Source organism: Sturnus vulgaris, chromosome W (genome assembly GCF_052056855.1).
Source record: "Sturnus vulgaris isolate bStuVul1 chromosome W, bStuVul1.hap1, whole genome shotgun sequence".
In the NCBI taxonomy this organism is placed as follows: domain Eukaryota; kingdom Metazoa; phylum Chordata; class Aves; order Passeriformes; family Sturnidae; genus Sturnus; species Sturnus vulgaris.
The window spans coordinates 34,286,720-34,358,808 of NC_142282.1; the positions used below are offsets into that span (position 1 = coordinate 34,286,720).

Consider the following 72,089-nt stretch of genomic DNA (forward strand, 5'->3'; position numbering starts at 1 on the left):
CCAGAGAAGTTGTGGATGCCCCATCATTGAGAGTGCTCCTTATCAGTTTGGCTAATCTTGAGCAATTTGATTGACTGTAAGATCTACCTGGCAAGGAAGTTGGACTAGATGATCTTTAATCACAGACTGTTGTATGATTCCATGAAAGACAGAATGCAATAAAGTTCATATTTCAGATTTTGGCGCAGACATATTTATTATTTCTCACTTTATGCATCATTGCAAGGACAACTTGTTAGCTTCTGAAATGATGAGCTGAGATTGATTTCCTTCCTTAGTTTCATTTTCCCTGTTATTCCTTCACTCTTAGACTTTTTTTTCCACTTGATTTCCTCTTTTAGTAAACTGCCCTATAGCATCACTTTGCTCCCCACCTGGCTTTTTTTTCAATGCCACCTTTTCACTGGTTCGTTTTGGGCCTTTGCTGCTTGAAGTCCAGCAGCCTCCTTGTCTGAGCATTATGGAGCTTTCTTTACAGCTTCATCACTATGCAAAAAGCGATAAATTACTGTGTTCCATATCACATACCATCAAGTATCACATCAATATTCCCTCTGCTGAATAGCTGGTTGGCTTACATAGACCAGCCAAATACCAGGAAACCCAGATGGCAGCAAGAATCTTGTAGACTACTCCCGCTGTTCATTTAAATTCTGGAGACATCACATGAGGTATCACATTCTCCTGAAAGAAGTGTATATCATCTCAGACATTCTAGAATGGGCTATTAATATTGTCATGAGTTTCTGGCTAGACTTTTTAGTATGCAAATTCAAATTCAAATGGTCTGAAATGATAGAACTTCAAAAAATTTTTTTTCCCAGAATCGAAGTATGATGGAGTTACATAGGGAGAATCTCATTCTTAATTATTCTATTCCATCTCACATCATGGCTGGGGGCAGGGAGAAGGGAGTATCTTTGGGGGACAGTGGGTTCTGGTGTAGTCATTAAGCTGGCTCAGAGGAGCCTTCAGGTATTGTCTGTTGTTGGGGGGGCGATTCATGTGAACTCTTCCTTTCTTGTACCCTGCCACTAGTATTGTTGCTAAAATTGTTTGCTTTCTCATCCAAGTGACAAAATCAGCACACTTAATGAGGGATGAAGAGGGAGCAGCGACCTCAGAACAGGTGGAATAAGAAGCAGAGCCTGCTGTCCTCCAGAAGAAAAAAACACTACCAGCCAACTTTGCATCATCTGTGAACTTCCTGGGCGTGTACTCTATCCCCTTGTCCAGATCACTGATAAAGATATTAAACAGGACTGGGCCCAAGACTGAGCCTTGGGGACCAGCTGGATGAACTGTATTTCCCACCACTCTGTGGGCCTGGCCATCACCCAGTTTGTCACCCAGCAAACAGCCCACCAGTTCCAAACCATAAGCAGACAGTTTCCTCAGGAGAATGATGCGAGACTCATTGCAAAAAGGATAAGGGAGATGCCTAGGAAGAGTCTTAGGTGAATCCAGGAGACTATAGTGGAGGACTATTCAGTTTTCCAATCAATTTCCTTAAAAAACTCTACAAAACCGAAATAAGCAAACAAACAAACAAACAAACAAACAAACAAAAAAAAGCAGACCAAACAAACACACATAAAAAACCCCAACCAATAATCCCCAAAGAGACAAAAAAGGACACAAAAAAAGCCCACAAAAAAGCACCCATACTGGAAAAATACCCCAAACCCAACACATCAAAAATCAATGTGAAAGTTTCTAGTAACTTTAGAAATAACAAAACAAAACAAAACAATCACAGAAAGTCACATTTCTAACGATGCTGTCCCAGCCTCTTCTCTCAGCAGGGAGGACATCCTGAAGTGGAGCCAGTTGGAAGAAAGCGGGACAGGGCAGCACCTGGGCCATTGTCATAGGACGGCCCTGTGGCTGCCCCATTGCCAAAACCTGGACACATAAATCAAACACAGGTATGCACATGTGCTTAGACACAGCAAAAATATATTTGTCTGAAAAGAATACTGGTCCCTTTATATCACTGGAAAGAGCATAATGCCTCTTCTCAGCTTTCTTTTCAGTCATTACAAATGTTTCGAAAATATAGGTGTGCAGAAAATGGAAATATCCAAGATCAACATGTGGACCAATAACAAAGATTCCATTTTTGAAACTGTGTTGGGAATCCTCTGCAGAAATTGACTCAGAGCTCTAAGATTTACAAAAAAGACCAAGAGTATTGGAGTCAATACAACACAGTGTCTGGAGGCTTCAGCTGGTTGCCTTGATTTCTCAAATATGATGGAGGAAGCACCTTAGCAACTACAGCTGCCAGTTCTCTCAGGGCCCTGACATGCCTCTGGGTGGGTCCCATGGTCTTGCACGCTCAGGTTCCTCAAGTGGTCTGAAAGCTGACCTGCTACTATGGCTTAGAATCAAGTCCACCAGTCCAGTAACCTGAGACAGGTGGAAATGGTGACTGGCAGTAAAAATTGAGACCAACACTTGTTGAGTACCTCAGCCTTCTCCTTGTCTGTTGTCACTAGTCCTGTCTGGCTTATGGGGGTGGGGGGGAATAAGGGAGGTGTGATAGGTTTCTTTTCATCTTCCTTTTCCCACTGAAATACCCGTAGGTGCCTTTATTATTCTTATTTTTGGCATGCTTTTCCAAATTCAGCTTCAGCTGAGCCTTAGCTGTACTGATCCCATCCTCACATACTCATGTGTTACCTCTGTATTTTTCCCATGATTTGTCTCGCTGTGTATTGTCTGCATATTACCTGGCCGCATCACATCTATTAATTTTCAATAACCTTCTGGCTTTAACTTGTTTTCAAAATGAAACCTTTTCGAACGTTTTCACCCCAGCAAATCACCTGGGAAACCCAAAATCCCCCAAATTCACGCGAAGTCCTCTTTGGGATGCCCAGCACTCACCTGGCAACTCCCAGAATTCCACAAATTGACCCCAAAATTCACGGGGGACGACTAAATCCCTGGGCTTCACACCAGAAACACACCTGCAACCCCCAAAATCCCTCAAATCACCCCCAAGACCCAGTCCTTCCAACACCTCCAAAATTCACCCGAAAATCTCTCCAATCCCCCTCAAAACACACCCAGATACCTCTAAATCCACCAAATTCACTCCAAGACCCATCTGGGACTCCAAAAATCACCAAAATTCCCCGGAATATCCACCTGCAGGCCCCCAAATTCATCCCAAATGAATCTGAATCTTCGGAGGAAAACTGCACCTTCTACAGGAGCACTGCTTCAACTGAACCACATCTGTCATCCAGGAGGACTGCAGCCACCATTTGTACTAAGTGCTAACAACACTGACTGACAGGGTGACAGATTGTATTTCTGACTTTGTTGGTGGTTTTTCTTTTATATTATTGCATGTATTTTAATTTTTCTCTTTTCTCCTATTAAACTCTATTACTGACTTGGAGTCTTTCACTGGTTTTACTTTCAAACCAACACAACCCCAAACCTCGCTACCCGGGATCCCCCAAAATTCCACAAATTCTCCCCCAAAATCAACATGGAACTGCTCAAAACTCACCTGGATCTCCCCAAGCCCCCCACCCAATTCTCCTGGGAACCCCCAAATCCCCAGCATTCAACCCAAAATTCACCTGGGACCCCAAAAACCTCCAAATTCGCTCCAAAATGATTGGCAACTTTACACACTCCATTTTCCCACAAAAGGATCTAGAGCCCTGTGCGCTTCGTATACAAACTAAACGGAAAATACCTTTCTATTCTTTCTCAGCAAAAAGACTTCATATTCCTCCTTCTTTTGGACAAAACTGCCTTCACTTTCAAAATTATTCTCTTGCTCACTTACCTGCATAATGCTTAGTCCCTGTTCTGCATACTCATTTTCTTCACATTTACAAGGAATCCTCTCCTCATCTTCTTCTTCCTCTGCTTCTTCCATTTCCTTTGCCAAGATCACCTGTTTCTCTTTTAGATTTGTTTCTCCAGCTGATTTTTGACAACTGTCCCTATCTTGTGGCACTGCTCACTCGTGAGAGGTGATTGTCCTGCTCTGCTCTGGGCTGGGACTGTGCTCTCTTCAAGCCCAGGGGGCAATTTTGGATGCCACAACGTCAGAAAGACCTCAGGCTATTGGAGAAATGTCCAAAGGAGGGACATAGAGACCGTGAAGGGGCTGGAGGGGAAGCCATACAAAGAGTGGCTGAGGGCATTTGGTTCAGCTGCAGAGAGGACACTGAGATCACACCTCACTTGGGACCTCTCAGCTCCTCTCAAGGGCAGCACAGGGACAGCTTTGCTCTCTGCTCTCTGCGACCAGGAACAGGAGCCAAGGGAATGCCAGGAGCTGTGTCAGGGGACGATTAGGCTGGCTATCAGGGAAAGGTATTTTTCCTCAGAGGCTGGTCAGGCACTGAATAGGTTCTCCAGGCAATGGGCACAGCCCCAAGGCTGCCAGAGATCCAGGAGCGTTTGGCCAATGCTCTCAGGGTTGCAGAGGGTGGGACTGTTGGAGTGTCTGTGCAGGGCCAGGAGTTGGACTTTGACGATCCCTAGGGGTCCCTTCCGACTCAGGAAACTCTTACCATTTTCCCCTCTTTCCTCTCCTTGCACAATGCTCTCAGCTTACCGTTCCACCGTATGTTCCACTTCTGAAACCTCCGATACTTCTTTCCAGTTCAAGCACAGTTCTACTGGTTACAATCCAAAGATATACAGATTGAAAAACAACCAAAAAGAAACACCTGTTTGGAATGTCGTGGTCTTATTTGGATCTCGAACTATGAAGTCAATTGTGCCTTGCAAGTTCTAAAAGCAAAACAACAACAAAAAACACACACCACACCGTTTTAAGATAGGGGTTTGCTTTCTTCTAAGAAATCCATATGCCTCCTCAAAATGGATCTATTTCAGTAAGAGGTAATCTTGAATAGATGGCTTACTATCTAAAGAACCTGGAACACTCAAATCCGTAATGATAAGCCTGTTACCTTGTCGTTTTCTGTTCCAAAGGCAAATGAATTTGCTCAAGTGCCGTTTGTAAGAAGGACAGAGTTCAAAGTGTGGCTCTGAGAAATGTTTTGGTTTCCCTCTCCTATCTCTATCAAAAGCACTTTCTTCATTGGCTGAAACAATACTTGATATAGTCTGAATTTTAAAGGTCATGAAAATTTTCTCAAAAGGGAAAAATTAAAATAGCCGTCATGTTTTAAACCAACGGGAATTTTTGTTTTACCTGTTTGAAGATTTCCTTCACACTCAAATGCTGGCTGATGGATACCTAGAAGGAATCACTTCCCACAAAATGCTTCCGGGTACGCCATTACGTCATCCATTTCAATTTGCTTCAGTGTCCCGTTCCTGTCCAATTGAAGGTCCCTGTTTAAGAGACTCAAGTACCGAGAGAAATATAATTAAACATGACTACAGTGCCTTTAAATCTAAATCGAACTTGCTGATCAAGCTCATAATACCTTTAGGCTAAATGTTGCCATTGATCTGTTTCTACTGAACACAATCACGTCCTGGCTTGTTACAGATTAGTTCATTACAAAGAAAGAAATGCACAGAAGTTAAAATATTTCCAAAGAAGCATTTGACATCCTTCCTTTTGGATGAGGAACTATTCCAACACTGCTTACATAAGAGGTCAAATTACTGTCTTCCATGTTAGTTCTGCACTGTGCTCAGCGGAGCCTTTCTGCTTTATTTGCCTTTGGCTTGGACATAAAGCTGAGTCTTGATTCAAGAAAAATCAATATTCACACTTGTTTTCATTTACACGGACATTGGCTTGGTCTCCTAAACAAAGAGAATGATGGGGAATTTATGTAGGTGTTTAGATAGGTAACATTCTCTTTCCGCAACCTGGCATTGTATTTTCACTTGGTCTGTTACCTCTGGCTTTGTTTTAACGGCTCAAATTATCAGGAAGAATATCAAACCTCCAGCTCTAGCCACAGTCCCACTGCTAGGTGTGTGAAGGTAAGTGCATCTGTCCCTCAGGTCAATACAGCTCTTCTAATGTGCCCCTGATCGAGCAGGTAGGAAAGACTGTTGCATTTCCTAGATGCATTGTAAATGGTACATTCCGTGACCCCTGCTATGCCCTGTAGCTTGGTCCCACTCCCCTCCTGGCCATACAGGGCTGGCTGGGATCCAGTTTCTCCCCCCCACCCTTTGCAGACCCTAGAAAAGATCTGTGCCCCCTGACCTCTGTCTCTTTTTCCCTCTTTTTCTCTTGCGCCCTCTTTTCCTCGCTACTCACGAGAAATAAACCCTGTAACTTTATCAGGGAAAAGAGCCTCTTTTGTTATCTCATTTACGTCCATGAGGCAAGGGCCCCGGGAGCCATCACCCTAACACCTGAGCTTGACCGGAGGAAAGGCTAAGAACCCCATTTTAGGGCCGAGAAAAAGCCTCAGTTGGCTCCCTAAGTGAATGGTCTCTACAGAGCAGCCCATGTTCGGCTGTGACTCCTATTTTCAGGATTCAAGAAGCCTTGGAGCTGATCAACTAGCTTAAATTTCTTTTAGCTGCATTTTGTGCAGTTCGAAGACTTTTAAGCACGAACCGGGAGCCTGTCAGAAGCCCAGGCAGGTCGGTTCTGGACGTAGACCCACTACAGTTACTCAGATGCCTCTGCCTGCAAGAAAAAAAAAGGTGAGTGGAAGCCTCCTTTCGCGAAGGGTGGGTTCCTGGAGCTCCGCGGGGGGGGTCTCACCGCTGGCATTTGGCTGGCGTGGCGCAGCTCGCAAGGAGAGACACGGCGCGGGCGTGTGCGTGGCCTGCGCGACGGCTCGGTGTACCCGCGACCACGTGGTGTGGCGTGCGGACTGGTGGGGGCTGGACACAGTCACCCAGGCGCCGCAGCAGGCAGGAAGCTTCGATCGGTTGCAAAGCGATGGCACGGAGGTTTTTTTGCGGTTTTTGTGGGTTTTTGCTGCGGGGTCGGTCCCTATAGCGGCGCAGGCTAAATTAACGAAATCAACATCGGGTCGGCATCCAGTAAAGCCTGAAAACCATAGTGTACCTGGCACGGTTTAACAACAAACTCTCTACCTGTGTTTTCAACAGTAGTGTGGTAGATATAGTGGCAAATTGCTAAACATCATGGGCATACAGCAATCTGCCTTACAAAAGAGTATAAGAAACCAACTCAGGGAGATATTAAGTTCAGGAAATGTTTTAATATCTAATAGAATTTAGCCCGTTTTGCCAGCTGGCTGTCTGTTGAATTGCAAAATATAAATTCGATTTCATTTTGGGATGAAATAGAGGATTTATTAACTTTAAAAGTGGAAAATGGAGATAAAACAGCTTCTGTATTCCTCCCGAATTTTTTACAAATTCGGAAACTTTTAATTCAGACAGACAACAACAAACAGCAGCAGCAAAACGGTTCAGACTCACCTTCCCTTTCCCCAAAACCCTATTACCCGGACCTGGAGGGCACCCACGGGTCTCCCTGGGGGGTGCAGGGCTCCCAGCACTGCTGTGGCTGCTCTGAGTCCCTGGGTCCTCCCCAGTATCCCTGTTCTGATAATTTTTCGAAAATTGTCAGCACTCCTTCATTGTTCCCTTCCCCTCTGGGCAACGGCCACGTGGTTACAGCAGAAGGTGTCGGGGTCCCAGATAGCTCTGGCCATGCGATACAGCCCGTAGCGGGGGGTCCCATATGGTGGCAGCCACGTCTCTCCTCCTTCATCCCACAACCCCCTTCACCCTCCGGTCTCTACACCCAAGCCTGTCCCCTCCCATAACCCATCCCTGCCCTCGGCTCCACTGCCCCCTCCCCCCTCCAAGACCCAGCCCTGCACGGCACCCAGCGACCCTGCCCACAGGTGTCGCGACCCTGAATCCCACCACCCCTCCCCCGTTCCGGTTTCACATTCCTTCCCTCCAAGCTGCTGCGGGGTGGGGGAGGGCAGTGGAGCCCCTGCTGAGTTCAGTGCCGGTGGGGGTGGGGAGGGATCAGCTCACAGCCCCTGCGGGATGGATGGTGTCCCCGTGGTGGGGGGGGGGTGGGCAGCCTCCCGGTCCGGGTGGGGGGGATGCCCAGCCCTGAAAGTCAACACCAGGAAAAAGAGCATATACCATCAGTCGCTCGTGTAGTTTATCTTGGTAAGAGGAATGGTAGACGAAGTTATCAAGCTTTGTCCTATCAAGATAAAAAAGGAAATTTGTAAAGTACAGAGAGAATTTAGTAGAAATAGTGAAATCTTTAAAGGCATGATGAGAGCCACCTTTACCACAAAAGAAGTGGTTCCATATGATATCAAAGAGCTTTTCCGATGTCTGTTAACACCTTCAGAATATGATCTATGGGAAAGCCTGTGGAAAAGATCTTTGAAAGTGCTTTTACTAGAGCTTTTAAAAAGCTCAGATGATGCAAAAGACGCTGATAATAAGTGAGAAATAATAAATATGTCTGCGCCAAAATCTGAATAGTGAACTTTATTGCATTCTGTCTTTCATGGAATCGTACAACAGTCTGTGATTAAAGATCATCTAGTCCAACTTCCTTGCCAGGTAGATCTTACAGTAGATCAAATTGCTCTAGACTAGCCAAACTGATAAGGAGCACTCTCAATGATGGGGCATCCACAACTTCTCTGGAAGACCCGTTTGAGTGTCTCACCAGCTTCATTGTAGAAAAGCTTTTCCTTTCAGCCAATCTAAACCTAGTCTCAGTTTGAAAGCATGGCCCCTTGTCCCGTCTCTGCAAACCTTCCTAAAAAGTCTTCCTCCATTTGTCTTATACCCTCTTTACATATTCAATGGCCACCATACTGTCTCTCCAGAAAACTCTCTTCTCCAGGCTAAAAGATCCTACTTTTCACGAGAACCAGGTCATAAACTGAGATGGAAGACATCTCAGGAGATCAGATCATTCAACAGCTAAGCGTAAGAATAGCTCTGAAGTCAGATCAACTAGCTTAGGGCTGTGTCTGTTTGAATTTTGAAAATTACCAGGAATTGAAATGCTTCAAGGAAGAGAACTCTGGGTGGCTCCAGAAACAGCCTGAGAAACTCGAGCAAACTCGAAACCTCAGAAACTACCACTGCTTTCTCTCCCTAAGCCCAAGCAGTCACAAAGAAGAAGTGTTCCCAGCAGGCTGGGATAGCACACATGCACACTACATATACATGACAGGCATCACCAGCAGCCACATCCTGCTCCTTTCTGTGGCTGGCAAGAGTGAGACTGGATGTTTACATGTGAGCAAACTGGGTCCCTCCAGCAGCTCAGACACTCAGCCTGCCCAGTGACCCCACTGAATTCCAGTATTCGCAGTGTCCCAAGGCCACAGCACTACTCCGCTTGCTGGCACAGACCATCACACGCCTCCTAAATCAGTCAGGACTCCCCTGGTTCCACAGCCAGCACCCCACTTGCTCTCCCCCAGGCCACTGCCATTGTTCACCAACTTCTCCACTTTGATCTTTGATGGTGCTCTCAACACTGGCACACCCAGATGTTCTGCAGCTGTTGTCTCCTGGTGGAAAGGACTTGTAAAGCCATGTTTCCTAACAGGACTTCCACAACCTTTCAAAGCAACCTTTTCTGGGGTATGAACAATCTCATTCAAATGTCAACATTTCTTTTCCCATATGTGAAATCAGAATTTCCTTCTTCCGGGCATGTCCAAAACAAGGCACAAACTTCATTGTGCCTTCTGTTTCACATGCTGACTTGTTTGTAAACAGTGCTAGGAGAATACCTGTTTTGATCCAAGCTAATCTCTGGCCCTTATAGTGCTTTCGGTAGTTAGTTTTGCTTTGCTATTTACTTGATGTCCCATTGAATTCTTGAATCATAAACAGACTATCTGTCTGTATAGCAGCATAGCAGCGATGAATAAATGCAAGAGAAGGAGCAAGGTGATTGTTTGCTAGACTCTTCCTAGAAACTGAGAAGTCTGTTACTTAATGCTGACCACAGCCGATGGAGGAAGCATCCTACATGATGTCAAAGCAATGAAAGTATAATCACTTTTATGATTACAGTCAAGGCACTGCTTTCGCCACCATAAGTGGAGTGCAGGGAATCTTAAAAGACTACACTGTAACTGTTGTCCATGCTCACTGAGAAAATAATGCTTTTACAGCGGAGGAGGTCTCACCGCAGCTAAATCATGGCTTCAACTGCACACCGCCTTCAAATAAGCCCACAAAAACACAAATGAAAGGATTTGGAACCCAAGGGAATCTCAGATGGTGACATCAGCTCACTTTGGATTCTTTCCAAATTCTCAATTCCATTTTCTTCCGAGCCAATTATCCCACCTAACCTGAGATGTAATTTATGGATTTCCAACACATCTAGTTACCTTAGAATTAGATTGCCACAAGGCAAAAAGACAGAAACAAGCAGTTAATTTCAGACTGAAACCAAGGGTGTTTGGAACAGCAATATTTGGACGTAATTATTCTTAATAAAACCAAAACTTTTAGGACTTACCCATGTATTTTTGGAGGTGGAAAAAGTTTTACACCCAAAAGTCCCTAGGGAGCTCTCACTCAGTGCAATATGCCTGGAGAGGCGCTCTCGCCCGTCATTCAAGGAACGCTTTGTCACAGCAGAGGCACCCAGAGCACAAGACGGTTGACAAAAAGGGGCAGTGTAGAACTCTCTGTCTGTCTCTGTCTCTACTCAGTGTAGAACGTCTCTGCCCTGGCACATTTTCTTGTGCAATATGTCCCTCCAGGACTTTGGTCCTTGCGAAGCTTTATGTACTGTGAGCGCTGCTACTTGCAGCTGAGAAGGACAGTGGAGCTAGCAGCGAATTCGGAGAGCGCTGAGCACGTAGTCAAGGAGCGAGAAGTGCCCCTGCAATGCCGTGCTACTAGCAGCTTCCCCTCGGCGGGGGTGAGTTCCTGCCACAAGACCTTCTCGTCCTGGCAACAGATCTCTGTGAAGGGCGTAGGCGAAAAGCTTTCGTTTTCCATTCCAACTGCGAGAGAGGCAGACTGTTGCACGGAGCTCTGAGAACAAAGGTGCACGCAATAAGCAGACTTGGGCAGAAGCAGCGTTCTCGAGCGCTAGGCTGCCGGCACACTGCTGGCTGCGTGGAGCCGCTTCAGAGGCTTCTGGCCGCCGGGGAGTGAAAGTGGCGCCAGGCGTGGGTGAGGGCGGTGAACGAAGCAGCACAAGTACCGTGCTTGTGTGCACCACGTTACAGGCTACTAGGAGAGGAAGGTGGCTGCCTCTCGCTTGCCTTCCCAAGTGCCCTTAGCAGTCAGAAAGAGCAAGCTGAAGCACTGCTGCTTGTGCTGCTCCTTGGTTCCTCTTGTAGCAGGCTGTGGACACATTGGCAGTCAGTTCTAGGCTCCGAGTCGCAGACAGCACCATGGTAAATGTCGCCGAGTAGGGAAATACAGGCTGCAAGGAGGAGCTGCACATGGCTTACGTGCAATAAGTTGAAGGTGAACCTAGGCACTGCCTCTTCAATCTGGCCCCCTCAGTTCTGGCAGCCACTTTTGCAAGTCGGTAAAGGGAGCTGCGAGTATGTAGAATGGAGGGCAGTGAGACGCCGTGTGTTATGCGGCCTTTCAGGGCTGCTGACGGGGGGCTACTTTAAGAACGCCTTCTTCTTCCTCACGTCCTTCTCGCTTCGTTCTAGCTGCATGGAGTACACCACAGAGAAGGAGTGAGGAACGGCACTGCGCCAGCTTTTCCCTTGGCTTGCAACGGCTGTGTACTACTTTTCCAAGCAGCAGGAGCACTGAGAAGTGAAAGCGATTATGAAGGAGCTCTTTGGCTGCTCATGTTCTCTTCGCTGCACTGTCCTTGCAAGCCCGGTGCCCTGTGGCTTCCTTCTTTGCCTTCATTAGCATTTAAAGCGGATTTGAAGCCCTTGAAGACTGGTGGGGTGAACTTCAAAAACTGTGTGATGGGTTGGGAGAAGATTTCACCTGCTGCCACTTCCTCACAGTAAGTACCATTATTGAAGTAGCCCCAGAAACACACACTTAGTGTGCGATAGCTCTGAATCCATGTGGCCATCTTCCAGAGAAAATTAAAAATCCATGAATTCCTCAACTGATCAACCCACAAAATGAACTGGATAATAGCCACAGTAACCTTGGTTATGAGACTCATGTTTAAAAAAGGCCTTGCAAATGGGAGAGATATAGCAGTGACCACATGGAGGCCAATCCAGGGTAAGCTGGACAGCATGGTGTCACCTACCACAAGCTTGGGTAATTCAAGAACTGTTATCCCATTTTCTAACCCTCTCTCAATGCCCACAGGCAATGCCTCACGTTCTGGGGGCCAAAATCTGTCTTGGTTTGAAAGACAGGTATGGTCTAAGGAAAGGGAAGAGCCCCTTTCCTGCGATGCAGAGTGCAACGCCCCTCCCTTTTAATTATTTCAGGTCCAAATCAGGGGCCTTCAGGCAGGAGATGTGGGGATAAGTGTAACAGTTCTTTACTGATATCTAACAAGGCAGAAAACAACAACAGCTATAAAAATTGACAACAGAACCGAGCAGTATGACTCAGTTCCAGTCCCTTTTGGCCGCAGGCTGTCTCCCTGTACTCAGTTACCGGTGCTGTGGGAGCAGGGCAGGTCCGGCGCCGTTGAAGAGGGCTGCAGCCCAGGGATGAGAGGGATGGGGAAAGTGACTCCCCCCTCACGGTGTCGGTCGTGGTGCTCGGCAGAGTGTCTGGAGGTAGTAGGGTGAGGTGGGAGAGCAGCAGAGCGATGTCCAACGGCAGGGAGCGTGGATCTCAGCGCTGGGGTGGCAGGGGAGATGCCAGATCGGAGCACGGGGCGTCCCCTCCCTCCAAGAGCCAAACAACAGAGAGTTTTCCAGCCTGCTCCCGACCCCCGTCCCACCTTTCCTTTTTCCGGTTTCCACCCCCCTCCCTCCACCCACCTCCCTGCGAGGAAACATTACCTTAAGGTGCAGCCACTTAGCATAACAAGGGGAGAAATTCCACAGAAAGAAAAGGGAAGCATTCAACCCCCAACAATGGAGTACACCACAGCGAAGGTGTGAGGAAGGGCACTGGCGTGCAACGGCTGTGTGCTACTTTTCCAAGCAGCAAGAGCACTGAGAAGTGAAAGCGATTGTGAAGGGGCTCTTTGACTGCTCATGTGCTCTTTGCTGCACGGCACTGGGAAGCGGCTTCGTCCTTTGCCTTCTGCCGTCCGGACAGAGCTGAACTCCAGCGCTCAGTTTCAGCTCTGCCCAACATCTTGTCCTCAGTTCTGTGGGCAAGCACGCCCTGTTGCCTTGGCTCAGAGTGCAAAGTCCCTAGCGAGCTCTCACTCAGTGCAATGCACCCAGAAAGACGCTCTCGCTCGTCTTTCAAGGAGCGATTCCTAACAGCAGAAGCAGCAGAAGCACAAACTGGATGACAAGAAGGGACAATGTAGAACACGTTGTTGTTTTTTATGATGTTTTTGATACTTGGTGTAGTGAAGAGACAACCTGGTGTTTTGTAACTAAGGAGTGCCTCCCAAGTAGTTTGGTCTCTTCACCCGCACAGGGAAGCGAAGGGGGGCACACAGCGAAAGCTGTTTCGCTCTGTGTGGTAACTTAAGCAATAGACATCCCTGTTGTGGTTTTTACTTATCCCTTCACAAAATGACTGAGAATTCCACCGTAACAGATAAAGCTGCATTTTATGCTCTATTAGCTAAGTGTAGCGCCAGACCGTCCCAAGGTGGGGAGGAATGGGCCAACAGTAATTGGTTTAATCTGGAGAATGTGACTGATAGAATATATTCTTTGCAACATGAATCAAAGTTCAAACTGGGCAAAAATAAAACCATACTCTGGTCAGTTTTGGGAGCTTGTCTTACGGCAGCCATAGAAACTCGCTCTAAGCGAGTTAGTGAAGAAAGTACAATTATAGATTCTTTGCAAAATCTTGTTCAAATTCTGCAAAAACAATTAGATCAAGAAAGGAATGAGAACTGTTTGTTGCGAGATGAAAATCATTTGCTACAGGCTGCCCTAAGAAAGTACCAAAAAAGTAAAGCAGAATGAAACACACGCAAAAACAGAAGAGAAGGAGATTATTCACATTAATCAAATTTATCTCCAAAAGGAGTCAAATATAATGAAAAATCTTGGGGAACACTGCTGTCGGAAGTTGATACCTATGATTAAAACACAATATACTTATCTTGGTCCTGATGATTTTGAACCAAACATTTCTACAAAAGAAATACCATATTCTGCCACTGAATTAGCAAAACTGACAAAGGAATATGGGCGACTCCCTCATGAAACAGAGACTGAATATGTATTTCGAGTGTCTCTTACTGGGGGAGATGAGATTAAATTATCAGAAAGTGAAGCTAGTGGGTATTGGGGACATGGGGTCTTCTTAACAACCGGAGATAAGAGCTACCCATGGTCCTTGACCCAACGTGCAGCTTTTTGGGCCGGGGGGCTTAACCCCCTGGAAAGGGGAGACCCTATAGCTTTAGTTGGTACTCCCGACCAACTTCTGGAAAACATTCACAAAGCTGCTTGCCTGCAAATGATACATGAGAGAAAACTGACTACCACCTATGAATCACCTATGCAATTGCCTGTAATGCCTGAAATCATGACCCCTTTAATTCGTGGTCTCCCAGAAACACTCAAATCTACCGCAATTCTCCTTCAAAAAACTATCGCATCCATGACACCTGTAGAAAGATTAGATCGATTTCTTGGAAACTCACGTGAGCGATCTGGTTCCGTGGACTCTTTCCCTCCCTATGAATCCCCCTCTAGACGGACTCCAGAATCTCCTGACAATAACCGTAAAGTTTGGACATGGAGCGAAGTTGCAGAGGAATTGTTGAATTACAGCAGGAAATATGGACCCGTAAAAGTCCCAGAGGATAAAGTGGAGAAAACTAAAGGTGTTAGACACATTGTTTCTCCTAGTGATAAGCCAGAAAAGGGGAAATTGAATACTCCCCGTCAGTACTGGTGGTCGTTGGGGTTAAAGAAACAAATTCCTAAAGATGTTATGGATGGCTTACCACTTGACAAGTTGATAAAAATTGTTGTGAATTGGCATTGCCCTAAGATCCTTACATCAAACTCTCCTACTGTCCAGCCTAGTGCACCTCCTCCTCCACCGGTTGTGGTCAGTGAGTCAAACTTAACCCCTCCACAGATTCTGGGCAGTGAGCCAAATCAATCTCCTCCACAGGTTCTGAGAGCTGAGTCAGAGTTTCCTCCTTCTCAGTTTTTGGGAAAGGAACTGAAACGGCTTCAGAAGCAGGGAAACTAAAAACCCCGTCTCTCGTGGGTGGGCAGAGGCATGGGGGGGTGGGGAACTGGTTATTCATTAAAACGCTCACCAGAAATCCTAATACTGGGGACCTCCTGATAACAGCAATGGTTGGCCCTAAAAGGTCACCTGTTACCTTTGTGGTTGACACTGGAGCCCAAATTTCTGCACTAACAAGAAAAGCTGTTCAGAAATGTGGAGTTGTTCCAACAAGGAGACAATGCTTTGTTCTCAATGCCTTGGGGACCACAGAAGCTATGGATATAGCTCTGATAAAAATCTTACGACCTGGAGAGGAGAATTTGTTACTTATCAAAATTGTAATTGGAGGTATTCCAAATGATTTATTGGGAATGGATGTCCTTGCTGGAAGACAGTGGGAAGACGAGGAGGGTTGTCTCTGGTCCTTTGGCACACCACATTTTAATATTTATCTGCTTCAATCTGCACCTTCCTTACCTTTCAGTAAAATTACTAATGTGAAACAATACCCACTTCCCACTGGTGCCAAAGAAGGAATCAAGCCAGTTATTCAGGACCTGAGAGATCAGGGAGTGATAATTGACACTCATTCTCCCTTTAACTCTCCAGTGTGGCCAGTCCGTAAACCTAACGGAAAGTGGAGGCTGACAGTAGATTTTCGCAGACTAAATGCAAACACAGATCCTCTCACAGCAGCTGTCCCAAATTTAGCTGAACTTATAACTTCAATTCAGGAGAAGACTCATACAATCATGGCAACTATAGATGTCAAAGACATGTTCTTTATGATACCTATACAGCCAGAGGACATGGACTGTTTTGCCTTCACATGGGAAGGACAGCAATACACCTTCACTAGGCTTCCTCAAGGGCACAAACACTCCCCTACTCTAGCCCACCATGCTTTAGCACAGGAATTAGAAAAGATACCCAAACCTGACAATGTAGCTGTCTATCAATACATTGATGATATTCTGGTGGGGGGAGATGAAATAGAAGTAGTGGGGGATAGCCAACAGAAAATAATCTCTCATCTGGAAAGCCTTGACTTACAAATTTCCCCAGAGAAAATTCAGAAACCTTCTCAGGAGGTGAAGTTTTTGGGGATTTGGTGGAAAGGAGGTATGACATGCATTCCACCTGATACCCTAACCTCCCTAGATCAAATTAAAATGCCTGGATCCAGGAAAGAGCTTCAACAAGCTCTGGGATTATTAGTGTTTTGGAGAAAACACATCCCTGATTTTTCAATTATTGCTAGACCTCTTTATGACTTGCTGAGGAAAAAGGTAAAATGGGATTGGACTCCTTCTCAGGAGCAATCATTACAACTGCTGATTTTTGAAGCAACTGCACATCAAGCTCTAGGCCCTATTCATCCCACAGATCCTTTCCAGGTAGAATGGGGATTTGCCACCTCGGGGTTGTCAGTGCACATATGGCAACGAGGCCCAGAAGGCCCTACAAGGCCTGTTGGTTTTTTTTTCTCGTGGTTTTAAAGATGCTGAAAAAAGATACACTACCTGGGAAAAGGGGCTTTTTGTTGTCAGCATAGCTCTCATAGAAGTGGAGAAAATTACACGTCAGCAACCAATTGTATTAAGAGGCCCTTTTAAAGTTATTAAAACAGTCACCAGCGGGACCCCTCCCCCTGACGGGGTGGCCCAGAGATCCTCAGTTAGGAAGTGGTATGCCCAGATAGAACATTACTGTAACATCTTCTCTGTAACAGAAGGAGCTGTAAAAAATCTGGCTATACAAGAAACTGAGAACTTGGCTAGAAGCCACGATAAACCTGCCTCAGTAATTAAAGTGGCCCCTCCTTTCTCCCCTGAACAAACAGTGAATTCTTGGTTTACTGATGCTTCTGCTAAACGAGAAGGAAAGGTGTGGAAATACAGGGCAGTATCTCTCCATACTTCATCTGGTGAACGAATTATTACTGAGGGAGAAAGCAGTGCTCAGGTTGGTGAGCTGATTGCTGTATGGAGTGTTTTCAAGCATGAGGTACATAATACCTCTCTTGTTTGTATTTACACTGACTCCTATGCTGTGTTTAAAGGATGTACAGAGTGGCTTCCTTTCTGGCAGCAAAATGATTGGGAAGTTAACAGGATCCCAGTATGGCATAAGGAAAAATGGCAAGAAATTCTAGATATAGCCAATCAAGGAAACTTTGCTGTGGGGTGGGTGGCTTCTCATCAGACAGATGGAAATTTAGCTGGTGAGTGGAATAATGCTGCTGATGAGTTAGCAAGACTAAGTCCCCTGAAAAAGGAACAAATTACAGAGGATTGGGAGCACCTGCTAGAATGGCTGCATATAAAAAGACAACATACAGGTGCGAAAGATTTGTACAAAGAAGCCCTTGCTCGTGGCTGGCCTGTCACCAGGGAAATGTGTAAAACATGCATATCAGCTTGTGAACAATGCCGCAGACGACTAGAAAGGCATCCTTTGGAAGATGACCCTTTGCACTTAAGGAAAGGTAAAGGCTTATGGGATGCGTGGCAGGTAGATTATATCGGTCCCTTTAAGAAGTCTGGTGGTAAACATTTCGTGCTGGTAGGAGTGGAAATAATATCAGGGTTAGCTCAAGCTGAAGCCTTTAACAGAGCTACAGGAGAAAACACTGTTAAGGCATTACAAGAATGGTTTGGAACTTTTCCAAAGCCACAGGAGATTCAATCTGATAATGGGTCTCACTTTACTGCTAAAGTAGTACAGGAATGGGCAAGGGAGGAAGGAATAAAGTGGACTTTTCACACCCCCTATTACCCTCAAGCCAACGGGATTGTAGAAAGGACAAATGGTCTTCTGAAGCGACTCCTAAAACCACATGAGGGAAGTTGGGATCTTCGATTATGGCAAGCTGTAAAAGGTATAAATGATAGATGGGGGGTAAACGGGTGTCCCAAAATAACTGCTTTTTGTCCAAAAGCCCCAAGCATCATTCCTGCACTACAGGGACCTAATGATCCTAAAAATCCAGTCCATTAACCTGGGCAACCTGTTTTAGTAAACCTCCCTACTGTAGGAGAAGTACCACTGGTACTAAAAACTCCTCTGAATAAATATGCATGGGTAGCCACCAATGCTCTGGGAAAGGAGCATTGGATAAGTACCCGTTGGATTGTTCCATCATTTTGACCTCCTGCCTCTTGGTGGCAGACTCTGTTGTGTTTACTTTTAACAGAAGAACGCCCAGGGACATGGGAACCGGACAAACCATGATCACCTTTTTGATACTTCTCTGTATCCTACCACAACACCATGGCCAAAACTCGGCCGAGTGGCCGTGGTCTGAAACTTCCATCAGATATACCAGTGCTTTAGGACCCTACCCCAGAGATCGTCACCCAAGCCTTGCGACCGTAGTACTGCACGATTCTGAGGTATACCGTTCAAGTGACTGGGGTTGGGACAAAAAGGACTGGGCTAGGGTACTAATAGGAACAATTGGTGAAGAAATCAAGGTAGGATGCAGAAAAGTGGAGAAATCCCTTCATGAGAAAGCCACTACCATTGCAATTGCCGGGAATTACTTAAAATCAGATATAACTAGTAGCTTGCACCCTAACATCACGGCGAGTCTCTGCCCCACGACAGTATGGACATGTAAAAAGCAAGTCCCCCTAATACTGTGCTGTGGCCAAAGGAAGGTTGGTAACTATACCTTGGACCCTGACGCCAACAACGTCAAAGTTACAAAGCTTTGTGCAGATGAACTTACTGACTGTTGGCATAACTTTAACCAGACCAACCTATGTAACATGCTCCTGGCAGAATAACACAACAGATGAGTCCAGCTTGAAAGGTCTGACCTATAGGTTCAAAATAAATGCCATAGAAAAACCCACACTGACCGCAGTAGTTGCATACCATGGTGTAAGCACCCCCTTAGTGTTGGATGAGGAAAACAAGGTTTTCCCTCCTTTTGTGGTGACGCAAGGTGATGACGTCCCAGTAACTTGTAAATTAGTGGCTGGATCCCTCACCGAACCTGCATACAGTTATGGCATAGGAGCCCATGGCCGGACTTTATATTGTAGAACCCAAAATCAAGACTGTTGGCTAAATTTAACTGCTATACAATTTTCCTATAAAGTCATGTGTGGAAAAAACAATACAAAATACTGGGGGGAACTTGATGTTAATGTTGTAACACCTACCACCCAACCACCGGTTGTGTTGAGCCCTACGATTTTTCAATTTAGGCCATACGTAATTAGAAAAACTGGTCAACAACAAATATTGTTTAATCCGGCATGGTCTCTCAAACAAATCAAATTGCTGATGCAAAATAATGTCTCAGAAGTTCAGCCAGCTTGTTCACCCTTTCTACAGACTTCTTTTGAGGGATGGACAACCTGGTTGCGGAAACGGAATCCTTCCAAAATACGAATGGCAAGAGACATAACCGGTGTTGTGGGAACAGGACTGGGAATTTTGAATAGCATCGATTCAGAAGTACTAATGAATAAATTGGCTACCACAGCTGGAGATGTAACCAAATTACAACGGCCCCTGCAAACAACCTTAACAGCTTTGGGGACTCAACAGTGGTTGTTATCAAACATATTACCAAGTTGGGAAAAGGTAAATGTAAATGACCACAAATTGATAATCGATGCACTTGGTGCTACACAAAATGACATCTCTTTGGCTCTCAGTTGTATCCAGGCCCAGTTGTGGATGCAGTCGGTTGCTGCTTTAATTATAAGAGCAGGTGAGGAAGGCACTTTTCCCACTGAAATTCGAAAGATAGTCTGGGACAGTGCCACTGGTTTTGAAAAAGAATTCCAGTCCTGGTGGAACTTAGTAAATTTTACCTATGATCCCAGCACAAACACTGCCACAGCCTTTGTACTGACTATACATAATGCTTCAGTGCATTCAATATTCCCCATCATTGCATTAGGGTTGAACCATGACGGAGCTATTCTCTATCCTTTCGAGCATAGGGAATGGGCCCGTCAAATTGGTGGGAGGTGGCAAACTGTCAATTTGGAAACATGCATTGTCCGGGAACAACAAGGGTTTATCTGTGAAAGTAATGCAACTAGAGCTCAAGATATCTGCTTGGACACAGAACAGAACGTTTGCAATTTTGAAATTCACCTAAACGAGATTCCTGAAACAGTACTGGTATATGTAGGCAATGGATGTGCATGCTTTAGAACTGCTTGTGATAGTGTTTTCATAGAAAATTTGGTAGTGAATACTAAGAATCATTCAAACTTTTGTGTCTGTAACTTTACTAGGATTTCAGGATGTGATTTTTCCTATGTAGCCCCAGTTACTTCTCACCATCTTTTGCAGTCAAATTACACACTGATCCACCATCTGTTGCCCACTCCAATTGGAATGAACCTGTCTCTGGTGAAGCAATTGTTGCTCCACCAAGATTTGATCGAAATTTTGGAGAAGATCAAGAAAAACGGACAGAAAACTCTAATAGCTGTTCATCACAATGTGGAAAAAATACATCGTGTTTTGGAAAGGGTAAAGACAGATGCTGAACACAGGTGGTGGGATACTCTATTTGGGTGGTCACCTACTGCTACAGGTGTCCTGAACAAATTGTGACATCCCACCATTGTTCTCTTGATTTTGGTTTTAATTGGTTTTGTTTTATCAGCAATCCTATACATTATGAGTTGGAGAATAATGAAACGGTTAGCACAATTAGCATCTGTGACTAATGTATCCAGATCGGTTACTGTTGGCATCCCTAGGGTTATTGACACAAGATTTTAAATAGGATAAAATATGATTTTTAACTAGAATTGATTATCTTCAAATTGCAATTAAAATTGTTTAATCAAAATTTTGCTTTAAAATTTTGATTTATTTCTAATCAAAAAATTGAAAAATTAAAGAATTGAACAAATTGTTTAAGATTGTTAGTAATCAAAAATTGAATATAATTGATCTGTTTTGTTTTCCTTTTTTCTCCTTTTCCTTATCCTGTCCCTTATCTTTTTCCTACTTTCCTGTCTCTGTTTTCCAGGATATGCTACCAACTTGGACGAGTCCTGAAGACACCACAACTGAAGACTCCACCACGACTGTACAAAGGGGTGCTCTTGACGACGATCGTGAGTCACGGGGTTGTGTAAGGGTCGATCCGAAGTTCCCCTCGATTTTGCCTCCCGACCGTCGCAAGGAGACCTCGAGGACCCCCACCCAGGCTGACTCTGAACAATGGTTTCCTGGCCCGGCCAAGGTGGATGCCCGTGACTGTGTGCAGTTGTATTGTGTTCACTGGACTGTGCTGTCATGGCACCAACCAGAGTTTCTGTTGTACCACCAACTGAGGAGTGCTTGACCGCACCTGTCTCCTGCAGCACCACACAATGGTCCATAAATCTTCCCACCTCTTGGCCAGAGGCCACTCTCTTTGGAGAAGGACTATAAAAGAGCGACTCTCTGAGAAAGACCCTTTGAGATCTCCCCACGGATGAAGACTCGTCTATCGGATGACCCGTGAGGACGCCCGTCTCGTCTGTTGGAAGCTATTTTCCCATCCCTTTCTTACCTTCCCCTCTCCCTATGCTTTGTTTCCTATACCTCTCCCCCTTACCGTAACTGAGTTGTCGGCATTTGATGAAATGCATTGCTGTTGTTGAATATACTGATTTTCTGCTGTTGAATAAACTGATTTTGTCCCCTGCACTTTACCTGTTTGCACCTTTAAGATCAAAAGAACCATCATGACCCCTGCTCTGTATTAAGAGTGGATCGTGAAAGCGGCGCCAGGCGTGGGTGAGGGCCGTGAACGAAGCCGCACAAGTACCCTGCTTGTGTGCACCACGTTACAGGCTACTAGGAGAGGAAGGTGGCTGCCTCTCGCTTGCCTTCCCAAGTGCCCTTAGCAGTTGGAAGGAGCAAGCTGAAGCACTGCTGCTTGTGTTGCTCCTTGGTTCCCTTGCAGCCCGCTGTGGAAACATTGGCGGTCACTTCGAGGCGCCAAGTTGCAGAGAGCACAACGGGAAATGCCGCGGAGAAGGGAAATACAGTGTTCAGTGAGGAGCTGGACGTGGCTTACGCGCAATAAGTAGAAGGTGAAACTAGACACTGCCTCTTCAATCTGGCCCCCTCTGCTCTGGAAGGAACTTTTGCAAGGTTGCAAAGGGAGCTGCGAGTATGTAGAATGGAGGGAAGCGAGACGCCATGCGTTATGCGCCCTTTCAGGGCTGCTTGACAGAGGGCTACTTTAAGAACGCCTTCTTCTTCCTCGCATCCTTCTCACTTCGCTCTAGCTGCATGGAGTACACCACAGCAAAGGTGTGAGGAAGGGCACTTTCCCAGCTTTTGCCATGGCGTGCAAAGGCTGTGTGCTACTTTTCCAAGCAGCAAGAGCACTGGGAAATGAAAGCGGCTGTGAAGGAGCTCTTTGAGTGTTCGTGTCCTCTTCGCTGCACGGCGCTCACAAGCCCGGTGCTCTGTGGCTTCTTTCTTCGCCTCTGCCTTCCAGAAAGGTCTGAACTCCAGCGGTCAGTTTCAGTTCTGCCCAAGAGCTTGTCCTCAGTTCTGCTGGAAAGCACGCCCTGTTGCCTTGGCTCCGAGTGCAAAGTCCCTAGCGAGCTGTCACTCAGTGCAATGCACCCAGAAAGATGCTCTTGCTCGTCTTTCAAGGAGCGATTTCTAAGAGCAGAAGCAGCAGAAGCACAAACTGGATGACGATTAGGGATGATGTAGTACACGTCACTCTCCTAGCACATTTTCCTGTGCGATATGTCCCTCCAGGTCCTCAGTTCATGAGAAGCTCTATGTACTGTGAACGCTGCTACTTGCAGCTGAGAAGAACCGTGGAGCTAGCAGCGAATTTGGAGAGCACTGAGCACGTATTAAAGGAGCGAGAAGCACCCCTGCAATGCGGTGCTAATAGCAGCTTCCTCGTGGCGGGGGCGAGCTCCGAACAAAAGACCTCGTCCTGGCAACAGATCTCTGTGAAGGGCGTAGGCAAATGGCTTTCGTTTTCCATTCGAACTGTGAGAAAGGCAGAATGTTGCACGGAGCTCTGAGAACAAAGGTGCAGGCCCTAGGCGTTGGTATGACAGCGGCAGGAGTGGCATCCGAGCTGCATCACCTGAGGGCCCCATGGGGGGCAGGGAGAGAGCCGGGAGTGACCCCAAGCGACACCGGAAGCGATATCCGTAGGGCCCGGAAGACCAGCAGTGGAGTTGAGTTTCACGGGTAGGAGGCTGCTAAGCTGCTTTGAAAGCTGGAGCTCCTCTGCTCTAGGACAGACTGGGAGAGCTGAGGGTGTCCAATCTGGAGAACAGAAGGCTCCAGGGAGACATTCGAGCCCCTTGCAGTGCCTGCTGGGGCTCCAAGATAGCTGGGGAGGGACTTTGCAAAAGGATCTGGACTCTCAGGACAAGAGGGAATAGCTCCAAACTGCCAGAGGGCTGGGATAGATGGGATATTGCAAAAGAATTCTTCCTTGTGTGGGTGCTGAGGCCTGGCACATGTTGCTCAAAGAGGCTGTGTGGGAGCCCCATGGCAGGAAGTGTCCAGGGCCAGGCTGGAGTGGACATGGAGCAACCTGGACTAGTGGAAAAGTGTCCCTGCCCATGTCAGGATGTGGGAAGAAGATAATCTATCTCTAAGGTCGCTTCCAGTCCAAACCATTCTGGGATTCTGGGATTCATGGAAGGCCCTTTTCCAAGTGAAGTGTTGTATCTCTTGGCTCCCAGCTTGTAGTTGCCAGTTCTTCTGGAAGCAGGCCTGGCCAAGCAGCTGTGATGAGCCATGGGTTCTCAATAGGACGAGTGTGATATATTTGCAGAGAGGAAGGCTGCAGAGAGATCTTCAAGGCCCAGGTAAAACAAGCAAAGGATTGAATAAAAGCCAAAGGTTGGTTGTGTTAGTCAGTTTGCTGGCTGTTGAAATGGCCCCAGGTCATTTACAACATTTCTAATTTGGATTTCTTTGAGTAGAAATTGAATGTGTTACCTCCAGCATAGGCTCTCCAATGCATCTCCATGTGCTCCCATCTCTTTGTTGTATATCAGTTTCTATTAACTGAAGACAGAATCATAACACAGTAGTAAAACATTTAGAGGTGTAGTTAGCCAGCTTCAGGAGTTATCAACTCTGCTGTTGACTTTTCTGGTAACTGTAAGCAAGGCAACACAATCCAGTTACTCCACTTTTCCTCCCCTAGGAAAAGATGATCTTTTTTTTTTTTTTCTCATTTTGAAAATAGCCTCGAATGAAGAGAGTTATGCATGTGGCATGTAGGATTCATTATTTTACCTTTCTCTTCTGCTGTCTTTCGCTTACTAGGTTTTATTTTAAATTTTTTTTTGTGGCTGTTCTCCATTCAGTAGGTTTGAAAGAATTCTAATTGTTGAGAAGATGGTTCTTTGAAGGCTCACTTAGCCCACCTTTTGGGTGAAGGAAAGAAGAAGACAAGGTCCTCTAAGAAGAGTAAAAAGCATACTTTAAAGAGACATGCAGAGATGTCTGCTGATGCCATGCAATTACCATGTAATCAGCAGAAATATGTTGGAAAATCACCTGTCAGTGACTTCACAAGAAAGCCACACTCAAGACAGGTAAAGAACAGAAGCATAAAACCCCAAAGGTATGAAATGGACAGATTTTCATTGGGAATGAGCAACTCCTGAATTCTTGGTTCTAGAACTAGGGGCTTGTAATAAATAGACTGTCTCCTTGCCAAACATAAATTTGGTGTAATGAACTGCTCACTACCTGTTGAAGCGCAGGGCTAGTAGACTAATATTTGCCATGGCAGGCATATTGTATGGCTTTCCTGTTAAAAAGAAATTGGTTTTGCTCATAGCAATCTAGATATGTACCCAGTCTGACACATATTTTTTAGGCTATATTTCCAAGTAAATGGCTTCTGTGATGATGCAGTAAGTTTATGTCATGAACAGGAATGAAGTGATTGCATGCATCCTTTTTTACCCCAAGCCAGCTGCTGAATAATGAGACAGAGACTCTCACTGACGCCAAGGAGAGCCCAAGCTTTTGGGAAAAGCACTGGGCAGATAAAGCCTATTTCCACATTTCTTGCTAGCGTCTCCTTCAAAGTTCATGGGTTTGTTCATCTTTTAGATCTGTTCTAGATGTCTTTGTAGTTTACATGTACTAAATGTAGCAGGTATTGCTTTCATGCCGTCCTAATATATCTGAAGTTGGGACCTACTCAGGCTTCAATGTCTCAGAAGAAGCAACGTTGATTCTTTGAATTCTATTCTTGAACATGAGAATGATACTTATGTAATTAATGAATTCATTAAATTGAATTCACTTGAATGGAAAAATTGTCTTGTTCATGTTGCGTTTCCTAGATACATTGTAAATGGTACATCCCGTGGCCCCTGCTGTGCCCTGTATCTTGGTCCCTTTCCCCTCCTGGGCACACAGAGCTGGCTGGGATCCAATTTCTCCCCGCCCCCCCTTTCCAGACCCTAGAAAAGGTCAGTACCCCCTGGCCTCGCTCTCTTCCCCCGTGCTCTTCTCCCGTTCTCTTCCCCCCTTCTCTTCCCCCTCTTTTCTCTCTCTTACCCCGCTCTTTTTCCCCCCACACTCTTACCCGCGCTCTTCCCCCTCTCTTTTACCCCGCACTTTTCCCTCTTCCCCCGCTCTTTTCTCCCTTTTTCCTTTCCCTTTTTTCACTCACTACCCACGAGAAATAAACCTGTAACTTTATTAGGGGAAAGAGCCTCTTTTGATATCTTAACTACATCCCTGAGGCTAGGGCCCAGGGGAATTTCACCCTAACACCCGAGCTAGACCAGAGGAAGGGTGAAAAACCCTATTTTGGGGCCGAGAAAAAGCTTTCAGTTGGCGCTCCACGTGCGTGTTTTCTACAACGCACCCATGTTTCGCTGTGACTCCTATTTTCGTGATTTGACCAGCATAGGAGCTGATCAACTAGATCAAATTTCTTTAAGCTGCATTTTGTGCAGTTCGAAGACTTTTCAGCACGAACCGGCAGCCTTTCAGGAGCCCAGACAGGTCGGTTCGGGACGTGGATCCACTACGTGTACACAGACGTGTCTGCCTGCAGGACAAAAGGTGAGTTAAGCGTCCCTTTGCGGCTGGTGGTTCCCGGAGCTCCGCGGGGGGGGTCTCACCGGTGGCATTTTCCGGCCCGGCGCTGTTCTCGGAAGGAGAGGCGGAACGGGCATGTTTGCAGCGTGCTCGCGGCTCGGGAGCCCTCGGCCATGTGGTGCGGCGCGGGGGCTGGGGGGGGGCTGGACGCGGCCACCCCAGGAGCGGCGCGGCAGGCAGGCAGCTTTGATCGGTTTCAAAGCTGCGGCACAGGGAGTTTTTTTGCAGTTTTTGCAGTTTATACGGGTTTTTGTGGCAGGGTCGATCCCTACAGCTGCGCGGGCGCCACGTATGGTTTTGCTGACGAAAAACGGCGAAATTAACATCGGCTCCGCATCCAGTAAAGCCTGAAAACCGTAGTATACTTAGCACGTCTTAACAACTAACTCCTTTCCTGTGTTTTAACTGTAGTGGGGTGGATATAGTGCAAATTGCTAATATGATGGGCTTACAGCAATCTGCCTTACAAAAGAGTATAACAAAACAACTCAAGGAAATATTAAGTTCAGGAAATGTTTTCATATCTCATAAAAAATTAGCCGGTTTTGCCAGCTGGCTGTCTGTTGAAATATCGGACCTTGAATTGCAAAATATAAATTCGATTTCATTTTGGGATGAAATAGGGGATTTATTAACTTTAAAAGTAGAAAATGGAGATAAAATTGCCTCTGTATTCCTCCCGATATTCTTACAAATTCGGAAAGTTTTAATTCAGACAGAAAACAACAGACAGCAGCAGCAAAATGATTCACACTCACCTTCCCTTTCCAAAAATCCCTATAACCATAACCTGGAAAGCACCCTTGGGTCTCCCTTGGAAATGCACGGTGCCCAGCACGGCTGTAACTGTTCTGAACCCCCAAATCCTCCCCAGTATCCCGGTTCTGACAATTTTTCGAAACTTATCAGCTCTCCTTCCTTGTTCCCTACCTCCCCGGGCCACGGACACGTGGCCGTATCTGGACAGGTCAGGGTCGGGGTCCCAGATAGCATTGGACATGCGGTTCAGGGAGAGGGGGGGGGGGGCCCATATGGTGACAGCCACGTGTCTCCTCCTTCATCCCGCAACCCCCTTTACCCTCCGGTCCCAGCCCCTAAGCCTGTCCCCTCCCGTAACTCATCCCTGCCCTCGGCTCCACCGCCCCCTCCCCCCTCCAAGACCCTGCCCTGCACGGTACCTGGCGACCCCGCCCACAGGTGTTGCAACCCTGGATTCCACCACCCCTCCCCCTCTCCGGTTTCATATTCCTTCCCTCCAAGCTGCTGCGGGGTGGGGGAGGGCAGTGGAGCCCCTGCTAGTTTCAGTGCCGGTGGGGGTGGGGGGGGATCAGCTCACAGCCCCTGCGGGATGGATGGTGCTCCCGTGGTGGGGGGGGGGGGGTGGGCAGCCTCCCGGGCCGGGTGGGGGGGGGGATGCCCAACCCTGAAAGTCAACACCAGGAAAAAGAGTATATAACATCAGTTGCTCCTGTAGTTTATCTTGGTAAGAGAAACAGTAAAAGAAGTTATCAACCTTTGTCCTATCAAGATAAAAAAGAAATTTGTAAAGTACAAAGAGAGTTTGGTAGGAATAGTGAAATCTTTAAAGGCATGATGAGAGCCACTTTTAACTCAAACGAACTGATTCCATATGATATCAAAGAGCTTTTCCGATTTCTGTTAACTCCTTCAGAATATGATCTATGGGAAAGCCTGTGGAAAAGATCTTTAAAAGTGCTTTTACTAGAGCTTTTAAAAAGCTCAGATAATGCAAAAGATGCTGATAATAATGATATGACATATGGACACCTATGTGGGGAAAAAGATTGGCATTGCCCTGAAAGCCAAACCAGAGTACTATCCAAGTCTGTCCTAGATAAAATATGCAATGCTGCAGAAAAAGCCTTTAATCAATTACCAACAGTAGATACTAAAGGCAGTTATATTAACATTAAACAGTTTACTTCTGAGAATTTCTTACAGTTTGTGGACCGCCTTCGTACGCAAGTAGAAAGACAAGTGTCTGATCCAGTATTACAAGCTGAATTAATTAAAGAAATGGCTCAGAGGAATGCTAATGAAACCTGCCCTAGGGTTATCTTTGGCCTTCCCCTGGAGCCAGCACCTAGCTTAGCACAGATGATAGAAGCCTGTGCCAGGAAAGCAGAACTGTTCAGTGGACACGAAAGAAATCCAGGACTGGCACACCCAAAGACCATGGCAGCTGTAACACCAGAAGCCAAGAAGCAACCAATGTCACCAGAGCAACTGCAGCACATCATCTGCTTCCAGTGCAAGCAGCCAGGGCACTTCTCCAGGGACTGTCCACGCAACCAGAAACAGAAGAAGATCAACAAACAAAAAAAACTAACTTTACAGCGCGTACCCCCCATTAACGCCATAGCGCGCTCGGCTATAAATGCGGCGGGCTCCACACTTGCAAAACACTCTCTCTTAATAAACAAAAAGGTGGAGGATGGGATAGAGGGTGTGGGGATGTATGGCAATGAAAATATCAAATGTTCAATTAACAAGGTTTGGAAGCCACTAGGCCGTTTTAGGCTTGTGACTACGGGAGGTTTTCATTTCAGGTCACCTGATTGGACAGTCATAACAGTGGACTTACCTAACAGTACACAGGACGTGATGTTAAACCACATGAAACTGGACAGTGAGTACTTTGTTGTCGGTGACACAGCACACACACCCCTAGAGATTGAGGTGGTTCCCATGACCATCAAGGGAAGCATAACTGGCCTCATTCTCCTGGCACGATGTCCTCTACCACCATATTACCTGGCTGAGGGACAAATCCTTGCCCAGGCCATTCCTGTTCCACAGGAGGTCCCAGTAGATGGAAAATCACCTGAAGTCTACTGGGCAGAAGTGGTGGGTGAGGATAAGCCCTCTCTGGCATGCAACCTAACCCGTGGATCAGATCACCTCCATGTGGAGGGGGTACTGGACACAGGTGCTGATGTGACTTTCATACCCGAAAGGATGTGGCCGTCACATTGGGAACTTCAGCCTGTGGCAGGCAGAATCCAGGGTGTAGGAGGAGTAAAATTGGCAAAAATATCAAAAAGCATCGTACAAATTGAGGGGCCGGATGGAAAATTGGCTAGCATCCGTCCATTTGTTACAGATTATAAATGCCCTCTATGGGGGAGAGACACCATGTCCCAGTGGGGGGTGAAATTGATTATTCCTATAACTCCTCGGGATTTTTAGAAGCGGCCACTGTGGGGCGCCCTACCCAAAAGTTGAAATGGCTAGATCATACCCCAAAGTGGGTAGCACAGTGGCCGATGAGTAAGGAGAAGCTCAGGGCGCTTGAGGAGCTTGTGGAGGAACAATTGGCTAAAGGCCACATAGAAGAGACCACAAGTGCGTGGAATTTCCCGATTTTTGTGGTAAAGAAACCGGGGAAGGACAAGTGGAGGCTTCTCCACGACCTCCGGGAAATAAACAAAGTAATTGAGGACATGGATGGGGTCTCTCCAACCTGGAATGCCTTCTCCAACAATACTTCCCAGAGATTGGCAATTGGCTGTTCTAGACATCAAGGACTGTTTCTTCCACATTCCCCTACACCCAGAGGATGCCCCAAGGTTCGCCTTCTCGGTTCCTACCATCAATCGGGAGGCCCCAATGAAGCGCTACCACTGCACAGTTTTGCCCCAGGGATTAAAATGTAGTCCCTCCATCTGCCAGTGGTATGTGGCCTCATTGCTGTCCCAGGTGCGTGCCCAGAGAGGGGAGGCCATCATCCTTCATTACATGGATGATGTGCTAGTGTGTGCACCCGATAACTCTCTACTCCAAGACACACTTGACCTAGTGGTTAAAGTTTTAACCTCTGCTGGATTTGAATTGCAGGAGGACAAAGTCCAAAGGATGCCACCTTGGAAGTACCTGGGCCTGGAAATTACTGCACGGACCATTGTTCTGCAGAAATTGGAAATTAATTGTAATCCAAAAACCTTAGCAGATCTCCATTCACTGTGTGGGTCATTGAATTGGGTTAGGCCCTGGCTAGGCCTCACTAATGAGGACCTAGAACCTCTCTTCAATTTATTGAAAGGGGAGAGAGAGCTGCTTTCTCCCAGGGAACTGACCCCAGAGGCAAAGACTGCAATCGAAAAGGTACAAAAGACTTTAGGAGAGAGGCAGGCTCACCGATACCAGCCTGAGCTGCCCTTCAAATTCATTGTCCTCGGAAAACTGCCACACTTACACGGGTTAATATTCCAATGGATCAAGGAGCAGAGAGAGTCACTCTTAATCATAGAGTGGGTCTTCCTCTCCCACCAAAGATCCAAAACTATCACTAAGCCACAAGAGTTAATAGCACAACTGATTCGGAAAGCAAGGATCAGACTGTATAAACTAGCTGGTTGTGACTTCTCATGTATTCACCTCCCTGTTAAACTGTCTGAGGAGAGAAAGAACTCTCCTGAAAGATTGACTAAAGAGATGTTTGAGCATTTACTCCAGAGCAATGCCAGTCTCCAATTAGCCCTGGACAGCTACAGAGGACAAATATCAGTCCATGCCCCTTCTCACAAGCTGTTTAATGAGGAATTCCACCTCATTCCTAGTGAGAAGAGGAGTCGGAGACCACTCAAAGCTCTCACAGTGTTCACGGATGCCTCTGGGGAGTCCCACAAGTCGGTGATGACTTGGAAAAATCCCCAGACTCAGCATTGGGAAGCTGATGTTGAGTTTGTGGAAGGGTCACCCCAGGTAGCTGAACTGGCAGCAGTCGTGAGAGCCTTTGAAAAGTTCTCAGAGCCAATCAACTTGGTGACAGACTCAGCCTATGTAACGGGGAGAGTGTCCAGGGTAGAGCAGGCAGTGCTCAGAGACATCAAAAATGAGCAGCTATTCAGGTTGCTTTCCAAACTAATTTATTTGATTTCTCATAGAGAACACCTGTTCTATGTGATGCATGTGAGATCACACACAGATTTGCCAGGTGAAATTGCAGAAGGGAACCGTCAGGCAGACTCCCTTGCAACCCCAGCAGAACAAGCAACCCCAGCAGAACAAGCCGGCCTTCCTGACATCTTCCAACAGGCAAAGCTGAGCCACCAGCAGTATCACCAGAATACACGAGGTCTAATGCGTCAGTTCCAGCTAACACGGAGTCAGGCTCGAGCCATTGTGGCCACCTGTCCCAACTGTCAGCTTCACACCATGCCCTCAATAGGCATGGGGGTTAACCCCCGAGGTCTTGGCAGTTGTGAGGTATGGCAAACAGACATCACACACATTCCTAGTTTTGGTCGCCTCAAATATGTGCATATTAGCATAGACACGTATTCAGGCGCAGTCTATGCCTCTGCCCATGCAGGAGAAAGGGCGGTGCATGCTAAACAACACCTAGTGCAAGCCTTTTCAGTGTTGGGGATCCCTAAGGAAATCAAAACTGATAAGGGTGCAGCGTATAAGTCCAAGGAGTTCCTGTAATTCGTCCAGCAGTGGGGAGTGGAACATAAAACTGGCACCTCCCACTCCCCCACAGGCCAAGGTATAGTGGAGCGAGGCAATCAGACACTCAAGCAGGTTTTGGCTCAACAGAGCAGTTCAACTGCGTGGATGTCTCCACAGCAGAAGCTCTGCAAAGCCATGTTGACTATCAATTTCCTGAATTGTTCATTTGAGAACATGAGTCCACCTGTGGTACGTCACTTTAACAGTAGTAAACAATTCAAGTTATCCCAACATCCTCCAGTTTTGATTAGGGACTCGGAAACCTGGGAAATCAAAGGTCCCTATGAGCTTGTTACCTGCGGGCGTGGCTATGCGTGTGTATCCACTCCCTCAGGCCCTCGGTGGATTCCCCAAAATTGGGTGAAACCGTTTGTTCCCAAACATCCTGCTCCAACTGAGGAGAACGAGGAGCAGGTAGCAGTGGCTTCAAAAAGAAGACGCCGCCGGAAAAAAGGAAAAGAAATCCTCATAGAAGGTGGCATTCCGGCAGATAGAGACTTTTAATAGGTTTTATAATGTTTGTATTTCCTTTTAGAGAAAAGCTTCTCTTCTCTCACTCCCGTGATGAACCCCATCCAAGCTGTCTTCCTGTTAACACTGAACAGTCTAGCAGCTGCATGGATCGTCCCTCAGCCATGTCAGAACATCTGGGTGACGCTGGCACAGACGGTCCAACAGAAAAACATGTGTCTGTCCACAGCAGGCCACACTACAAAATCGTGCTGCTATAGATTTTCTCTTGCTATTGCACGGTCATGAGTGCCAGGAATTTGAAGGACTTTGCTGTATGGACCCGACCTCGAAAGCTCCTAACATCCATGCTGCCCTCCGAAACATGAACAACTTAATCGGACAAGTGAAGCAAGAATCTGAAGATTGGTTCAATGGACTGTTCAAAGGCTGGGGACTCACAGGGTGGTGGACATCTATAGTCAAAACAATTATGTTAATTTTTGTTATTCTTTTTCTTGTAATAATGGCATTCGGGATCCTACGTCACTTGGTTTTCAAGGCTATTCATAGTCTCATTCCCTCTACCTCAGTAGTCAATCACATAGAAATGAAAGACTTGAAACAATCTAACCCTCCCGCCAGCTACAAGTGGTGGGCAAAATCGTAATTTGAATGATACCAATATCCTTCTTTCAACTTTGTTAAACCAAGAATGGGGAGATGTTGCGTTTCCTAGATACATTGTAAATGGTACATCCCGTGACCCCTGCTGTGCCCTGTATCTTGGTCCCTTTCCCCTCCTGGGCACACAGAGCTGGCTGGGATCCAATTTCTCCCCGCCCCCCCTTTCCAGACCCTAGAAAAGGTCAGTACCCCCTGGCCTCGCTCCCTTCCCCCGCGCTCTTCTCCTGTTCTCTTCCCCCTTCTCTTCCCCCTCTTTTCTCTCTCTTACCCCACTCTTTTTCCCCCCACACTCTTACCCGCGCTCTTCCCCCTCTCTTTTACCCCGCACTTTTCCCTCTTCCCCCGCTCTTTTCTCCCTTTTTCCTTTCCCTTTTTTCACTCACTACCCACGAGAAATAAACCTGTAACTTTATTAGGGGAAAGAGCCTCTTTTGATACCTTAACTACGTCCCTGAGGCTAGGGCCCAGGGGAATTTCACCCTAACACCCGAGCTAGACCAGAGGAAGGGTGAAAAACCCTATTTTGGGGCCGAGAAAAAGCTTTCAGTTCATGTAGATTTTAACTTGGGAAATTGATATTTGAGTTCTACTTTTCATTGTTGTTGCTTTTCTGTATTCTTTGATTGCACAGATAGCAGATGTACTGACCAAGTATTCTGTGAAACTGGAGGAAATGTCCTTCCTCTTGGCAGCTGATGTTCACAAGCTCATTAACGCTGAGGCCATGGTAAATGTTTTACCTGGGGCAAGATAGCAGCCTGAATATTACTAGAATGTCTTTCTTTCCCCAAATGAAATTCATTTTTTCTGCCTATCAATCATTGAAATATAGAAGAAATTTCCACTTGGCAGGGTATTGGTTATCATTTGTGTTCTTTTCTCCCCTCATTTTCTGTAGAATAGACAATGTTTTGTTTCTTTTTGCATGTCATATGCTGCTTCTACTTCTGGTTTTCTTTTTTAATACACAGAATGTAAAGAGAGCACTGCTGGATAATGAGAGGGCAACTGCCAAGCTACTCTTGAATCGAATGAAATCAGAGCTTGAGAAAGAAAAATGGCATCAACTGAAATGGCAAGGGAGACTCAAGGACTGGAAGCTCATGCAAAAGAAGTGTGTAGTTCAGAGTTTCAGGTCAAAAAGGTGGCAGTCTTCTTTTGGACAATGAGCAACACAAAGTGGCTAGTGTTCACTTTTGGTTTCTATCAAAGTAATACTTGATCATTTTTTCTTTCTATGTAATATCACATATGATATGACATATATCATGTGATTCCATTCTACATATCTACTTTCCATCCTGCAGAGAATTTATGGCAAGTGAAGAAATACAGAATCCCCCAACTGTGAATATGGAAATGGAAAATTTGGTAAAGGAGCAGATGGTACTTGCATTTATTCATCACTGCTATGCTGCTATACTGTCAGATAGTCTGTTTATGATTCAAAAATTCAATGGGACATCAAGTAAATAGCAAAGCAAAACTTACTACCGAAAGCAATATAAGGGCCAGAGATTAGCTTGGATCAAAACAGGTATTCTCCTAGCATTGTTTACAAACAAGTCAGCATGAGAAACAGAAGGCACAATGTAGTTTGTGCCTTGTTTTGGGCATGCCCGGAAGAAGGACATTCTGATTTCACATATGGGAAAAGAAATGTTGACATTTGAATGAGATTGTTCATACCCCAGAAAAGGTTGCTTTGAAAGGTTGTGGAAGTCCTGTTAGGAAACATGGCTTTACAAGTCCTTTCCACCAGGAGACAACAGCTGCAGAACATCTGGGTGTGCCAGTGTTGAGAGCACCAGCAAAGATCAAAGTGGAGAAGTTGGTGAACAATGGCAGTGGCCTGGGGGAGAGCACGTGAGGTGCTGGCTGTGGGACCCGGGCAGTCCTGACTGATTTAGGAGGCGTGTGATGGTCTGTGCCAGCAAGCGGAGTAGTGCTGTGGCCTTGGGACACTGCGAATACTGGAATTCAGTGGGGTCACTGGGCAGGCTGAGTGTCTGAGCTGCTGGAGGGACCCAGTTTGCCCACATGTAAACATCCAGTCTCACTCCTGCCAGGCACAGAAAGGAGCAGGATGTGGCTGCTGGCGATGCCTGTCATGTATATGTAGTGTATATGTGTGCTATCCCAGCCTGCTGGGAACACTTCTTCTTTGTGACTGCTTGGGCTGAGGGAGAGAAAGCAGTGGTAGTTTCTGAGGTTTCGAGTTTGCTCGCGTTTCTCAGGCTGTTTCTGGAGCCACCCAGAGTTCTCTTCCTTGAAGCATTTCAATTCCTGGTAATTTTCAAAATTCAAACAGACACAGCCCTAAGCTAGTTGATCTGACTTCAGAGCTATTCTTACGCTGAGCTGTTGGATGATCTGATCTCCTGAGATGTCTTCCATCTCAGTTTATGAACTGGTTCTTGTGAAAAGTAGGATCTTTTAGCCTGGAGAAGAGAGGTTTCTGGAGAGTGTCTTGGTTTAATTTTGACTTTCCCGGCCAACGCTCCAAATTAATGTCTTGAGTTTGAGTTGCCAATTTGAATAAACTTATTTTTCTTGTTGTGAGACAGAACCAGGAGCAAAAGAGCAAGCCAGGCCTAAAACTTGAGAGAGTATAAAAGAAAATTTATTAACTACACAAACAAAAAGAGAGGAAAAAAAAATTTTCAGAATAAGATTTTTTAGATCACTCCTTCCCTCCCTCTCCCAATCTTCATAACAACAAAACAAACATATAACAAATACTTCGGTCAGTGCCCAATTTAGTCTTTCTCAGTTCACTTCTGGAGAGAGAAGCTTCTTCTTGTTGAAGTTGTAGGGATTTTTCCCACAAGAAGGAAAAAAACAGTTTTCTTGTGGTTTTATCTTTCACGATTTGCATCCGCCCGGGAACCTGCAACCGTGATGCTCCTCCCAACTCTACAACCGTCCCAAAGTTGTAGATGTGGGCCATGTCTGTCTCATGGGGTATTACTTTTAAGAATGAAATGTTCAACCGCAAATATTCTCTCTGTCTCCTTTTTCTCTGCTCGGGCTTCATCTTCAGATAACCAAAATCTTCTTCTTTTCTCAGGACAGAAATTCTCAACACAGGTGCTCTTTAGTTAAATCATCTATTAAATGGAACATTTCCATCCCCCCATGTCTCTTTCCATGGTTTATAGGAATATTCAGTACATCAGTTCATTCCTACAATTTCACAAAAAGATTTTCAGCCATTTCAGCATCTTCTCATTCTCTTTCCATCTTAAAAACTTAGCTCTTAGATCACTGACTTCAGAAATCTTCTTATTCCCTTTGATATTCAAAGGAAAGGCTGGAGGCTTTGCAAATCTTATCTGAGCACTAAAGAGTTAAAGTTTAACACAACTACAGGAGTTGGGCCAGGCTCAGGCTGTGCTGGGGTGGGCAGCCGAGGTGTTAATCAGCCTTTCTGGGGCTGGGCTGCAGCCCCACACTGCTCATGGCCACCTGGGCAGGCCCGGCCCTGCCGGCAGCAGCAAGAGTCGGCCTCCCCCCACGCCAGAGCCGCAGGCCCGTGGAGGAGGAAGCCGTGAAGGTCTTATCACACAACTTTTTCTCCCCCCGGCCATCGGGTCCCCCTCGTTGGCAAACGGGGCCCAAGTGGCCTCCCGAGCCTTCCCCCCCCCCCGCATGGGGGAGAGGGAAGCTCGGGTTGGTGTTACCTGCTCAGCCGCCGGAAGACAAAGAGGGTCAGTTCCGGATTACCTTCCTCAAAATGTGTGTTCACGGAGCGAACTAACTTTCTCTAATTGGCTGTTGCAGGTATCCCAACCCCCACAGAGGAAATTCCCTTAGGAAGAATCTCTTCTGAGTTTCTTCTTCCTAAGTCAACCTATCAAAAGAGACAGTATGGTGGCCTTTGAATATGTAAAGAGGGTATAAGACAAATGGAGAAAGACTTTTTCGGAAGGTTTGCAGAGGCAGGACAAGGGGCCATGCTTTCAAACTGAGACTAGGTTTAGATTGGCTAAAAGGAAAACCTTTTCTACAATGAAGCTGGTGAGACACTCAAACGGGTGTTCCAGAGAAGTTGTGGATGCCCCATCATTGAGAGTGCTCCTTATCAGTTTGGCTAATCTTGAGCAATTTGATCGACTGTAAGATCTACCTGGCAAGGAAGTTGGACTAGATGATCTTTAATCACAGACAGTTGTATGATTCCATGAAAGACAGAATGCAATAAAGTTCATATTTCAGATTTTGGCGCAGATATATTTATTATTTCTCACTTTATGCATCATTGCAAGGACAACTTGTTAGCTTCTGAAATGATGAGCTGAGACTGATTTCCTTCCTTAGTTTCATTTTCCCTGTTATTCCTTCACTCTTGGACGTTTTTTTCCACTTGATTTCCTCTTTTAGTAAACTGCCCTATAGCATCACTTTGCTCCCCACCTGGCTTTTTTTTTCAATGCCACCTTTTCACTGGTTCGTTTTGGGCCTTTGCTGCTTGAAGTCCAGCAGCCTCCTTGTCTGAGCATTATGGAGCTTTCTTTACAGCTTCATCAGTATGCAAAAAGGCATAAATTACTGTGTTCCGTCTCACATACCATCAAGCATCACACTACTATTCCATCTGCTGAATAGCTGGTTGGCTTACATAGACCAGCCAAATACCAGGAAATCCAGATGGCAGCAAGAATCTTGTAGACTACTCCCGCTGTTCATTTAAATTCTGGAGAAGTCACATGAGGTATCACATTCTCTTGAAAGAAGTGTATATCATCTAGGACATTCTGGAATGGGCTATTAATATTGTCATGAGTTTCTGGTTAGACTTTTTAGTATGCAAATTCAAATGATCTGAAATGATAGAACTTCAAGAAAATTTTTTCCCAGAATCGAAGTATGATGGAGTTACATAGGGAGAATCTCATTCTTAATTATTCTATTCCATCTCACATCATGTCTGGGGCCAGGGAGAAGGGAGTATCTTTGGGGGACAGTGGGTTCTGGTGTAGTCATTAAGCTGGCTCAGAGGAGCCTTCAGGTATTGTCTGTTGTTGGGGGGGCGATTCATGTGAACTCTTCCTTTCTTGTACCCTGCCACTAGTATTGTTTCTAAAATTGTTTGTTTTCTCATCCAAGTGACAAAATCAGCACACTTAATGAGGGATGAAGAGGGAGCAGCGACCTCAGAACAGGAGGAAGAAGAAGCAGAGCCTGCTGTCCTCCAGAAGAAAAAAACACTACCAGCCAACTTTGCATCATCTGTGAACTTCCTGGGCTTGTACTCTATCCCCTTGTCCAGATCACTCATAAAGATATTAAACAGGACTGGGCCCAAGACGGAGCCTTGCGGACCAACTGGATGAACTCTATTTCCCACCACTCTGTGGGCCTGGCCATCACCCAGTTTGTCACCCAGCAAACACCCCAACCACCCAAACCATAAGCAGACAGTTTCTTCTGGAGAATGATGTGAGACTCATTGCAAAAAGGATCAGGGTAATGCCTAGGAAGAGTCTCAGGTGAATCCAGGAGACTATAGTGGAGGACTATTCAGTTTTCCAATCAATTTCCTTAAAAATCTCTACAAAACAGTAATAAAAAAAACCAAACAAACAAAAAAAGCAGACCAAGGAAACACACAAAAAACCCCAACCAATAATCCCCAAAGAGACAAAAAAGCCCACAAAAAAACCCACCCTAAACTGAAAAAAACTCCAAACCCAACACATCCAAAAATCAGGGTGAATGTTTTTAGAAACTTTAAAAATAACAAAACAAAACAAACCAGAACGTCACATTTCTAAAGGTGCTGTCCCAGCCTCTTTTCTCAGCAGGGAGGACATCCTGAAGTGGAGCCAGTTGGAAGAAAGCAGGACAGGGCAGCACCTGGGCCATTGTCACAGGACGGCCCTGTGGCTGCCCCATTGCCAAAACCTGGACACATAAATCAAACACAGGCATGCACATGTGCTTAGACACAGCAAAAATATATTAGTCTGAAAAGAATACTGGTCCATTTATATCACTCGAAAGAGCATAATGCCTCTTCTCAGCTTTCTTTTCAGTCATTACAAGTGTTTTGAAAATACAGGAGTGCAGAAAATGGAAATATCCAAGATCAACATGAGGACCAGTAACAAAGATTCCATTTTTGAAACTGCATTGGGAATCCTCTGCAAAAATTGACTCAGAGCTCTAAGATTTACAAAAAAGACCAAGAGTATTAGAGTCAATACAACACAGTGTCTGGAGATTTCAGCTGGTTGCCTTGATTTCTCAAATATGATGGAGGAAGCACCTTAGCAACTACAGCTACCAGTTCTCTCAGGGCCCTGACATGCCTCTGGGTGGGTCCCATGGTCTTGCATACTCAGGTTCCTCAAGTGGTCTGAAAGCTGACCTGCTACTATGGCTTAGGATCAAGTCCACCAGTCCAGTAACCTGACAGATGTGGAAATAGTGACTGTCAGTAAAAATTGAGACCAACACTTGAGTACCTCAGCCTTCTCCTTGTCTGTTGTCACTAGTCCTGTCTGGCTTATGGGGGAGGGGGGGGAATAGGGGAGTTGTGATAGGTTTGTTTCATCTTCCTTTTCCCACTGAAATACCCATAGGTGCCTTTATTATTCTTATTTTTGGCATGCTTTTCCAAATTCAGCTTCAACTGAGCCTTAGCTATACTGATCCCGTCCTCACACACTCATGTGTTACCACTGTATTTTTCCCATGATTTGTCTCGCTGTGTATTGTCTGCATATTACCTACTTGCATCACATATATTAATTTTCAATAACCTTCTGGCTTTAACTTGTTTAAAAAAAAAAACCTTTTGAACCTTTTCACCTCAGAAATTCACCTGGGAAACCCAAAACCCCCCAAATTCACCCCGCAGTCCTCCCTGGGATTCCACAATTTCCCCGCAAAATTAACGGGGGACCCCCAAATCCCAGGGCTTAACCCCAAAATCCCACCTGCAAACCCCAAAATCCCTCAAATCACCCCCAACACCCAGTCCCCCCAACACCTCCCAAATTCACCCCAAAATGTCTCCAATCCCCCTCAAAACCCACGCAGATACCCCCAAATCCATCAAATTCACTCCAAGACCCATCTGGGTCTCCCAAAAATCACCAAAATTCCCTGGAAAATCCACCTGCATTCCCCCAAATTCATCCCAAAATTCTCCCATGACTACCAAATGCTCACCTGGATACCCCAAAATTGACAGAATTCACACCAATGTCGGAGAAGGGAGACGCGGACACCATATGGTCATCAGCAAAGTCTCGTTTATTGATACGCAGAGTGGCGATTAAATACAATGCTTAATTAGCTCATGCATAGTGCAAAATCTTAGCTCCTCATTGGTCTAGATGTGCTGCTTAGCTAAGCACTTCGGCATTCATGTCTTTCTCAATTCTACGTGCCTTCCTTATCTCAAGGACACTGTATCCTTGAGACTGAGGCCTACTTTGCTAGCCTCACCAAGTTGATCTGACTATGGCCTTTCTCTTCTAGCCATTCCTGCACCAGGCTCTCTACACTTCCCCCGTTTTCTTTTTGAGCTAGAAGAGTGGCATGCCAAGCTTTGCTAACAGTCTTTTGAATAAAATTTTGTAAGCAAGTTATCAAGCAAGGTAGCAATAAAGCTAAGCACAAGAATATACCTAACACCATAATAGCATACTTAATAACGGTTCGAATCCATCCCCCAAGACCTAGGCTTTTTAACCACTCGTCGATGCCCCAACCATCTTCTTCTTTTAGGTTGTGTAATTTCTGCTGCATGTCTTGTATCTTTTTGTGGATGGACTCAGAGTGGTCAGATAAATTCATGCAGCACATTCCCTCGAACTCCTCGCAACCATGCCCCTAAGCTAGGAGTAGGAAGTCAATGGCTGCTCTGTTTTGCAATACTGCGTGGTTCACGCTTGAGACATCCTTGGCCATCATGTCTAACACCTGAGAGGTGGTATTGAGTTCATCTTTTGCCCAGCACCCTAATTTCTTGGCCAGGGTCATAGCTTTGAGGGCTGCTGCTCCGGGGAGGAGTGTGGCAACCGCTACCTGTGTGAAATCATTCCAAAAGTTTGGTTGCCCTATGTCGGCGCAGTCAAGATCGTGTAAGCTGCGTTTCTGTCTCCCTGCACTTTCGTTCCTTGCGAGTTGCATGAGGGTAGTTACATTGGGGTGAAACATGTTTAGTTTTCCTAGATAGCAAGGCCCCCCTTGAGGCCTCGCGGGGATGCCATTCCAAGCACGGTCCCCACAAATTAAAAATATACCTGGGGGCAATGCCTTGGCCTTGGTGATGTTACTACCGTTGCAATTGGAGTAAAGCTGGAGAGAGATGGTGTCTGACTGAAGGTTAGAGTCAAGGGTTGCCCAATACTTACGGTTCCGGTTCCAGTCCCCCGGATTCTGTGGCACAAAACTAAACCACCCTCCTGTTTTGCTCCCTATAGTGGTACTAGTGCTCCCAAAGAGGTCAAGCTCTTCCGGAGGAGAGGCTAGAGTCTGGTTTAGGGCCAAGACAATTTTGCATTGCCAACACCCATCGTGCTGTGCTGGGTCGCTGCCAGATGGAGCACAGGCCTCCGTTAGATTCCCATCACTTAAGGTAGTTAGAGTTTTGTTGGCCACGTATCCCTCGAACTCTCCTGGCCTCCATACTGGCAACCCTACTAGGCAGGTTCTAAAAGGATTTTGTACTCCCCCTAGACTTAAGCAGATTGATTCTTGCTTTGTTATGTTAGCGAATGTTACCCATACGTTCTCCCGAGGCGCATGCTGCATTGGAAAAGATTTTGTGCGAGCAAAGTTAGCAAGCATAAGCAGTGTAATGATCATCATTTTGATTTCTTTGGCGGCCTATTCTTTTTACGCCCTGTATTGCTCCTTGTTATCTGCAGTTGTTTCACCTTTTCTATACTCTGATTCAATACCTCCTCTGGGTCTGTACCGGGCTTAACTGGTCCTACCCGAGGCCAAGGCAGGTGTGGGACTTTATGTCTGCATCTTGCAGCGATAATGTGCGAATTTGCATAGATGTGCTGCCTCTTAATCCAGTTGGTAAGTTCCCACCGGGCCCAAGCTAACAGGAGCTGTTCTGGTGTCTCGTATAGGTTTCGTACCTGGGCATATGGCACTCCTGCTTCTTTTTCTAGGGCCAGACCCCAATCTGAATCTCTTAGGTCGTCACTTTGACACCTCCAGCACCACAAACTAAACACTGTTCTCTGTTCCACCCACGAGCAGTCCCCACAGCCCCCGCACTTTAGAGCTATCCAAGCCTCACACCACGGCCCCCCACACGCACAACAAGGACGGCTGCTGAGAGGCTGTTCTTCTTGGTGGGCGTGGCTCTCAATCCAATCAGCCCAATTCGGTGGCGACTGCTTTAGCGCTTCACGGGCAGCGCTGCTATAGCATCCCAGCTTCGCTAAATAAGGCTGTAAGGTCACCGTCAGCTTCTGCTGGATCCGCTCCTGATCGACTGGAGCCAGCTGCCTCCTCAGGAATCTTTCCACCAGTTCGGTCATCTAGGACGGGCTTCACCCACCTAGCAGGGACCCAAACTGTTCCTGTGGGGGTAGAAACACAAACATAGCCTCTCCCCCAATATACCACTTCCGCTGGGCCATTCCATATTCCTGTCTTTGGATCCCGGTACTTTACCCATGCCTTCATGTGCTCTCCTCTGTTACCTTCCCTTTTCCCTCTATGCCTGATTGCAGGCGGCTCAAATTCATCCCCAAACACACACAAGTAATTCATTACATAAAGAGCTTTAGCTAGTCTTTCTTGCGGATCGCCTATGGATTTGTGTTTGAGTAGATATAGCTTGAGTGTACCATTGGCCCTTTCTACTATGGCCTGTCCCGTGGGTGAGTGTGGTACTCCTGTAATATGTCTGATTCCCCAGAGTCTCATAAACTGACTTACTTTCCCACTGACATATGCAGGTCCGTTGTCGGTCTTTACCTCCCTAGGCGTTCCCATAACTGCAAAGCAACTTGTCAGGTGTCTAATTACATGGATTGCCTTTTCCCCTGTCTGCGCTGTAGCCCAGACATATTTACTATAAGTATCTATCGTAACGTGCACATACTTGAGCCTCCCAAACTCTGCTACGTGTGTGACGTCCATCTGCCAAATTTCGTTACTCTCCAGACCCCGAGGGTTTACCCCACACCCAAGGCCTACTCCACTATTGTGATGACTGCAGGTGGGGCAGGCTCTCACTATTGCCTTAGCCTCTTGCATGCCTATTTTGAACTTACGCACCAATCCTTTAGCATTTTGGTGAAATCGTGTGTGTGACTCCCTTGCTTCAATCCCCCTGTCATCAGCTACATTCATAACCAGTCTATCCGCCCTGGCGTTGCCTTCTCCCAAGCCTACGTCCCACTTATGACTCCTGACGTGTATTATACAATAAGGCTTGAACCTTGCTCCTACTGCTCGCTTTAGCTGCAGCAAGAGTTCATAGAGTCTCTTGTTCTGCACCTCTTTCACAGAGGCGTCCTCAATTCTCTGTGCTACTCCTGCTACATAAAATGAGTCAGTGACCACATTCAAAGGCCCTTGCAGTTCACTTAGTGCCCACACAACGGCAAGCAATTCCAATGTTTGTAAGCTGTCCTCTGGGGCTGCATCTATTGTTTTATTCCTCCACCGAGGGCCTTCTTTCCAGGTGATCGCTGCTCTTCTCGTCTTTTTCCCGGCATCCGTGAAGGCTGTGGTGGCGCCCGCTATCGGCTGCTCCGATCGTAGTGGCTTCGCTATCCAGTCCCAATTTCCTAGCCACTGAAGGTGACGTGGCATCAGCGGTCCGGTGTGGATGGCTGCTCCGACTTCCAGCAAGGCCGTTTGTAGATCTCCTGAATTGAGGAGGTACCAATCTAAGTCCTCCTTTTTCATGGGCAAATAAATCACTGTCGGGCTTAGTCCGGTGATTTCCATAATCCTTACCCGACCCTTACGAATCAAGGTGGCTACTTGTTCGATTTTTGTGCTGATTGTCCTTTTTACTTGTAAAGGTGGGGTTATCCATTCTAGTACCCGTGTCTCCCGCGTTTTCTTTTGTAGCTGTGTGAGTGCACCGAGTAGGTGGTTGGCAGTACTCCAGATGGTAAGATCGATGGGCGAGGAGATATCTCGGCGGGAGACAAACCCCTCATCGATGCAGCGTATAATACCCTTGAGGGCTTCATGTTGTTGCGGGGTCACGGTTACGGGTGCGGTTGGGTCAGTTCCTTTAAGTAGTGGCCTGAGGGAGTCTAGCAAGGAGTTGGGTATCCCAACAATCGGCTTGAGCCATTGCAGATCTCCTAGCAGTCGCTGTGCCTCATTTAGAGTGGTGATCTTTGTTGCAAGCTGGAGCTTCTGCGGCCGTACGATCTGGCCTGTGATAGACCACCCCAAGTACCTCCATGGTGTGGATCGCTGTATTTTTTCTTGAGCTATTATGAGGGATGCCTTTGCTAGGGCGCTTTGAATCTCCTGCATCTGAGTGTCTGTAAATGCTGATTCTTGAGCAAAGAGGATATCATCCATATAATGATAAATAATTGTGTTGGGCCACTGTATCCTCAATGGTTGTAATGCGGCATCAACATACAGTTGGCACAGGGTAGGCGAGTTCTTCATTCCTTGTGGAAGAACAGTCCATTCATACCGTTTATCAGGTTCTCCTCTGTTTATTGCTGGTAGGGTGAACGCAAATCTTTTAGTATCTTGAGGGTGTAAGGCTATAGTGAAGAAGCAGTCCTTTAGATCAATGATCAGAAGAGGCCAATGCTGTGGGAGCATTGCTGGGTTGGGGAGGCCTGGCTGTAATGCCCCCATCGCCTCCATCTGATCATTTACTGCTCTTAAATCGTGCAGAAGACGATATTTTCCTGACTTCTTTTTGATCACAAAAATTGGCGTGTTCCATGGGCTTGTCGAGAGTTTCAAATGTCCTTGTTGGAATTGTTCCTTTACGAGTTGATGTGCTTGTATTAGACTTTCCCTTTTTAGAGGCCATTGCTTAACCATTACCGGTTCATTGGTAGTCCAGGTGATTGGGATCGGGAAAGTCCAAGCAATGGCAATTACCCCAAAGGGTGCTCGTTGGATAAAACGACCCCCATCTGAGCCAAGATGTCCCTTCCAATCAAGCAATGTACCGATGGCGGTAACGCAACTACGGACAACACAGTCACCAAATCTTGCCCATCTACAGTAACCTTTATTGGGGGCGTTTTTCTGGCGAGGGTGAACCCTCCGACGCCTGTCACGGTATCCGTGGTCTGCAGCGATGGCCAGTTGTGGGGCCATTTTTCTGGAGAGACAATGCTGGTATCTGCCCCAGTGTCTAGGAGTCCCATCATTTCTATTGTCTGTCCTGCATAGGTTAGTTTCACCTTCTTTTTGGGTCTGGTATGGAGATCCATTGTGAGCATAGCAATACCTGATGATCCGAATCCTTGGTCTCCGCGTGGGGTTTGTCTTTGTGGTTGAACACCCCGGCTCAACTGTGGAAGTGGAATAAATTGAGCAACACGCTGGCCCTTTTCAATCGTAATAGGAGGGAAAGGAGTATATACCATTATTTGTATTTCCCCGGTGTAGTCTGCATCAATGACGCCTGGAAGCACAAACAGCCCTACAATGGAGCTCGACGAGCGTCCCACTATTAGTCCTCCATGAGCTTGTCCTTTGATATTTATCGGGCCATAAACTCCAGTTGGAACTTTGGTAGGGCGTATTGTTAGCAAAGATGTTCTTACTGCGGCTGCCAAGTCGAGTCCCAGGCTCCCTGTTGTGGCTGGTTGTAGACAGGAGATGGCGCTGATGTTACGGCGGCTACTTGTGTCCGGGCGCGGCTGCCGGGCGCGCTCCGCCGGGAGTTTCCCGACTTGCGGCGACAAGCTGACGTGTTATGCGTGTTGCTCTGGCAGTTTTGGCACCATACTCCTGGGGCACGGCACTCACGTCGGAAGTGGCCTCCTCCTCCGCATCTGTAGCAGCGCGCCGAGGGAGGTCGGTGATCACCCGACGTGGCTGGGGTCGCTGTAGAAGCACGGAGCGGAGCAAGAGCGGCTAGCACCTGCGACTGTGTGGACTCGGCTTGCTTTTGTAGCCCCAAGCCTATTTCTTTTAGTGCACTAACTAGGAAGGCCTGCGCCCCTGACGGCTGCAGTGCCATCCTCTCCAACGCCTCCTCTATTGTCCAATTGGCCCCCAAAGTTGATAATACCCTTTTTGTTGCCTCATTGCTATTCTGCAACGCACATTGCTTTAGCAGCGCCCCTCTCATGTACTCTGGGACTCCTGCCTTTTCAATAGCAGCAGCAGCCTTATCTACAAAGTCCCCAAAGGATTCATTTCTTCCCTGTTTTATCCCCATATACATGGGTATGCCTGAGCTATCCTTGACCTGATCGATGGCATTCCTTACCAGACGCATGGCTTCCCTGACCTTATCAGGTCCCGAAATCATTTGAGCCTCTGTCCTACGGTATTGTCCTAGTCCCATTAACTCATCTATTGTAATTCCAGCTAGTGGATCTCCAGCACCTCTCTGTACTGCAACTGACTCCTGAACAAGAGCCTGCCAATGCGCGTTAAATAGCAACTGCTGATGTTGCGTGAAAATCAGCTTCACTATACTTCTCATGTCATTTGGCAACAGCAGGTATGTATCAAACAAGAAATCTAGCATCTGCTTAGCTGGCTCACTCCGGAACCCGAACTGAATCACTGTCTGCCGCAACTGTGCCAGCAGCTTCCAATCGGGAGGCGCATACGCTCCCACCTGGACGGCTTGTCCCTGTTGATTTACTCCCTGTGTATACGTGACGGGAAAAGCCCAGGCTTTCGCTGCGTCAACAGCGCCCTCGTCCCCAGTCTCCAAGCCGTGTCTGGCCAACATACTCCACGCCTCCCTTCGCCGTTTAGCCATCTCCTCCCACAGGTCGCTTTCCGCCCCAGGGACAGGGTCTGGCTCCGCGGCAGGCTTAGGGGCGCCAGGCTCAGACCGGCAAGGGGATTTTTCGCCGCTGGACTGAGGTCCTTCGCCCTCGTAAGGCGGGGTTACTCCGCCTTCTGCAATTGCCTCCGCCGCCGCGGCGGAATCCTCCTCGAGCTCTTCTAAGGGAGGTGCAGAGGGCCAAGCGCAGCTAGCCATGTCTGTCATTCCTGCTGTCCCCCCAGAGATAGGTATTTCAACTTTAGTTGTACTTGGTGCTCGGGGCTCGTTATCGCCATACTGAGCGTTCCTCTTATATGCCTCTACTGCCTCCCGAGCCGCCCTTCTCTCCGCCTGCTGCTTTAGCAGTGCGTTGTGAACTACCCGCCAGATCTTCCCCAGCTTTTTTGCTGTTTTATCATCCTCTAATACCGCCTCCCACAGTGCATCCCCTAACTTACGCCACTCATTCAAATCATGCACGGTGTGAGGGTTAGAGAATAAACCTTTAGCATAACCCCAGGCTAACAACCCCGGTATGTCCTTCCTGGGATTAATCTCTTTTAACCCTAGCTTATCTAAATGCACTATAAATAAATCATATGCTGCTTGCCTGTCCATTTTTTGTCGTCAGCGCTGTTGCAACTCTCCGGCTTCGGCAGCACGTATGGCCCAGGACCACCTTTGTAGCTCCTGGGGGTGTCTTCCCTACGTCGTTTGACACCGACCCGGTTGCAGCAGGCCCCAACTCTACTTCACCGACCGTGGCGCGTTCTCCCCCGTTTTCTTTTCAGCGACGGGGGGGCGTCGGGGTCACCATTTGTCGGAGAAGGGAGACGCGGACACCATATGGTCATCAGCAAAGTCTCGTTTATTGATACGCAGAGTGGCGATTAAATACAATGCTTAATTAGCTCATGCATAGTGCAAAATCTTAGCTCCTCATTGGTCTAGATGTGCTGCTTAGCTAAGCACTTCGGCATTCATGTCTTTCTCAATTCTACGTGCCTTCCTTATCTCAAGGACACTGTATCCTTGAGACTGAGGCCTACTTTGCTAGCCTCACCAAGTTGATCTGACTATGGCCTTTCTCTTCTAGCCATTCCTGCACCAGGCTCTCTACACACCAAAATCCACCTGGCATCCCCAAAACTCACCTGAGAACCCAAAAATTCACATGTATACCCTAAAATTAACATGTATACCCTAAAATTCACCAAATTCACCCCAAAATTCCCCTGAGATCCCTAGAATTCCACAAATTCCCCCTAAAATTCAACTGGGACTCCCCACATTCTACAAATTCACCCCTGTCCTGGGGTACAATGCAAAAATGTGTATTCTATCACAATCTGTTAAAATGAGGGAGGGGTGGTGTTCCTTATCTCTGTGGGAGATATCCTCTGCTGATGTATTGGGAATCCAAATTGCCCTGGGATTCTGGAAATAATTACAAACTGGCCTGAAGGTGAGACTTTTGGATTGTCTTCTGAAGAAGAAGAGGAGCAAGTGGCACGTGCTGAGGAAGCCCCAACATATAATGAGCCACCGGAGACTGAAAGACGATATGCCCTCTTCACTGATGGTTCCTGCCGAATTGTAGGCACTAACCGGAAATGGAAAGCTGCAGTATGGAGCCCCACACGACAAGTTGCACAAGCTACCGAGGGACAAGGTGGATCGAATCAGGTTGCAGAGATAAAGCCGTCCAGTTGGCTTTGGATATTGCTGAACGAGAGAAGTGGCCAAGGCTTTATCTCTACACTGACTCATGGATGGTAGCTAATGCTCTGTGGGGATGGCTGGATTGCTGGAAAAAGGCCAAGTGGCAGCACAGAGGGAAACCCATCTGGGCAGCTGAGATTTGGCAGGACATTGCTGCCCGAGTAGAGAAATTGACCATAAAGGTTTGACACGTGGATGCACATGTACCCATCACAACAAAGAGCAGGTGGACCGAGCTGCCAAAGTGAAAGTATCACAGGTAGATCTAGACTGGCAGCACAAGGGAGACTCATTCCTAGCTCGTTGGGCCCATGATGCCTCTGGTCATCAGGGGAGAGATGCAACATACCGATGGGCCCGTGACCGAGGGGTGGACCTTTCCATGGACAGCATCTCACAGGTCATCCACGACTGCGAGACCTGTGCCGCAATCAAACAGGCCAAGCGGGTGAAGCCTCTGTGGTATGGTGGACGATGGTCAAAGTACAGGTATGGGGAAGCCTGGAAAATTGACTACATCACCCTTCCCCAAACCCACCAGGGCAAGCGCTACGTACTGACCATGGTGGAAGCAACTACAGGATGGTTAGAAACCTACCCTGTGCCTCATGCCACTGCCCTGAACACCATCTTGGGCCTAGAAAAACAAGTCCTTTGGAGGCATGGTACCCCTGAGAGAATTGAATCAGACAACGGAACCCATTTCAAGAATGGCCTTATCAACACCTGGGCCAAAGAACATGGTATTGAATGGATATATCATATCCCTTACAATGGGCCAGCTGCCGGGAAAGTTGAATGGACTAATGGACTCCTTAAGACTACTTTGAAGGCACCAGGTGGTGGAACCTTCAGGAATTGGGAAATGAACTTGGCCAAAGCCACCTGCATGGTTAACACCCGAGGGTCCATCAATCGAGCCGGTCCTGCCCACTCTGAACCCCTGCAGACAGTGAATGGGGACAAGGTCCCTGTGGCACACATGAAAGGTACTTTAGGAAAGACTATTTGGATTAATCCCACCACAGGCAAAGGCAAACCAATCCGTGGGATTGTTTTTCTCAAGGTCCTGGTTGCACTTGGTGGGTAATGCAGAAAGATGGGGAAACCCTTTGTGTACAGCAAGGAGACCTAATTTTTAGTGAGAACTGTATGTAAGGTTTCATTTTGTATTATATATCTGTAACAGGGTATTGGTTTGGGTATGATGTAGATGGTAATAGAATAAGGCGTGGATTATGTCCTGGGGTACAATGCAAAAATGTGTATTCTATCACCATCTGTTAAAATGTGGGAGGGGTGGTGATCCTTATCTCTGTGGGAGATATCCCCTGCTGATGTGCCATCTGATAAGATCAGAGGGATGGTCATCGCTATCTTTTCACAACCCATCCTTCCTCCAGAAGACATATTCTGTTAATGGGCCATTAAGTCCTCTTGTGTGACTGATAAGATTACATCACCCCATTGGGAGATGCTCCAGCCAGGGGGAGGAGCCAAACAGTTCCTACCTAGATAAAAACAGATTTGGAACACAAAGGCAGTCCTTTCCACTGGATCCCAGAGGAATGTTGAACCTTTTTCCACATCATTGCTGGATCTTTGGAGGAAAACTGCACCTTCTACAGGAGCACAGCTTCAACTGAACCACATCTGTCATCCAGGAGGACTGCAGCCACCATTTATACGGACTGCTACCAACACCCTGACTAACAGGGTGTCAGGTTGTATTTCTGACTTTGTTGGTGGTTTTTCTTTTATATTACTGCATGTATTTTATTTTTTCTCTTTTCCCCTATGAAATCATACTACTGACTTGGAGTCTCGCACTGGTTTTACATTCAGACCAACACAACCCCAAACCTCGCTACCCGGGATCCCCCAAAAATTCCACAAATTCTCCCCCAAAATCAACCTGGGACCCCTCAAACTCACCTGGATCTCCCCAAATCCCCCCTCCCCCCCCCCAATTCAACTGGGAACCCCCAAATCCCCAGCATTCAACCCAAAATTCACCTGGGACCCCAAAAACCTCCAAATTCGCTCCAAAATGTTTGGCAATTTTACACACTCCACCTTCCCACAAAAGGATCTAGAACCCTGTGCGCTTCGTATACAAACTAAACGGAAAAAAACTTTCTATTCATTCTCAGCAAAAAGACTTCCTATTCCACCTTCTTTTGGACAAAACTGCCTTCACTTTCAAAATTATTCTCTTGCTCACTTACCTGCATGATTCTTAGTCCCTGTTCTGCATGCGCATTTTCTTCACTTTTACAAGGAATCCTCTCCTCATCTTCTTCTTCCCCGTCTTCTTCCATTTCCTGCGCCTAGATCACCTGTTTCTCTGTTAGATTTGTTTCTCCAGCTTATTTTTGACAACTGTCCCTATCTTGTGGCACCACTCGCTGAAGAGAGGTGATTGTCCTGCTCTGCTATGGGCTGGGACTGCGCTCTCTTCAAGTCCTGGGGGCAATTTTGGATGCCACAACTTCAGAAAGACCTCAGGCTATTGGAGAAAAGTCCAAAGGAGGGACACAGAGATAGTGAAGAGGCTGGAGGGGAAGCCATACAAAGAGTGGCTGAGGGCATTTGGTTCAGCTGCAGAGAGTACACTGAGCTCACACCTCACTTGGGACCTCTCAGCTCCTCTCAAGGGCAGCACAGGGACAGCTTTGCTCTCTTCTCTCTGCGATCAGGGACAGGAGCCAAGGGAATGCCAGGAGCTGTGTCAGGGGACGATTAGGCTGGCTATCAGGGAAAGGTTTTTTTCCTCAGAGGCTGGTCAGGCACTGAATAGGTTCTCCAGGCAATGGGCACAGCCCCAAGGCTGCCAGAGATCCAGGAGCGTTTGGCCAATGCTCTCAGGGATGCAGAGGGTGGGACTGTTGGAGTGTCTGTGCAGGGCCAGGAGTTGGACTTTGACGATCCCTAGGGGTCCCTTCCGACTCAGGAAACTCTTACCATTTTCACCTCTTTCCTCTCCTTGCACAATGCTCTCAGCTTACTCTTCCACCGTATGTTCTACTTCTGAAACCTCAGCTACTTCTTTCCAGTTCAAGCACAGTTCTACTGGTTGCAATCCAAAGATATACCGACTGAAAAACAACCAAAAAGAAATACCTGTTTGGAATGTCGTGGTCTTATTTGGATCTTCAACTTTGAAGTCGATTGTGCCTTGCAAGTTCTAAAAGCAGAAGAACAAGCAAAAACACCCACCACACCGTTTTAACATAGGGATTTGCTTTCTTCTAAGATATCCATATCCCTTCTCAAAATGGATCTCTTTCAGTAAGAGATCATCTTGAATAGATCACTTACTATCTAAAGAACCTGGAACACTCAAATCCATAATGATAAGCCTGTTACGTTGTAGTTTTCTGTTCCAAAGGCAAATGAATTTGCTCAAGTGGGATTTGTAACAAGGACAGAGTTCAAAGTGTGGCTCTGAGAAATGTTTTGGTTTCCCCCTCCTTTCTCTATCAAAAGCCCTTTCTTCAATGGCTGAAACAATACTTGATATAGTCTGAATTGTAAAGGTCATGAAAATTTTCTCAAAAGTGAAAAATTAATATAACAGTTAGGTTTTAAACCAACGGGAATTTGTGTTTTACCTGTTTGAAGATTTCCTTCACACTAAAATGCTGGCTGATGGATACCTAGAAGAAATCAATTCCCACAAAATGCTTCTGGGTAAGCCATTACGTCATCCATTACAATTTGCTTCAGTGTCCCGTTCCTGTCCAATTGAAGGTCCCTGTTTAAGAGACTCAAGTACGGAGAGAAATAAAATTAAATATGACTACAGAGCCTTTAAATCTAAATCGAACTTCCTGATCAATCTCATAAAACCTTTAGGCTAAATATTGCCATTGATCTGTTTCTACTGAACACAATCACGTCCTGGCTTGTTACAGATTAGTTCATTACAAAGAAAGAAATGCACAGAAGTCAAAATATTTCCAAAGAAGCATTCGACATCCTTCCTATTGGATGCGGAACCATTCCAACACTGCTTACATAAGAGGTCAAATTACTGTCTTCCATGTTAGTTCTGCACTGTGCTCAGCGGAGCCTTTCTGGTTTATTGGCCTTTGACTTGGATATAAAGTTGAGTCTTGATTAAAGGAAAATCAATATTCACACTTGTTTTCATTTACACGGACATTGGCTTGGTCTCCTAAACAGAGGCAATGATGGGGAATTTATGTAGGTGTTCAGATAGGTAACATTCTCTTTCCGCAACCTGGCATTGTATTTTCACTTGGTCTGTTACCTCTGGCTTTGTTTTAACGGCTCAAATTATCAGGAAGAATATCAAACCTCCAGCTCTAACCACAGTTCCACTGCGAGGTGTGTGAAGGTAAGTGCATCTGCCCCTCAGGTCCATACTGCTCTTCTAATGTGCCTCTGATCGAGCAGGTAGGAAAGACTGTTGCATTTCCTAGATGCATTGTAAATGGTACATTCCATGACCCCTGCTATGCCCTGTATCTTGGTCCCTCTCCCCTCCTGGCCATACAGGGCTGGCTGGGATACAATTTCTCCCCGCCCCCCTTTTCAGACCCTAGAAAAGATCTGTGCCCCCTGACCTCTGCCTCTTTTTCTCTTGCTCCCTCTTTTTCTCGCAACCCACGAGAAATAAACCATGTAACTTCATCACGGAAAAGAGCCACTTTTGTTGCCTTATTTACGTCCATGAGGCAAGGGCCCCGGGAGCCATCACTCTAACACCTGAGCTAGACCGGAGGAAGGGTGAAGAACCCCATTTTAGGGCCGAGAAAATGCCCAGTTGGCACCCAACTTGAATGGTCTCTACAGAGCACCCCACTTTTGGCTGTGACTCCTATTTTCAGGATTCAAGAAGCCTTGGAGCTGATCAACTAGATTAAATTTCTTTTAGCTGCATTTTGTGCAGTTTGAAGACTTTTAATCACGAACCGGGAGCCTGTCAGAAGCCCAGGCAGGTCGGTTCTGGACATAGACCCACTGCAGTTACTCAGACGCCTCTGCCTGCAAGAAAAAAAAAAAGGTGAGTGGAAGCCTCCTTTTGCGTTGTGTGGGTTCCTGCAGCTCCGCGGGGGGGTGACACCGGTGGCATTTTACCGGCGCGGCGCAGGTCTCGGGAGGAAAGGTGGAGTGGGTGTGTGCACGGCGTGCGCCCGGCTCGGTGTGCCCACGGCCACATGGTGTGACGCGCGGACTGGGGGGGGCTGGATGCAGTCACCCAGGCGCAGCAGGAGGCAGGCAGCTTTTGATGGGTTTCAAAGAGGTGGCACAGAGGTTCTTTTGCGTTTTTTTGCTGTTTTTGTGGCGGGGTCGGTCCCTACAGCGGCACAGGCACCACGTGGGTTTTACCGACAGAAACGGCGAAATTAGCATCGGCTCCGCATCCAGTAAATCCTGAAAACCGTAGTGTACCTGGCACGTTTTAACAACTACCTCTCTTCCTGTGTTTTTAACTGTAGTGGGCTAGATATAGTGGCAAATTGCTAAACATCATGGGCTTACAGCAATCTGCCTTACAAAAGAGTATAAGAAACCAACTAAGGGAAATATTAAGTTCAGGAAATGTTTTAATATCTAAGAAAAAATTAGCCCGTTTTGCCAGCTGCCTGTCTGTTGAAAAATCTGACCTTGAATTGCAAAATATAAATTCGATTTCATTTTGGGATGAAATAGGGGATTTATTAACTTTAAAAGTGGAAAATGGAGATAAAACAACTTCTGTATTCCTCCCGATTTTCTTACAAATTTGGAAACTTTTAATTCAGACAGAAAACAACAGACAGCAGCAGCAAAACGGTTCAGACTTACCTTCCCTTTCCCCAAAACCCTATAACCCGGACCTGGAGGGGACCCACGGGTCTCCCTGAGGGGTGCAGTCGCCCAGCACTGCTGTGGCTGCTCTGAGTCCCTGGGTCCTCCCCGGTATCCCGATTCTGATAATTTTTTGAAAATTGTCAGCACTCCTTTCTTGTTCCCTTCCCCTCTGGGCAACGGCCACGTGGCTACGCCTGAAGGTGTCGGGGTCCAAGATAGCTCTGGCCATGCGATACAGCCCTTAGGGGGGGTCGCATATGGTGGCAGCTACATGTTTCTTCCTTCATCCCACAACCCTCTTCGCCCTCCGGTCTCTACACCTAAGCCTGTCCCCTCCCATAACCCATCCCTGCCCTCGGCTCCACTGCCCCCTCCCCCCTCCAAGACCCTGCCCTGTAGGGCACCCAGCGACCCGGCCCACAGGTGTTGCAACCCTGGATCCCACCACCCCTTCCTTTCTCCGGTTTCACATTCCTTCCCTCCAATCTGCTGTGGGGTGGGGAAGGGCAGGGGAGCCCCTGCTGAGTTCAGTGCCGGTGGTGGTTGAGGTGGGGAGGGATCAGCTCACAGCCCCTGCGGAACGGATGGTGTCCCCGTGGTGGGGGGGGGGGTGGGGGTGGGCAGCCTCCCGGGCCGGGTGCGGGGGGAATGCCCAGCCCTCAAAGTCAACACCAGGAAAAAGAGTATATACCATCAGTTGCTCCTGTAGTTTATCTTGGAATGAGGAATGGTAGAAGAAGTTATCAACCTTTATCCTATCAAGATAAAAAAGGAAATTTGTAAATTAGAGAAAGAATTTGGTAGAAATAGTGAAATCTTTAAAGGCATGATGAGAGCCACCTTTAACTCAAACGAACTGGTTCCATATGATATCAAAGAGCTTTTCCGATGTCTGTTAACTCCTTCAGAATATGATCTATGGGTAAGCCTGTGGAAAAGATCTTTGAAAGTGCTTTTACTAGAGCTTTTAAAAGGCTCAGATGATGCAAAAGATGCTGATAATAATGACATAACATATGAACACCTATGTGGGGAAAAGGATTGGCATTGCTCCGAAAGCCAAACCAGAGTACTATCCAAGTCTGTCCTAGATAAAATATGCAATGCAGCAGAAAAGGCTTTTAATCAATTACCAACAGTAGATACTAAAGGCAGTTATGTTAACATTAAACAGTTTGCTTCTGAGAATTTCTTGCAGTTTGTGGACCGCCTTCGTGCGCAAGTGGAAAGACAGGTGTCTGATCCAGTGGTACAAGCTGAATTAATTAAAGAGATGGCTCAGAGGAATGCTAATGAAACCTGCTGTAGGGTTATTCTTGGCCTTCCCCTCGAGCCAGCACCTAGCTTAGCACAGATGATAGAATCCTGCGTCAGGAAAGCAGAACTGCTCAGTGGACACGAGAGAAATCCAGGACTGGCACACCCAAAGACCATGGCAGCTGTAAGACCAGAAGCCAAGAAGCAATCAATGTCACCAGAGCAGCTGCAGCACATCATCTGCTTCCAGTGCAAGCAGCCAGGACACTTCGCCAGAGTCTGTCCACCCAACCAGAAACAGAAGAAGACCAACAAACAAAAAAACCAGCTTTACAGTGCGTACCCGCCATTAACACAATAGCGCGCTCGGCTATAAGTAGTGCGGGCTCCACACTCGCAAAAGACTCTCCCTTAATAAACAAAAAGGGGGACGATGGGATAGAGGGTGTGGGGATGCATGGCAATTAAAATATTAAATGTCCAATTAACAAGGTTTGGAAGCCACTAGGCCGTTTTTGGCTTGTGACTACCAAAGGTTTTCATTTCAGGTCACCTGATTGGACAGTCATTACAGTGGACTTACCTAACAGTACACAGGACGTGACGTTAAACCACATGAAACTGGACAGTGAGTACTTTGTTGTCAGGGACACAGCACACACACCCCCAGAGATTGAGGTACCTCCTATGACCATCAAGGGAAGCATAACTGCCCTCATTCTCCTGGCACGATGTCCTCTACCACCATATTACCTGGTTGAGGGACAAATCCTTGCCCAGGCCATTCCTGTTCCAGCGGAGTTCCCAGTAGATGGAAAATCACCTGAAGTCTACTGGGCAGAAGTGGTGGGTGAGGACAAACCTTCTCTGGCATGCAACCTAACCCGTGGATCAGATCACCTCCATGTGGAGGGGGTACTGGACACGGGTGCTGATGTGACTATCATAACCAAAAGGATGTGGCCGTCACATTGGGAACTTCAGCCTGTGGCTGGCAGAATCCAAGGTGTAGGAGGAGTAAAATTGGCAAAAATATCAAAAAGCATCATACAAATTGAGGGGCCGGATGGAAAATTGGCTAGCATCCGTCCATTTGTTACAGACTATAAATGCCCTCTATGGGGGAGAGACACCATGTCCCAGTGGGGGGTAAAATTCATTATTCCTAAGACTCCTTGGGATTTTTAGAGGCAGCCACTGTAGAGCGCCCTACCCAAAAGTTGAAATGGCTAGATGATACCCCAAAGTGGGTAGCACAGTGGCCGATGAGTAAGGAGAAGCTCAAGGCGCTTGAGGAGCTTGTGGTAGAGCAATTGGCTAAAGGCCACATGGAGGAGACCACAAGTGTGTGGAATTTCCCGGTTTTTGTGATAAAGAAACCGGGGAAGGACAAGTGGAGGCTGCTCCACGACCTCCGGGAAATAAACAAAGTAATTTAGGACATGGATGGGGTCTCTCCAACCTGGAATGCCTTCTCCAACAATGCTTCCTAGAGATTGGCAATTGGCTGTTCTAGACATCAAGGGCTGTTTCTTCCATATTCCCCTACACCCAGAGGATGTCCCACGGTTCGCCTTCGTCGTTCCTACCATCAATCGAGAAGCCCCAATGAAGCGCTACCACCGGAAAGTTTTGCCCCTGGGATTAAAATGTAGTCCCTCCATCTGCCAGTGGCATGTGGCCTCATTGCTGTCCCAGGTGCGTGCCCAGAGAGGGGAGGCCATCATCCTTCATTACATGGATGATGTGCTTGTGTGTGCCCCCGATAACACTCTACTCCAAGACACACTTGACCTAGTGGTTAAAGTTTTAACCTCTGCTGGATGTGAATTGCAGGAGGACAAAGTCCAAAGGATGCCACCTTGGAAGTGCCTGGGCTTGGAAATTACTGCATGGACCATTGTTCCGCAGAAACTGGAAATTAATTGTAATCCAAAAACCTTAGCAGATCTCCATTCACTGTGTGGGTCATTGAATTGGGTTAGGCCCTGGCTAGGCATCACTAATGGGGACCTAGAACCTCTCTTCAATTTATTGAAAGGGGAGAGAGAGCTGCTTTCTCCCAGGGAACTGACCCCAGAGGCGAAGACGGCAATCGAAAATGTACAAAAGACTTTAGGAGAGAGGCAAGCTCACTGTTACCAGCCCGAGCTGCCCTTCAAATTCATTGCCCCAGGAAAACTGCCACACTTACACAGGTTAATATTCCAATGGATCCAGGGGCAGAGAGAGTCACTCAATCATAGAGTGGGTCTTCCTCTCCCACCAAAGATCCAAAACTATCACTAAGCCACAAGAGTTAATAGCTCAGCTGATTCAGAAAGCAAGGATGAGACTGTATGAACTAGCTGGTTGTGACTTCACATGTATTCACCTCCCAGTCAAACTGTCTGAAGAGGGAAGGAACTCTCCTGAAAGATTGACTAAAGAGATGTTTGAGCACTTGCTCCAGAGCAATGCTAGTCTCCAATTAGCCCTGGACACCTACAGAGGACAAATATCAGTCCATGCCCCGTCTCACAAGCTGTTCAATGAGGAATTCCACCTCATTCCTCGTGAGAAGAGGAGTCGGAGACCACTCAAAGCTCTCACAGTGTTCACGGATGCATCTGGGGCGTCCCATAAGTCGGTGATGACTTGGAGAGATCCTTAGACTCAGCATTGGGAAGTTGATGTTGAGGTTGTGGAAGGATCACCCCAGATAGCCGAACTGGCAGCAGTCGTGAGAGCCTTTGAGAAGTTCTCAGAGCCAATCAACTTGGTAAGAGACTCAGCCTATGTAGCAGCGGTAGTGTTCAGGGCGGAGCAGGCAGTGCTCAGAGACATAGAGAATGAGCAGCTTTTCAGGTTGCTTTCCAAACCAATTTATTTGATTTCTCATTGAGAACACCCGTTCTCTGTGATGCATGTGAGACCACACACAGATTTGCCAGGTGAAATTGCAGAAGGGAACCGTCAGGCAGACTCCCTTGCAACCCCAGCAGAACAAGCACGCCTTCCTGACATCTTCCAACAGGCAAAGCTGAGCCACCAGCAGTATCACCAGAATACACCAGGTCTAATGCGTCAGTTCCAGCTAACACGGAGTCAGGCTCGAGCCATTGTGGCCACCTGTCCCAACTGTCAGCTGCACAACATACCCTCAATGGGCATGGGGGTTAACCCCCGAGGTCTTGGCAGTTGTGAGGTATGGCAGACAGACATCACACACATTCGTAGGTTTGGTCGCCTCAAATATGTGCATGTTAGCATTGACACATATTCAGGTGTAGTCTATGCCTCTGCCCACCCAGGAGAAAGGGCAATGTACACCAAAAAACACCTAGTGCAATGCATTTCAGTATTGGGGATCCCTAGGGGAATCTTTACTGATCAGGGCGCAGCGTATAAGTCCAAGGAGTTCCTGGACTTCATCCAGCAGTGGGAAGTGGAACATAAAACTGGCACCTCCCACTCCCCCACAGGCCAATGTGTAGTTGAGCGAGCCAATCGGATGCTCAAGCAGGTTTTGGCTAAACAGAGCAGTTCAACTGTGTGGATGTCTCCACAGAAGAAGCTCTGCAAAGCCATGTTGACTATCAATTTCCTGAATTGTTCATTTGAGAAAATGAGTCCACCTGTGGTACGTCACTTTAACAGTGGTAAACAGTTCAAGTTATCCCAACATCCTCCAGTTTTGATAAGGGACCCAGAAACCTGGGAAATCAAAGGTCCCTATGAGCTCGTTACCTGGGGGCGTGGGTATGCGTGCGTATCCACTCCCTCAGGCCCTTGGTGGATTCCCCAAAGGTGGGTAAAACCGTATTTCCCCAAACATCCTGCTCCAGCTGAGGGGAATGAGGAGCAGGTGGCTGTGGCTTCAAAAAGAAGACGCTGCCAGAATAAAGAAAAAGAAATCCTCCTAAAGGATGACATTCCGGCAGATAGAGACTTTTAACAGGTTTTTTAATGTTTGTATTTCCTTTTAGAGAAAAGCTTCTCTTCTCTCAGTCCCGTGATGAACCCCATCCCAGCTGTCTTCCTGTTAACACTGAACAGTCTGGCAGCTGCATGGATCGTCCCTCAACCACATCAGAACATTTGGGTGACCCTGGCACAGACGCTCCAACAAGAAAACATATGTCTGTCCACAGCAGCAACAGCAAACCCTATGTCCACCTGCCTGGTAGGAATCCCATTGAAGGCTGGAGAATATTCAGCCAGTTTTGAAACACAAATGTCCAATGAAATTCCTGAGTCACACACCATTTCATCACACAAAAATCATAGGCAGCAAGCTGGAGTAAGTAAAAACCCCATAGAGGAGTTGCTGCCAAGTTTGCCCAAAGCAGCTCAGGAACCCCAAGAATTAGAGCTGTTAGGTTCCTACCCAGCACAATATTGCATTCACTTTAGGATCTTCCCAAAACCTTCTAGCATAAAAGAATTCCACAACATAATGCAACATCCTGGGGAATTCACTGCCAAAAGGTGGTGCAACACTATAAGCCATATTACAGCTGATACCCCAACTTATTCAATCCCCAAAAGCCTCCCAAAGGGATTGTTCTTAATTTGTGGGGACCGGGCGTGGGCAGGGATCCCTTCTCAGCTCTTAGGAGGGCCATGCACCTTCGGTCGGTTGTCCCTTTTGGCACCCAACGAAACCTTAATAAACCATTGGACTCACAAAAACAAATCGGGTAATAAAATCCAAAAAAGAAGTGCAGACAACTTAGACCCAAACTGTGATTCTGAAATTTTCCATTGGGCCAAGTCAAAAAGAATTGCTGTGTCCCTGTTTCTTCCGTGGGTTGCAGCAGCTAAAGCTCTAGGCGAATTGGGCCACCTAGAGTGTTGGGTAGTCAAACAGGCAAACTTAACATCCACCGCAATCAGTTCCCTCCTAGAAGACGAGGAAATTACCAGGCAGGCCACACTACAATATCGTGCTGCTATAGATTTTCTCTTACTACTGCACGGACATGAGTGCCAGGAATTTGAAGGACTTTGCTGTATGGACCTGACCTCGAGAGCTCCTAACATCCATGCTGCTCTCCGAAACATGAACAACTTGATCGGTCAAGCGAAGCAAGAATATGAAGATTGGTTCAATGGACTGTTCAAAGGCTGAGGACTCACAGGGTGGTGCACATCTATAGTCAAAACAATTATTTTAATTTTAGTTATTCTTTTCCTTGTAATAATGGTGTTCGGGATCCTACGTCACTTAGTTTTCAAGGCTATTCATAGTCTCATTCCCTCTGCCTCAGTAGTCAATCACATAGATATGAAAAACTTTGAACAATCTAATCCTCCCACTAACTGCAAGTGGTGGGCAAAACCATAATTTGAACGAAATTAATATCCTTCTTTCAACTTTGTTAAACAAAAAACCGGGAGATGTTGCATTTCCTAGATGCATTGTAAATGCTACATTCCGTGACCCCTGCTATGCCCTGTAGCTTGGTCCCTCTCCCCTCCTGGCCATACAGGGCTGGCTGGGATACAATTTCTCCCCGCCCCCCTTTTCAGACCCTAGAAAAGATCTGTGCCCCCTGACCTCTGCCTCTTTTTCTCTTGCTCCCTCTTTTCCTCGCTACCCATGAGAAATAAACCCTGTAAATTCATCAGGGAAAAGAGCCTCTTTTGTTATCTTATTTAAGTCCATGAGGCAAGGGCCCCGGGAGCCATCACCCTAACACCTGAGCTAGACCGGAGGAAGGGTGAAGAACCCCTTTTTAGGGCTGATAAAAAGCCTCAAAAGACCTCCTGAGTGTGTGAACAGTGCTGCTTCCGCTATGGCTTCAGAGCTGCTGCTAAGATCTTCAGGAAGGAGAGCAGTATTGTACCAATTTTTAGATGGTTTTTAAAGTTGCAAGTGCTTGGCTATCTTAAACGTCTGAGTTCCTAAAACTTTGAATGAGATCAAATCTATAAGTGAAGAGATGATGGTGCAGACCAAGTTCTGATTCCGGTGATCCAAGAATCTGCACTACTACTTTTACCTTCTGAATAAGGCATGGATGTGATGGTATGCACAGGAATACTGATGTGCTATGGTTTTTGAATGATAGCAGTCTTCCTTTGTCCCATTCCTAAACCGTGGGCATTATTTGCCTTAACCTTGTTCAGTAGGGACATTATTCTATATTCTTACATGAAGTGAAAAGAACTCTTTTCCCATACCTTCACACAACAGCATTAAAACAAGGCCTAAGTAGTACAACCAATGTTCAAAGATGATCTGCCTTTTAAGTTGACGATACAAAATTCATACCTTGTTCTAATTTGATCTCAAGAAGAAAGGGTGTTCTCCAAATACTCCTTCAGCTCTTCCTCACAGCTCACCGTTTTCCTATTTCTTAAAATTGAATGCAGATCACTTTCATCATCTAAGGCCACATAAAAAAGCTAGTAAAAATGGTTTCGTGGATACTAAAATCTCCCCAACTATTTAGGATTCAAGGAAGTTAATTATGCACATATATTCTACACACAGAAGGGAAAGCTACCTCAGCAAAACTCATCGCCTATGAAAATCTTCCTAGATAATGAACACCTCTGACTCTGCCACCCCAAGCTGGTTGTTGAAACAATGAGAACCTCACATCCAATCAGACTCTAGACCTGCACAAGATCTCGTAATAGCAACTTGCAGCCACTTTCTACAGAAAGCAGCAGTGATCTCTATCACTGTTGCCATACCAAGAATAAGACAGGACTGTCCATTCAGCGTGAATCAAGCAGTTAGCAAAAATGCACCTGACAGAATGAAACTGAAGAGTAGAAATTCCCATCTAAAAGTCAAAGATTACGTTTTTAATTTTATAGCAGGTATTTTGAATTTCAGAGGGCTCTTTACATTACGAAGCCCTGTTTTTATAGCACACCCTGGTTTTTATGTTTCTACCTGTATTATGGCCACAGCATCTTCAGCTGTGCAAATGTTCATATCCAGCAGAGTCATCTGAAGGAAAAGAAGAACAAATTATTGACATGCACAGAAGAAATACTGATTTCATGTAGGACAGCACTCCCTTCATTACCGGCACTTGTTACACCTTTCCACATTTCAAGTACAAATACCAACTACTACTGTGAAACCAAACAGATGGCTTACTTTTTGAACAGAGTAAGGCGGAGGTTAAAAAGGAATTCCACTTGTTATCTCAATGTTTGGTGCATCCTCAGACGCATTTCACTCTAATGGCATGTTGGACCACGGCTATCACAGCCAAAAGCTGTGGCACTCAACTTGCACATCTGCCCTTTCTCCTGACATTTGCCCTCGACCAGCTCATACTGGATGCTCATTTTCTCCACGCACTCCACATTAGGGCTGTCTGAATGCTATGGAACAGACCACAGTCAAAATTCCCATCTTTCATAGTGCAGTGTGACATGGAAACATGACAGAGGCCATGTGCTGAATCCCAGCACACGGAACAGATCCCAGTAGTGCCTACAGACCTTTGCCTACAGACACCACACTCTACCAGCCAAAGAAATCAAGACATTTTCATACACAGCTCTTTATCATTATGCTTCAAAGTAGGAAGCTACTTAAAATCGCTACCAACTTCTTTGTTTCTATGCAGGCTACAAACATCCCAACAGGATGTGCTCTGGACCAAGAGAAGGCAGACACGGAGAGGGAAGGCATGCTGCAAGGACACAGAGAAAGGAAGTATCTCCAATACTTCCCCTCTTCTTCTGCAAGAGTTAAAAAGGAGTATTTTTGTATGATTGAGAAGGGATCCATGTCAAAATTAACTTTTGATTTCCCCCAGATTCATTCTAACCAAGCCAGTTCCTGCTAGATCTCACCATGCACAGTTGTTTGTACTGGCCAAAGGAAAGCCATGCCACAGGCAGCTTCTTTGGCTCTTACTGCCCCCTCCAAGCAACTGATAAGGGATGTGGGAACACACGGAACAAAGAATAGAGCAAACATGCACTCTCAAAGCAACTGTCTGCCTCATCGTTGCCCGGGAGAAAAGAAAATATTGCTTGAATTCCAGACTGTTCTTAGGATTTCCCGACATACCTAGACTTTTGTTTAAATTCTCCAGAGTTCTGCACCATTCGCTTCCATGAGATTTGGCACGTGTTGGAGGGAGCAAGGTGCTATCAAAGTAGGAAACGAGTCAGGTATCCTAAAATACAAACCAGTCAGTACTTCAAATATAAAATTATGAATGGGAATATCCATACTACTGGGCTTTCCTTTATTTACAGCCATCTTGGCAATGAAAATAAGCCTGAGATTGTTGTTGTTCAAGGCCAACAGTTTACTCCCCGATAAGGAACTAACTGTCATCTACCTTGTTCCTACATCCACCGTAAAAAACCTCCCTGTAAAGATCGTAATGCATTGTACCCACACCAATGCAACTTGTGCTCAGGATGGATATTCAAAAGTAGCAAAGTTCGATTTCTATCCAGACTCCTCTCTTAATTTATTACGCAAATAAAATCCCACGCCATTGAGAAAAAATGCCTTGACAAAAGCACCAACTTCTAGGTCTCCACCCCTCTTTGCCCAATTCTACTATGTTTCAAGATTTACTTCTGCATTCCTCCATTTTTAGAGCCTGATCTCCACCTATTAAGTGTAGCTGGGGCACTGAAAATCAAGAATGCATTGTTTCCATTCAAAAGAGCTGTACAGAAATAGATGTAGACCCTGCCTTACCGCTGCATTTAGCAATCACACATTGACAGGAAGCAAAGTGCATTTTGTAGCCAAGTCCTTCATTAACTCCAGCAACAATTGTTTTCCTTTATGCTATCCCCTCTTTTGCCATACCCGATATATTGCAAAACCTTGAGTCTCTGTTCACTGAGTACCATCTGCTCCTTTATAAACATTTCCATTTCCATATTCACAGTTGGGGGATTCTGTATTTCATCACTTGCCATAAATTCTCTGCAGGATGGAAAATAGATATGTAGAATGGAATCACATGATATACGTGATATCATACGTGATATCAGGTAGAAAGAAAAAATGATCCAGTATTACTTTGATAGAAACCAAAAGTGAACACTAGCCACTTTATGTTGCTCATTGTCCTAAAGAAGACTGCCACATTTCTGACCTGAAACTCTGAACTACACACATCTTTTGCATGAGCTTCCAGTCCTTGACTCTCCCTTGCCATTTCAGTTGATGCCATTTTTCTTTCTCAAGCTCTGATTTCATTCGATTCAAGAGTAGCTTGGCAGTTGCCCTCTCATTATCCAGCAGTGCTCTGTTTATATTCTGTGTATTAAAAAAGAAAACCAGAAGTAGAAGCAGCATACGACATGCAAAAACAAACAAAAAATTGTCTCTTCTACAGAAAATGAGGGGAGAAAAGAACACAAATGATAATCAATACCCTGCCAAGTAGAAATTTCTTCTATATTTCAGTGATTGATAGGCAGAAAAAATGAATTTCATTTGGGGAAAGAAAGACATTCTAGGAATATTCAGACGGCTATCTTGCCCCAGGAAAAACATTTACCATGGCCTCAGCGTTAATGAGCTTGTGAACATCAGCTGCCAAGAGGAAGGACATTTCCTCCTGTTTCACAGAATACTTGGTCAGTACATCTGCTATCTGTGCAATCAAAGAATACAGAAAAGCAACAACAATGAAAAGTAGAACTCAAATATCAGTATCCCAAGTTAAAATCTACATGAACAAGACAATTTTTCCATTCAAGTGAATTCGATTTAATTAATTCATTAACTACATCAGTATCATTCTCACATTCAAGAACAGAAATCAAAGAATCAACGTTGCTTCTTCTGAGACATTGAAGCCTCAGTAGATCCCAACTTCAATTCTATTAGGATGGCATGAAAGCAATACCTGCTACATTTAGTACATGTAAACTACAAAGACATCTAGAACAGATCTAAAAGATGAACAAACCCATGAACTTTGAAGGAGATGCTAGCAAGAAATGTGGAAATAGGCTTTATCTGCCCAGTGCTTTTCCCAAAAGCTTGGGCACTCCTTGGCGTCTGTGAGAGTCTCTGTCCCATTATTCAGCAGCTGGCTTAGGGTAAAAAAGGATGCATGCAATCACTTCATTCCTGTTCATGGCATAAACTTACTGCATCATCACGGAAGCCATTTACTTGGAAATATAGCCTAAAAAATAGGTGTCAGACTGGGTACATATCTAGATTGCTATGAGCCAAACCAATTTCTTTTTAACCGGAATGCCATACAATATGCCTGCCATGGCAAATATTAATCTATTAGCCCTGCACTTCAACGGGCCGTGAGCAGTTCATTACACCAAATTTATGTTTGGAAGGAGACAGTCTATTTATTACAAGCCCCTACTTCTAGAACCAAGAATTCAGGAGTTGCTCATTCCCAATGAAAATCTGTCCATTTCATACCTTTGGGGTTTTATGCTTCTGTTCTTTACCTGTCTTGAGTGTGGCTTTCTTGTGAAGTCACTGATGGGTATTTTTCCAACACATTTCTTCTGATAACACGGTAATTGCATGGCATCAGCAGACATCTCTGCATGTCTCTTTAAAGTATGCTTTTTACTCTTCTTAGAGAACCTTGTCTTCTTCTTTCCTTCATCCAAAAGGTGGGCTAAGTGAGCCTTCAAAGAACCATTATCTCAACAATTAGAATTCTTTCAAACCTACTGCATGGAGAACAGCCACAAAAAAAAAATTAAAAAACCTAGTAAGCGAAAGACAGCAGAAGAGAAAGGTAAAATAATGAATCCTACATGCCACATGCATAACTCTCTTCATTCCAGGCTATTTTTAAAATGAGAAAAAAAAGAATAAAAAAGATCATCTTTTCCTCAGAGAGGAAAAGTGGAGTAACTGGATTGTGTTGCCTTGCTTACAGTTACCAGAAAAGTCAACAGCAGAGTTGAAAACTCCTGAAGCTGGCTAACTACACCTCTAAATATTTTACTACTCTGTTATGATTCTGTCTTCAGTTAAGAGAACCTGATATACAACAAAGAGATGGGAGCACATGGAGATGCATTGGAGCGCCCATGCTGGAGGTAACACATTCATTTTTTACTCAAACAAATCCAAATTAGAAATGTGGAAAAAGACATTGGGCCATTTCAACAGCCAGCAAACTGACTAACACAACCAACCTTTGGCTTTTATTCAATCCTTTGCTTGTTTTACCTGGGCCTTGAAGATGTGTCTGCAGCCTTCCTCTCTGCAAATATATCACAGTCGTCCAATTGAGGACCCATGGCTCATCACAGCTGCTTGGCCAGGCCTGCTTCCAGAAGAACTGGCAACTACAAGCTGGGAGCCAAGAGATACAACACTTCACTTGAAAAAGGGCCTTCCATGAATCCTAGAATCCCAGAATGGTTTGGACTCGAAGCGACCTTAGAGATGATAGATTATCTTCTTCCCACATCCTGACATGGGCAGGGACACTTTTCCACTAGTCCAGGTTGCTCCATGTCCACTCCAGCCTGGCCCTGGACACTTCCTGCCATGGGGCTCCCACACAGCCTCTTTGAGCAACATGTGCCAGGCCTCAGCACCCACACAAGGAAGAATTCCTTTCCAATATCCCATCTACCCCAGCCCTCTGGCAGTTTGAAGCTATTCCCCCTTGTCCTGCGAGTCCAGACCCTTTTCCAAAGTCCCTCCCCAGCTATCTTGGAGCCCCAGCAGGCACTGCAAGGGGCTCGAAGTTCTCCCTGGAGCCTCCTGTTCCCCAGACTGGACACCCTCAGCTCTCCCAGTCTGTCCTAGAGCAGAGGAGCTCCAGCTTTAAAAAGAGCTTAGCAGCCTCCTACCCATGAAACTCGATGCCACCGCTGGCCTTCCGGGCCCTAAGTATATAGCTTCCGGTGTCGCTCAGGGTCACTCCCGGCTCTCTCCCCGCCCCCCATGGGGCCCTCAGACGATGCCGCTTGGATGCCATTCATGCCGCTGTCAGACGAACGCGGGGGGGGGGCAGCCCAGCCTCATCGACAATCCACAGTGTCCTCTGAGGCTGCTGCGGGCTCATGGTGGCCCGCACACCCGGAAGCAGAGCTCCGAAAAAGAGGATCATAGCCCCACGTTTTTATTCGTCCCTGCACAAGGCAGGCCAGACTTGTCGTGCCCGGACTTTGCAGTTCAGCACGAGAATGAGAATACACCTGCACCATGGGGGAGGAAACATCTAAAGACTCCCTCATACGTGGTCTCTCCACTTAATGCCTAGGCACTTGCCAATACTGAGGCTAAACTAACACCTTTTTACCTTGCGGGTAAGAAATGCCATTGTTCTGGTGTGCAGCTAAAGGCCCAGCACAGGCATGCCAGGCCAAAAGCTGGGGCAGTGCCCTGACTCACACCTTTGCTGTGGTGTTCTCCATGCAGCTAGAGAGAAGTGCGAAGGATGCGAGGAAGAAGAAGGCGTTCTTAAAGTAGCCCTCTGTCAGCAGCCCTGAAAGATCGCATAACACACGGCGTCTCGCTGCCCTCCATTCTACATACTCGCAGCTCCCTTTGCCGACTGGCAAAAGTTGCTAGCAGAGCAGAGGGGAAAAATTGAAGAGGCACTTCCTATGTTCACCTTCTACTTAACGCATGTAAGCCCCCTCCAGCTCCTCGCTGCACTCTGTATTTGCCTTCTCTGCAGCATTTATCGTGGTGCTCTCTGCAACTCGGACCCTAGAAGTGACCGCCAATGTTTCAAAAGCGGGCTGCAAGGGAACCAAGGAGAAGCACAAGCAGCAGTGCTTCAGCTTGCTCCTTCAGACTGCTAAGGGCACTTAGGAAGGCAAGCGAGAGTCAGCCACCTTCCTCTCCTAGTAGCCTGTAACGTGGTGCACACTAGCACGGTACTTGTGCGGCTTTGTTCACCGCCCTCACCTATGCCTGGCGCCGCATTCACTCCCCGGCGGCCAGAAGCGCTCGAGAACGCTGCTTCTGCCCAAGCCCGCCTAGGGCTTGCACCTTTGTTCTCAGAGCTCCGTGCAACAGTCTGCCTCTTACGCAGTTCAAATGGAAAACGAAAGCTTTTCGCCTACGCCCTTCACAGAGATCTGTTGCCAGGACGAGAAGGTCTTGTGGCCGGAGCTCACCCCCGACGCAAGGAAGCTGCTATTAGCAGCGCATTGCAGGGGCACTTCTCGCTCCTTGACTACGTGCTCAGCGCTCTCCGAATTCGCTGCTAGCTCCACGGTCCTTCTCAGCTGCAAGTAGCAGCGCTCACAATACATAGAGCTTGGCATGGACCGAGGACCTGGAGGGACATATCTCACACGAAAATGTGCCAGGGCAGAGACGTTCTACACTTGGTAGAGACAGAGACAGACAGAGAGTTCTACAGTGCCCCTTCTCGTAGGCCATCTTGTGGTCCTGCTGCCTCTGCTGTGACGAATCGTTCCTTGAATGACGAGCGAGAGCGCCTCTCCAGGCACATTGCACTGAGTGAGACCTCCCTAGGGACTTTTGGATGTAAAACTTTTTCCACCTCTAAAAATACATGGCTAAGTCCTAAAAGTTTTGGTTTTATTAAGATTAGTTATGTACAAGTATTGCTGTTCTAAACACCCTTGGTTTCAGTCTGAAATTAACTTCTTGTTTCTGTCTTTTTGCCTAGTGGCAATGTAATTCGAAGGTAACTAGATGTGTTGGAAATCCATAAATTACATCTCAGGTTAGATGGGATAATTGGCAGGGGACAAAAAGGAATTGAGCATTTGGAAAGAATCCAAAGTGAGCTGATGTCACAATCCCAGATTCCCTTGGGTTCCAAATCCTTACACTTGTGTTTTTGTGGGCTTTTTTGAAGGTGGTGTACAGTTGAAGCAATGATTTAGCTGCGGTGAGACCTGCTCCACTGTAAAAGCATTATTTTCTCAGTGAGCATGGACAACAGTTACAGTGTCGTCTTTTAAGATTCCCTGCACTCCACTTATGGTGGCAAAAGCAGTGCCTTGACTGAAATCATAAATGTGATTACGCTTTGATTGCTTTGACATCATGTAGGATGCTTCCTCCATCTGCTGTGGTCAGCATTAAGTAAGAGATTTATCAGTTTCTAGGAAGAGTCTAGCAAACAATCACCTTGCTCCTTCTCTTGCATTTATTCATCACTGCTATGCTGCTATACAGACAGATAGTCTGTTTATGATTCAACAATTCAATGGGACATCAAGTAAATAGCAAAGCAAAACTAACTACCGAAAGCACTATAAGGGCCAGAGATTAGCTTGGATCAAAACAGGTATTCTCCTAGCATTGTTTACAAACGAGTCCGCATGTGAAGCAGAAGGCACAATGTAGTTTGTGCCTTGTTTTGGGCATGCCCGGAAGAAGGAAATTCTGATTTCACATATGGGAAAAGAAATGTTGACATTTGAATGAGATTGTTCATACCCCAGAAAAGGTTGCTTTGAAAGATTGTGGAAGTCCTGTTAGGAAATATGGCTTTAGCAGTCCTTTCCACCAGGAGACAACAGCTGCAGAACATCTGGGTGTGCCAGTGTTGAGAGCATCAGCAAAGATCAAAGTGGAGAAGTTGGTGAACAATGGCAGTGGCCTGGGGGAGAGCAAGTGGGGTGCTAGCTCTGGAACCAGGGGAGTCCTGACTGATTTAGGAGGCGTGTGGTGGTCTGTGCCAGCAAGCGGAGTAGTGCTGTGGCCTTGGGACACTGCAAATACTGGAATTCAGTGGGGTCACTGGGCAGGCTGAGTGTGTGAGCTGCTGGCGGGACCCAGTTTGCTCACACGTAAACATCCAGTCTCACTCTTGCCAGCCTCAGAAATGAGCAGGATGTGGCTGCTGGCGATGCCTGTCATGTATATGTAGTGTATATGTGTGCTATCCCAGCCTGCTGGGAACACTTCTTCTTTGTGACTGCTTGGGCTGAGGGAGAGAAAGCAGTGGTAGTTTCTGAGGTTTTGAGTTTGCTTGAGTTTCTCAGGCTGTTTCTGGAGCCACCCAGAGTTGTCTTCCTTGAAGCATTTCAATTCCTGGTAATTTTCAAAATTCAAACAGACACAGCCCTAAGCTAGTTGATCTGACTTCAGAGCTATTCTTACGCTGAGCTGTTGGATGATCTGATCTCCTGAGATGTCTTCCATCTCAGTTTATGACCTGGTTCTTGTGAAAAGCTGGATCTTTTAGCCTGGAGAAGAGTGGTTTCTGGAGAGACAGTATTGTGGCCTTTGAATATGTAAAGAGGGTATAAGACAAATGGAGAAAGACATTTTAGTATGGTTTGCAGAGACAGGACAAGGGGCCATGCTTTCAAACTGAGACTAGGTTTAGATTGGCTAAAAAGAAAACCTTTTCTACAATGAAGCTGGTGAGACACTCAAACGGGTGTTCCAGAGAAGTTGTGGATGCCCCATCATTGAGAGTGCTCCTTATCAGTTTGGCTAGTCTAGAGCAATTTGATCTACTGTAAGATCTACCTGGCAAGGAAGTTGGACTAGATGATCTTTAATCACAGTCTGTTGTACTATTCCGTAAAAGACAGAAGGCAATGAAGCTCATATTTCAGATTTTGGCGCAGACATATTTATTATTTCTCAATTTATGCATCATTGCAATGACAACTTGTTAGCTTCAGAAATGATGAGCCGAGATTGATTTCCTTCCTTAGTTTCATTTTCCCTGTTATTCCTTCACTCTTGGACTTTTTTTTTCACTAGATTTCCTCTTTCAGTCAACTGCCCTTAAGTATCACTTTGCTCCCCACCTGGCTTTTTTTTTTCAATGACATCTTTTCACTGGTTGGTTTTGGGCCTTTGCTGCTTCAAGTCCAGCAGCCCCCTTGTCTGAGCATTATGGAGCTTTCTTTACAGCTTCATCACTCTGCAAAAAGCCGTAAATTGGTGTGTTCCATCTCACATACTATCAAGTATCACACTACTATTCCATCTGCTGAATAGCTGGTTGGCTTACATAGACCAGCCAAATACCAGGAAATCCAGATGGCAGCAAGAATCTTGTAGACTACTCCCGCTGTTCATTTAAATTCTGGAGAAGTCACATGAGGTATCACATTCTCTTGAAAGAAGTGTATATCATCTAGGACATTCTGGAATGGGCTATTAATATTGTCATGAGTTTCTGGCTAGACTTTTTAGTATGCAAATTCAAATTCAAATGATCTGAAATGATAGAACTTCAAGAAATTTTCTTTCCCAGAATCGAAGTATGATGGAGTTACATAGGGAGAATCTTATTCTTAGTTATTGTATTCCATCTCACATCATGGCTGGGGGCAGGGAGAAGGGAGTATCTTTGGGGGACAATGGGTTCCGGTGTACTCAGTAAGCTGGGCAGAGGAGCCATCAGGTATTGTCTGTTGTTGTTGACGGGGGGGATTCATGTGAACTCTTCCTTTCTTGTACCCTGCCACTAGTATTGTTGCTAAAATTGTTTGTTTTCTCATCCCAGTGACAAAATCAGCACACTTAATGAGGGATGAAGAGGGAGCAGGGACCTCAGAACAG

The 72,089-nt window shown here is 46.3% G+C and overlaps 1 protein-coding gene across 1 annotated transcript; it reads right to left on the bottom strand.

Moving 5' to 3' along the window:
* Positions 1–28,644: 28,644 nt before the first annotated feature.
* On the bottom strand, positions 28,645–46,840 carry LOC148220105 (endogenous retrovirus group K member 8 Gag polyprotein-like). The gene is made up of 2 exons (XM_088155784.1): positions 45,919–46,840; positions 28,645–28,724 (listed from the first exon to the last, which is right to left on the bottom strand). The coding sequence occupies exons 1-2, from the start codon at positions 46,826–46,828 to the stop codon at positions 28,645–28,647; spliced, it is 990 nt and encodes a 329-aa protein (XP_088011910.1). The 5' UTR covers positions 46,829–46,840.
* Between the last annotated feature and the right edge of the window lie 25,249 nt (positions 46,841–72,089).

Coding starts and splice junctions, on each gene's coding strand:
- LOC148220105 (XM_088155784.1), bottom strand. CDS start 46,828: ATGGCTAAACGGCGAAGGGAGGCGTGGAGTATGTTGGCCAGACACGGC. Junction 28,725..45,918: donor AGCGACCCCAGCCACGTCGG/GTGATCACCGAC, acceptor TTGTTTATTAAG/AGAGAGTGTTTTGCAAGTGT.